This window comes from Cucumis melo, chromosome 8 (assembly GCF_025177605.1).
Source record: "Cucumis melo cultivar AY chromosome 8, USDA_Cmelo_AY_1.0, whole genome shotgun sequence".
Taxonomy (NCBI): domain Eukaryota; kingdom Viridiplantae; phylum Streptophyta; class Magnoliopsida; order Cucurbitales; family Cucurbitaceae; genus Cucumis; species Cucumis melo.
In genome coordinates, this window is record NC_066864.1 from 4,520,519 (window position 1) to 4,589,558 (window position 69,040).

The 69,040-nt window shown below is 34.2% G+C and overlaps 11 protein-coding genes and 1 long non-coding RNA gene across 14 annotated transcripts; 4 read left to right on the forward strand and 8 right to left on the reverse strand.

Moving 5' to 3' along the window:
* The first annotated feature begins 262 nt into the window (after nt 1-262).
* On the forward strand, nt 263-1,846 carry LOC103484884 (homeobox-leucine zipper protein HAT22-like). Its single transcript, XM_008442220.3, has 3 exons — nt 263-897; nt 1,003-1,082; nt 1,186-1,846. The coding sequence occupies exons 1-3, from the start codon at nt 478-480 to the stop codon at nt 1,478-1,480; spliced, it is 795 nt and encodes a 264-aa protein (XP_008440442.2). The 5' UTR covers nt 263-477; the 3' UTR covers nt 1,481-1,846.
* A 5,509-nt stretch (nt 1,847-7,355) lies between these two features.
* LOC103484886 (EPIDERMAL PATTERNING FACTOR-like protein 2) lies at nt 7,356-9,162 on the forward strand. Its single transcript, XM_008442222.3, has 3 exons — nt 7,356-8,592; nt 8,694-8,719; nt 8,840-9,162. The coding sequence occupies exons 1-3, from the start codon at nt 8,469-8,471 to the stop codon at nt 9,083-9,085; spliced, it is 396 nt and encodes a 131-aa protein (XP_008440444.1). The 5' UTR covers nt 7,356-8,468; the 3' UTR covers nt 9,086-9,162.
* A 6,505-nt stretch (nt 9,163-15,667) lies between these two features.
* LOC103484889 (cysteine desulfurase, mitochondrial) lies at nt 15,668-17,495 on the reverse strand. Its single transcript, XM_008442236.3, has one exon. The coding sequence runs from the start codon at nt 17,383-17,385 to the stop codon at nt 16,012-16,014; it is 1,374 nt and encodes a 457-aa protein (XP_008440458.1). The 5' UTR covers nt 17,386-17,495; the 3' UTR covers nt 15,668-16,011.
* A 691-nt stretch (nt 17,496-18,186) lies between these two features.
* On the forward strand, nt 18,187-22,016 carry LOC103484888 (uncharacterized). The gene is made up of 2 exons (XM_008442233.3): nt 18,187-18,398; nt 18,864-22,016. Exon 2 carries the CDS (start codon nt 18,901-18,903, stop codon nt 21,646-21,648), a length of 2,748 nt encoding a protein of 915 aa, XP_008440455.2. The 5' UTR covers nt 18,187-18,398; nt 18,864-18,900; the 3' UTR covers nt 21,649-22,016.
* A 1,381-nt stretch (nt 22,017-23,397) lies between these two features.
* LOC103484887 (uncharacterized) lies at nt 23,398-28,976 on the reverse strand. Of its 2 annotated transcripts, XR_007823125.1 has the most exons (6): nt 28,686-28,976; nt 28,021-28,450; nt 27,652-27,872; nt 27,020-27,572; nt 26,494-26,903; nt 23,398-23,827 (listed from the first exon to the last, which is right to left on the reverse strand). XR_007823125.1 is itself a non-coding variant. In XM_051088803.1 (5 exons), exons 1-5 carry the CDS (start codon nt 28,752-28,754, stop codon nt 26,665-26,667), a joined length of 1,512 nt encoding a protein of 503 aa, XP_050944760.1. In that variant the 5' UTR covers nt 28,755-28,976; the 3' UTR covers nt 26,443-26,664. The 2 variants fall into 2 exon arrangements, 1 of the variants encoding a protein (XP_050944760.1); XM_051088803.1 differs by lacking the exon at nt 23,398-23,827 and having other exon boundaries at nt 26,443-26,903.
* Nucleotides 23,993-25,671, reverse strand: LOC103485339 (uncharacterized). Its single transcript, XM_008442890.3, has one exon. It carries the CDS (start codon nt 25,248-25,250, stop codon nt 24,150-24,152), a length of 1,101 nt encoding a protein of 366 aa, XP_008441112.2. The 5' UTR covers nt 25,251-25,671; the 3' UTR covers nt 23,993-24,149.
* A 1,560-nt stretch (nt 28,977-30,536) lies between the features above and the next one.
* Nucleotides 30,537-33,535, reverse strand: LOC103484890 (tubulin alpha chain-like). The gene is made up of 4 exons (XM_008442237.3): nt 33,180-33,535; nt 31,977-32,211; nt 31,523-31,893; nt 30,537-31,439 (listed from the first exon to the last, which is right to left on the reverse strand). Exons 1-4 carry the CDS (start codon nt 33,270-33,272, stop codon nt 30,786-30,788), a joined length of 1,353 nt encoding a protein of 450 aa, XP_008440459.1. The 5' UTR covers nt 33,273-33,535; the 3' UTR covers nt 30,537-30,785.
* A 3,882-nt stretch (nt 33,536-37,417) lies between these two features.
* Nucleotides 37,418-38,220, reverse strand: LOC103484891 (uncharacterized). Its single transcript, XR_536792.3, has 2 exons — nt 37,892-38,220; nt 37,418-37,762 (listed from the first exon to the last, which is right to left on the reverse strand). It is a non-coding gene; the product is annotated as an uncharacterized LOC103484891 (long non-coding RNA).
* Nucleotides 38,221-40,413: 2,193 nt separating this feature from the next.
* On the forward strand, nt 40,414-43,525 carry LOC103484892 (malate dehydrogenase, glyoxysomal). 2 transcript variants are annotated; one of them, XM_008442240.3, is made up of 9 exons: nt 40,414-40,651; nt 40,835-41,050; nt 41,281-41,595; nt 41,841-41,930; nt 42,018-42,101; nt 42,698-42,733; nt 42,848-42,937; nt 43,021-43,115; nt 43,294-43,525. In XM_008442240.3, exons 1-9 carry the CDS (start codon nt 40,580-40,582, stop codon nt 43,364-43,366), a joined length of 1,071 nt encoding a protein of 356 aa, XP_008440462.1. In that variant the 5' UTR covers nt 40,414-40,579; the 3' UTR covers nt 43,367-43,525. The 2 variants fall into 2 exon arrangements, with proteins under 2 accessions (XP_008440462.1, XP_050944761.1); XM_051088804.1 differs by having other exon boundaries at nt 40,437-40,651; nt 41,281-41,592.
* Nucleotides 43,526-44,173: 648 nt separating this feature from the next.
* LOC103484893 (leucine-rich repeat receptor-like serine/threonine-protein kinase BAM1) lies at nt 44,174-47,694 on the reverse strand. The gene is made up of 2 exons (XM_008442241.3): nt 44,984-47,694; nt 44,174-44,782 (listed from the first exon to the last, which is right to left on the reverse strand). Exons 1-2 carry the CDS (start codon nt 47,586-47,588, stop codon nt 44,466-44,468), a joined length of 2,922 nt encoding a protein of 973 aa, XP_008440463.2. The 5' UTR covers nt 47,589-47,694; the 3' UTR covers nt 44,174-44,465.
* An 8,775-nt stretch (nt 47,695-56,469) lies between these two features.
* Nucleotides 56,470-60,437, reverse strand: LOC103485340 (leucine-rich repeat receptor-like serine/threonine-protein kinase BAM1). Its single transcript, XM_008442891.2, has 2 exons — nt 57,574-60,437; nt 56,470-57,198 (listed from the first exon to the last, which is right to left on the reverse strand). Exons 1-2 carry the CDS (start codon nt 60,164-60,166, stop codon nt 56,732-56,734), a joined length of 3,060 nt encoding a protein of 1,019 aa, XP_008441113.2. The 5' UTR covers nt 60,167-60,437; the 3' UTR covers nt 56,470-56,731.
* A 4,899-nt stretch (nt 60,438-65,336) lies between these two features.
* Nucleotides 65,337-68,731, reverse strand: LOC103484894 (probable hexokinase-like 2 protein). The gene is made up of 9 exons (XM_008442242.3): nt 68,263-68,731; nt 68,025-68,175; nt 67,702-67,878; nt 67,318-67,392; nt 67,067-67,222; nt 66,897-66,995; nt 66,679-66,809; nt 66,133-66,214; nt 65,337-65,881 (listed from the first exon to the last, which is right to left on the reverse strand). The coding sequence occupies exons 1-9, from the start codon at nt 68,550-68,552 to the stop codon at nt 65,540-65,542; spliced, it is 1,503 nt and encodes a 500-aa protein (XP_008440464.2). The 5' UTR covers nt 68,553-68,731; the 3' UTR covers nt 65,337-65,539.
* Nucleotides 68,732-69,040: the final 309 nt, after the last annotated feature.

A 69,040-nucleotide genomic window follows, 5' to 3' on the forward strand; every position in this document is an offset into this window, starting at 1 on the left:
CATTCTATATTTAACCAAGGTTAATTTTGTTTATTTATTTGACATAAAAAATCCCACAAGTGCTTATGGTTGGCGCATATACACAGCATTGTCCCTTGATGTATATATGTTTCCCACTCCCATTAGAGATAAAAAGTTCTTTTTCCTTTTGTTTTTGTTTTTTTTTTTTTTTTTAAAAAAACAATTTTATTTAATATTATTTTTATTTTTTTATTGTTGGGTATAATAATGAGTAGTGGGGTACATATGGTCAACCTATGTAAGTAGCGAGAGAGATAGAAGAAGGGGGCATCGATAATTTTTCATCCAATGCTAAAGATTCGTCTGTCTCCTCATTCTTTGCTTTGATTATTAATCCACACATCGCCCACCACCAACCCATTTCCCCCTCCTCTTCTTAAACCCCCTCCCTCATCTTCTCCATCCAACACCAAAACCTTTCATACCCCAAATTTCTTCATTCATTCATTTCCTCAGATGGGTTTTGATGATCTTTCTAATACAAGCCTTCTTCTTGGTTTGGGATTAACACTTCCCTCTAATCCTCCTCATCTAATTTCTCAAAAGCCCAAGAAGCCACTCGATTTGCTCTGTTTTCCCCCTCCTGAATCCGAGCCCTCCTTAACTTTGGGGCTTTCCACCGTCGATACCTACCCTTCTGAAACCCCTGATTTGTCTCGCCAACCCTCGCCTCACAGTGCGATTTCTTCCTTCTCCGGCAGCAGGGTCAAACGCGAAAGAGACGTTTCCGGTGAAGAGATTGAAGAGGAGAAAGCTTCTTCTCGTGTCAGCGATGAAGATGAAGATGGTTCTAATGCTAGAAAAAAACTTAGGCTAACTAAAGAACAATCTGCCCTTTTGGAGGAGAGCTTTAAACTTCACAGTACTCTTAACCCTGTATGTATTCTTTCCCTTTTTAAGTTTAATCCATGGTATATATTACTTTTTCTCTCTCGTTTTTTTTTACTTTCTTAATTGAAATTGTTCTGATTTAATTAACAGAAGCAAAAGCAAGCCTTAGCCAGAGAGTTAAATCTCCGGCCTCGACAAGTTGAAGTTTGGTTCCAGAATAGGAGAGCCAGGTAATTAATTAATTTAATCGATCTGTCTTCAGAAAATAAAAATTGGGGATTTGGGATTATAGATCAAATAAATTAAAACAGGGGATGTTGAATGAATCTGCAGGACAAAGCTTAAGCAAACAGAAGTAGATTGCGAGTTTCTAAAGAGATGCTGCGAAACGCTAACGGACGAAAACAGGAGGCTACAAAAAGAGCTACAAGAACTGAAAGCCTTGAAACTAGCACAGCCTCTGTTCATGCAAATGCCGGCGGCGACACTCACTATGTGCCCGTCTTGTGAGCGGATCGGCGGTGGCGCCGCCACGGTTAACGGCGACGGAAACTCTAAGGGCCCATTCTCGATGGCTACCAAGCCCCGGTTCTACAAAGCCTTCACCAAGCCTTCGGCTGCTTGCTAGTATTATGGTTGGATACGTATTAGAATTTGGCTAGCCCATTAAGCAAAAAAGAAAAACAACAACAACAACAACAAATTAGGTAATTAATTAATCAAGGAGGAAAATCCCCAGAAACCCAGGATTTTTTGGTTGGGGCCTCGGTTAGTTGTAGTTGGTTCTATTTTAAAAAGGAAAAAAAAAAACCAGGAAAACCCAAAAAAAAAAAAAAAAAGAGTAAGAGAGAAAGAATAGTCAAATTAAATTAGTTTAATTTGTAGAAAAAAAATATAGTAATTTACTAATCCAATTATTATGTCTCCTTATTTGATTTCATATGTTTGTATATAAAGTAAATTAATATTGTTATTGAAGAAAATATTTGTGATATGTATGATGAGTTCTACATGTTTTTCTTTTCCCTGTGTTTCTCTATTTTGACCAGTTTAAAGTGTTATGATGAAGGAAAACACTAAAAGCCAAAAAGAAAGGCTAAAATTCGTATTGATAGTTAATGGGTTAGGTTGTATTGGATTTGGATTAGGAAAGACTTCAATTTAAACCTGGATCATATATAATATATTTTATTTATTGTGAAATGGAAGAAGTCAATCATATTGCATTGCATTGTAGTTATTTTTTTTTTTTAAAAAAAAGAAAAATAGAAATAGAGAAAGGAAAAAGGAAAGTGTAGTTAGTCAAGAGGGGTGGCTAATGAGTAGATATGAAGATTTGATATGATGATTAAGAGAGAGAGAGAGAGGCGTGTAAAGTAAGTAATGAATAGAAAAATTGACATTGGAAAGCAAAAGATAATAATAGTGCATTATAAGACGAGATTAAAGGAGAGGACATTAATATTTTTAAGTCACGTGAGATGCTTTAGCTTTATGGAGACCAACCCTCTGATTTCCACGTGAACTCAATCCCATTCCCACATTATTTACATCTTTCTTTTAGTGTGACGTACCCAAAATTTTTATATTATAAAAACAATACTCAATTAAATCCTAACTCCCCTAACTTAAAACCAAAACATAAATAAATCTATATCACATCTATATGAAATTGATAATTAAAACATAACAGTACAACTAATGAATGTTATGTCAGCAAGGTACACATTCTTATTTAATGACTTAGTCGTAAGAATTTTATCGTTAAATTAGTGATGTATACGAGTGAAAATAAAATATGTTGAAATGACTTGTGTTGATTTGTAGAGACAATTTTTACTATTAAAGACCTTTAAAATAGGTACGATTGATGTTCTCAAGCCACTAAGGGACAAAGAAGATTGTCAGTGGCCATTAATTATTAGATTCTCGGGCCTTGACTTTAAATTATCTCTTGTATTGTTTCGTCTAAATAAATTAAGTATTAAAAGAAAAAAGGATTTGAGAAAATCTTAACGTTCATATGAACTAGTGTTTGTTTAAGCATACTCTTATGTATTAAATCATAATCTTGCTTAACCGTGAATTGTTTATATCTGTAATCTGGATTACATGTTGTATATGCAACAAATATATTGGATCGTTATGTGAGCATTTTGTTCAAAATAAATCGTAAAAAAGCCAAATAGTGTAATGTCCATCCATACATAAATCTCCATGGTTAGGTTAGGTTAGGATGTTATCATATCTACGTTGTAAATCACAGCTTGGAAAGAAAAGAAAGGGTAATTATTAAAATATAGATAAAAATACATTCATACTTTTGAAAGTGTTTTCTTTCTTCGTCGGTGGGTTTGTTCACTTTACTTTTGGGCTTTTTCTCCCCGGCCCACTAAGAAATAGGGCAACTTTCGAAGAAAAAGCTTAAAACCCAGTTTCATGGAAACTTCAAAATTGGGTCCCTCACAAATCCAAATTTGCTATCACTTTCAAACGTGGAACTGCCAAGTTTTTATGTGTTGTTCAAAGAGTGCATGTGAAGTGGGGCTTTTCAATTTTCAGTTAATTATAGATTTTCCCATCTCCCTCTCGGATATATGTATAATATAATTCATTTATTTATAAGTAACAACGGTCAATATCCTTCTTCTTCTTCAAATAAAATTTGGTTTTTAGTGTAGAATTTGAAGGCGTCACGTTGGAAAGTGCCTCGAAATTCCATTTCTCTGACTATGCATATCTTGAATTCAATGCCCATTATTTATATTCATGGCTGACGCTCACACCCTTTTCTTTTTTCTCTTTTGTTTATGATTGCAAGGACAATGGTCTCCTCTTCCCATTAACCCTTTTCTCATTTCCTACCAATTTTTCAAATTTCTTAGAACAATCCTACAACTTTCCAGTCAAGTTAATGTATGAATATGGGACGCTATTTTTCAATTATTAAAGGTTTAATTTTTAATTACTTGAGTCATGCTCAAACTATCCAACTACAGTAGTGTGTGTGTACGCCGATGATCTACATTACTTGCTAATTAAGCAACCAAGTGGAATCCTACAACTCCGTACAAAAATACACAAATTTAATGTCATTTGGATGTTAGTGGTCGAGCACAAGGTTTGATATTCAATATGTTTGAATTCAACCTTTAGAATTTTAGATCGTATATGGATAATTATTACCTTCAACCATTAAATTCAAAAAATTAATTATTTATGTGAAATTAACTATTTAAATGAATTTTTTTTATTAACAACAAGAAAAATTGTTAATTAATTTCAAAGTCACTATAAGTATTTACAATTTATAAATATTTTAGTTTATTTTATCTTAAAAATTAACTAATTAATATTATATAACTCAATAGCAGCAAATAAAATTGGAACTTGGGAATTAAATGAGAAATGGGCAAAGAAATTTTTACGTAATGATATGATGTAAATAAGTAGTATATGTTAATTTTCTTTTTTCTATTATGATGTTTAACAACAACAAATGTTTTGGTTTTTGAAAGGTGCTTATTTTAATGCTAACGTATCCCTTTTTTCTTTCCTTTATCCTAAACCATATTAAATTAAAGAGAGAGGATATATATAAAATAATTTTGGGCACAATATCTTTTGGTTGTGTGAATCCACGTACCACTTATTTTGTTTTTATTATATACGATTTGAAGTCATCGGAAGGTTTTGATATCTTTCAAGTAAATAAGTTTGAAGTGAATATGAAAGTTTTTTGTCTAACTGTTTTGTTACTAATTAAATAATTGCCTATATATCAATTCCAAACAAATATGAATTTACGTGAGTGGTACTCAATGCTCTTCTTGTATAATAATAGTCGGTAGATTCAAACTATAAACTTTGTAGACACTAACAAATATTACATTTTTATTACGATCTAGGCTCGTTTTGATATTTATGTAGTATTTAAAATATCCAGATTGTATGACTCGAATAAAGCCAACAACTTTACGTTGTAGTCTAGGTTGCATTTAATTTTATAATTTTTAATTTACCTTGTGAAAAACCCTTTTTTTCCTACATATACTTTTATTTTTCTTATGCTCTACTGATACATCAGTGTAATGCTTATTTAAAAGAAAAAAGAGAGAGAAAAAAAAAGTGCGGCATTGTGGGAGTGTAACTGTGAGATGGAGAATGGGCTTTGGAGTTGGGCCTTATATACCTTGGAAGCCCAATTTATATTGCACTCCAAAGCTTTGATGGACCTATTTAAGGGTGAATTTGCTACATACTTACACAGTCTGCTAAAAAGATTTCCTTTCAGGTTTTATGTAATTGTAATTTTAACGACCATTCAAAAGTAACTTTTTACATATTTTCAAAATTTAAATTAAATAAATTCATTAAAAGAATTTAAATAAAAACACTTTAAACAAATTATTTTGTTTTAATCAATCTATCCAAATCATACGTTTAAGATTGAAGTAGAAATAAGAACCGATACGAATCATCATAGATTGATGGAATGGTAAAAAAGAGAGACATAATCTCAATGATTAACTAAAAGGTTAGAGAGTCGCTTCGTATGTGGCGTAACTTGCATCTTTAGTTAAGTGTTGTATGATTTTTCTTATTATTCTTAGCAGCTTAGAGTTCGTATCAAGGGAACTCAGGCATGACTTCTTCTTGAGACATTTTTTCCTCGGTTGTATGTCCTTTTTCTATGTATTTGATTTGTTTGTTGTTTTTCTTGTTTTCACTTAATTTCCTTTCAGTTTTGTTTGTGGTTTAATTGACATGCATTGGTATATATATATATATTAATGAATAATAGGTAGATTCATTATTTGTAATATATATGAGAGGATGGATGTCGAGAAAGAAAGTTATTAGAAGAAATGAGTGAAGTTGCAAAGTTGTTTTTGTAGAATCACAAATTTCCCAGAGACATAAATTTTGGCACCAGCTACGGATGCAAAGCATTTATTACAACTTTTTCGTACTCTCTATAAGGAAAATTTGTAGTATATGAGAGTGCTATACTCATTTGTTTTAACTATAAATATGTCTTTATAATTATTTTAATACTATTCAACTATGTTGATATGCAAGGTATACAATAAATAAAAAAACGGACGAGTTTCAGTTTGTCGTTTAAGGTAGAGTTGAAACACTTTGGAGATTGTGAAACTTTTGAATGGAGAGGACTACTCTCTTGTTGATGTTGGAGGTCCTTATTGGAAACATTATTTTTTTTTTACGTAAATCCTATGACACTTTTGTCATGTTCCTTCCCACGAAGAAAACAAACTATCTTATTGTAATGCTTTTTAGCCTACGTTTTTTTTACTACATTCTAAATGGATGTAGTGAGTTGTATATATCGGGCTTCTACCGTGTTTATGTTTTATGTTTATTTTTATTTATCGATTTCCTAATGTTGTTCATGCTATTACGATTTTGACATTCTTTCAAATATTTTTTTGATATATAAATATGTTTTTTTATCCTACAATTTATTCATCGATTGTTGGATTTTGCTAAGAGAACGTAGAATTAGAATTAAACATTTTTGAACTGTTCATTTAAAACAACACAAAATTTTTTTTGCAAGTATAAGAATAATTTTTAAAATGAAAAAAAAAAAGTTAGAAAAAGTATTATGGATTGTAATTCGTCCCAAAACATAATAGGTGTGTGGACAAAAACAGACAAACAAAATAATGATCAAATTTTGGTGTCCTTCCCCTTCTAATAAATTCATAACTAATCCCATTCCCTATACCAAAGTACAACACCCATTCCCATTAATATCTAAATCCCAACCCCCTCCGCCGCAGAGTTTAAGATTCCGGCTATCCACTCACTCCGGCAGTGCCATTAGGAACGTCGACTCATCAACCTAACTAACTCTTTGTGGACATTCTTTTAATTCAATGTTCTTAAACTTTAGATCATAGACTTTTATTTATTATGTCTATTAAAAATATTGATAAACATTGATGGAGGTGTAGGAATATTTTTAAACCCAAAATACTTTTTAAAATTATAGAGAGTAATACTATAAAAGTTAGAGAAAGGTGAGTACAATGATGAAGAAAGAAAGATTTATGAGAGTTATATTTTATTTGATTTGTATTGATGATTTAGGTGGGGAAGGGGGCCCTTGTAATTAATAGTAAAGGGATATGGAAGGATACTGTGTATTGAAGTGTATAGACCACAATTTCACAATACTTCTAAGTACTGTCGGTTTCCTTTTTCTTTACAGACCCACTCTTTTGTCGAAAATTCTACAAATTATTTCCAACTTCAAACATTTTTTGTGACAGATCCAATTCCCCTTTAAACAGACAATTTGAATGGTCCAGTAGTACACTTAATTAATTAAACACAAAGATGCAATAAATAATCATCATAATAATAATAATATCCTCTCTTTGTTTTTTAAGTCGTTTTGTACAACAATACATTAATACAGGTTTCATCAAATTCATTTTCTTATTCACTTCATTCATTACAACTACGACCGTAATGAATGCTTTCTTAAGTTTTACTTTAATTGAGGGTGGTAGGATTTCAACCCTTATATTCACATCTTATTCAATTACATAATAATAAATTTATTGATTTTTTTTTTTTTTTTTATATCAATGGAAAAATTTATAATTTGAGTATGATATTTTGTTATCAATGCAACGAAGCTAGCTTCAAGCTCCATGGCAAGAAATGAATCCAAGTGATGAAGAAGATTGAGATTGGGGTAATTGAAGTGTGGAGAGGGAGGTAAGAGGATGTTAAAAGAAGAAGCCTAATGAAAGGAGATGCAATAATTATATTGTTGGAGGGTATGTCAGCAATTGTGAGAAATGACAGGCCAATTCATGGTTGCCAAAATCTTGTAGTCACTCTCTTGCTTGGGAAGAAGAAAGGATATGGATATGGCGTGATTAGGTGGAAGTGTTCAGAACGAAACTCACAAGAAAACTCAAATTCCCAAACTTAAAACCAAAACAATTAACAAATCTCTCTGTTTCTTGCTTTCTTTTTCTTTGTTTTTTTAAGAGAAGAAAGAGAAACGAAAACGATATATCCCACTCTCTCACTCTGCTGCCATTGCAAAATTTGGTCTGTTCTTTTTTTTTTTTTTTTTACCATTGGCCTCCTCCTTTTTTTCTCTTCTCTATCATCAATTATTTTTATTACAATTGCAAAATTTACAACCCCCTTTTCCCACCAATTTTATTTTTCTGTTGGGTTATGGTTTCTGGAGGCTCTTCTTTCGAGTTCTGAACTTTTTGGTACTCTCTCTTTCTTTCTTTTTCTTTGTCTTCCACGTTCCATCATCTCAAATATCTTTCCCACACTAACACAGATTCAGACCAAATTATATATATATTATATACACGTACGAGCAGTATAGAGTGCAAATTCAGAAGCTAATCTCATCCATTCTGATTTAACTCACACTTCATTCCTTCACCCATACACTTTTTTTTTTTTTTGCTTTCTATCTGATAACCTTTTTTTGCTTAGTTTTATTTTAAACCTCCTCTTCTCTAGGGAGAATTTCCTGTCTCTTTCACATTCTGGCTTCTCTTTCTCCCTCTCTCTCTCTTTGTGAGAAGAGAAGGAAAAAGAAAAAAATGGGGTGTGAGTGTATCAACAATGGCGTCATTGGCCGGCGCAGCAGAATAATCTTATGTCCGATTGTTTCTCTTCTCTTTTTTCTGATTTTGGTATCGACCCAGATGAGATTCATGGCTGAAGGTAAATGGGTATCTTTTGAATTTTCAGAAGGGAGTTCAGAACTATATTTTTATTCTTCAATTTCATTTTTTGTTTAACCGAGCAGTTTTTTTTCCTTGCAGGAAGATTTATTTCAAGGAACGGCAAGGTCAGTCCAGAAACCATCTCTTTTCTTACTTTCTCTAATGCTTTACTGTTTTTGTGTGGAAGCTAAATTGATTGAGAAGAATATTAATTTTGGGTTTTTTTTGGTGGATTGTTGGGATAGACAGTGAATAATAGTGAAGATAAAATGGTATTAAGAGGACAAATTGGGTCAAGACCACCAAAATGTGAGAGAAGATGTAGCTGGTGTGGTCATTGTGAAGCCATCCAAGTTCCAGCAAATCCACAAAAATCAGGAACTAAAAACTCCTCAACAATGAAGAACATAGCTTATGCTAGAGATGAAGCTTCCAATTACAAGCCTATGAGCTGGAAATGCAAATGTGGGAGCTTAATCTTCAATCCTTAAAAACACCCTTCCTCCACTAATCTCTTTCTCTGTAAATTAGTGATTATCATTATATATATGATTGTTAATTTCTTCAACTTAACATCTCCGATTTCTCTCTCACTCTCTCGTTTTAGTTAGATAAGGAAGAGTATTATGATTGAGTTGAACTTGGTTTCTTACTTCAATTTCCTTCCATATTGCTGTTGGTCTCAAATCGGTTAATTGAATTGGAGATATAGATAAAGAAAGAGATAGAAAAGGAAGTGGGTGGTGATGAGAATGGAGGAGGAATGGTTTAGTGCACGGCACTGTTTTTGGTGTCCCCAAGAAACAAAAAGTATAAAAGAGGGGAAAAATACCTTATAGAGTATATCATTCCACTAGATTATCTAATCATAATCATCATTCTCATCTTTTCTTTAAATTGATATATAGATATATATACATATTAACAAGTTCCCCTGGGAAGAGAGAATTGAGCGAGAAACACTGAGACTTCACCTAGATGCCTAATCTCCTAAGTCTACACTATGCACCAAACACTGCACATCTTTTCCAACCAACTTTCTCTTCATCTCATTTCCTAGGTGGATTCTCTATCACCTTTCTACCTTTCTGTTCTTTATTTTAACTTAAACCTGCACTTTTGTCTTTAATATGCTTCTTCCTTTTTCAATTTTTTCTTTTAAAAACTTCAATTTGATGGTTTATATATATGGTAAACTTTATTGATTTCTGCCTTTAATGTGTAAGGTATTTTAGTTGGGCTTACTCAATTTTCTTCATGTGGGTGTAGATTTCTTTCATTGGAACACAGCCTACAATCTGTATCAATATAAAGCCAATATATCCTATCCTAGAGCCATCAATCTTTCTATTCTCTTTTTATTTTTATGTAGACAAGACATGACAAGTAGAAGTACTCTCACATCTTTGTGAAAAGCCTCAGTATAATATGTTCTGAACCCAAAATCACTTAGCAATGCCAACAAATTGGACTTTTACTCGAATGACGATACAACAACAAACTACGGAAACCAAGATCAACGGTCATGCATGGCTTCAAAATTAATACTAAATTTAACTTCCAACATTACGACTATTCATTTTTCAATTCTTTTAAATCTTTTTTTATCTTATGAAAATCCTTCCATTCAAATATAACATCGATTTCATTTATGTTCCCCACTTAAAATCGAGGCATTACAAAAACTTTTTACAGTTTCAAAAGATGCCTATTTGTAAAAAAAACATGCCTTTTTTATGTTTTACTTTATGAGAGCTTTTTAATCCTTTTCTTGATCTTGAAAACAGTACATTCTATGTATATTTATAGCTGTTATAGAATGATTAGAAAATATATTAGGTTGGATCTTGTATCAATATACTCTCGACAAAGAAAAACAAACCATAAATTTCTATTCATAGCACCATTCTTTCAAATTTAAAATTTGAAAATAGAAGAAGTACTGGCCAACTTCTACAATGGGGGAAAAAGGGAACTTATTAAATTGTATCCTTGAACCTGCACTATTAGAAAAAGTACAGAATAAACCTCTTTGTAGACTTGATTTGCTATAAGAAAGGCCATACTGTCCAACTTTATTTCATTTCTTTAGATGGAACCCATCTTATTTCCTTTTCCTTGACAATTCTTTCGGCGTGGGTTGAAGACAATTTGATAAAATATAATTTACCAAAATGTATCGTGTTTAAAGCCAATTAATTAAGGGGTATAATAAGATCAATCTTGCTATGCTTTTGAAAATGGCAATCTCATTTTTGCTTATAAGGTTTGAGATACGGAACTTGGACCTCATGTCCATCACGTTCAAGTATTCTTCGGGATCTGAAATCATATACTTGTGTGTTAGTGTTGCTCCTTTAAAACTTAACTACTAAAGATTACATGTTTTGAAATGGTTCTAAAATAGTTAAGAATATTGTTGTTATTTTTTCAAATATCAATATTAATAGTATGAGAAAATAAATTTAAAGGTGTAAAATTAAACATTATATGGTTAATAAAGTATTCTAAAGTAATTCTAAATACGAAAATAATTTTAGTAATTTCAAAATCATTTTAGATTAAAAGTTAATATTTTCTTGTTTAAGAGCTTTAAAATATTTATTATTATTATTATTATTATTATTATTATTATTATTTTGATAAATTCCACTTCTGGTCTCTTTTATAGTGATATTTGAAAATCAGTCTTTCATATGGCATTAATAAAATTTTGAAAACCAATATGTGCATAAATTTAAATAGTCATATTTAAATAGTTTAATAGTTTAAATAGTATAGGGGTGAAGTTAATTTATATAACATCATAATCTTTCAATGATCTTGCACATACTATTAAATTTCATTTAATTTTCGTTTAAGCATCTCTTCCAATTATATATTTTAATATCATAACATTAAATATATGTACGAGCATAAACATTTAACTTTTTCGCAAGAAAACTCAAAACGAATTTATGATGAAGAAAGAAGCAAAACCATATTTAAAGTTTAAATACTAAAGTAGACATTTCAAAAGATGCAGCGGACATGAAAACCAAACAAATTTACAAGTTTAAAAACAAACATGAGATTTAAACTCGTTAATTTCGAAAAAGAGTTAAGATGTAAGTGTAAACTATTAAGCCCGAAATAAGTAGAAACACTTAAATAAAGAGCAAAACATGTAGTTGTGCTTACCGAGAATTGTGTGCAAATGTTGATCTCAAAGCTTAAATCACAAGATGTATTTGGAATAAAACAAACATGATTGACATAAATCCACTTCATTCTCTAATAAGTAGAACTCAAACTCATGCACTAATCTCTCATTCTCTCTCTCACACACAAAAAAGAGAATGTCGGTGCCAAAATCGATAAAAAAGATTAAAAAAGATTTTACAAAACTGAAAAGCTGAGAACCAGGCTCATGAACAGTGAAAGGGAAGAAAGGATTCTGATTCCCCATGGCTTCTTTCTCAAGCTTTTTTGAGCTTTTTCATCGGTACTAAAAGCGTTGAAAACAACCTAACCCCATTTTTGTACCCCACTTTCCCAGCTGGGCCATACTCACAATCCTTCTCCCCCACGGCCACAACTGATATTTGCCATCATTCTTCTTATCTCATTAATAAATGAGAATCACTTTCCCAATCAGATACCTTATATTGTCATCTTCCTTTAGCGCCTTCCACATGTTTTACAAAAAAGAAAAGCTTTTCATTCAGATTGCCTAAAAACTTCCCCCACTGTACTGCACATGCTGCTTCTTCTGCTGAACCTCCTTCTCCTTTTGAGCACTTGATTTCTTCTCTGTAGACAAAGGACATTTAATGGATATATTGCAACACAAATACCTGCATGTTTCAATAAGAATGCAGCAGCCTCAATTAAAGCTCAAGGAAAGGGAAGTCATAATTCAACCAAACACACCCAACCACCATTTGAAACCCCCATTGGTTTCTTGATTCTGTCTGGTGCAAGAAGATTTTCACAGCTTGACTACGGGTCTCCTTGGTGGGCTCATGAATGCTAACAAAGACTAGAATTCATATATAAATGAAAATCTGCATTTTTTTAAATAAGGAAATAAGATAGTATTAAGGATCCATATTGTATACAGTTCAAGTCAGTGTTAAATGTACAGAGAGCACTCTGCACTTCTTTTAAAACAGAGCAACAAGCAGCCAAACAATATCCGCCACATACCACCAACACAAAATTGGGGGAAAAAAAAGAAGAAAGTGCTTAAATAATTACCCACTTTAACTCAGATCCCCCCCTCTATCTATATCTCCTCCTTTGCCCCTAAAAAGCAAATAACTAGAAGGATAATGAATGAGAAGATAATACAAGCATACTCATGCATTTCCTTCTTGTAACTTTGAATATTATATCTCTACCAAATCAATAAATGTTAGTAAAAAAATCTCCCGATTACTATTTCTACATTTTGGTTTCTTAATCCAACTATACATTTTGGTCTTTTGATCCAACTATACATTTTGGCCTTAATTGTATAACCTACTTGATAAGCAGATGAAGAATAAGAAGCATCCGAAACTTAGGTGTGGTTATATGCGTTCTTAGAAAAGGAAAAAAAAAAAAAAGGAGAAAAATATCTCAAGGGCCAATTAGATTGACAGGAAGATGTTAGTAGGAATGGCATTTGAATTCTTACATTTCATCCAAACATTCCTAGAGATACAAGGAAAGAAGTGTTCGTTCCCCATCCATTCTGATTACTAACAAACAGGAAGGACTTACAACAATCCTTCTGGCTTTACTATCAAGCATCAGCCAAACCATAGCCATTATCTTTCATTAAACCTAAAATCAATCTTCCTCCTCTGACAGTCTCCACGTGCAACTAAAATCTACCACAAAGCTCTCTCGGAGCTCGCCTCATCCAAAGCCCTCTTTTTGCTACAATAGACATGTACAAACAAAGACAAGGACAAGCTTTCTTATTTTCCTAATATATTTCGGACTTAACATGTGAACTCCTTGATACCTGGTCTTCTGCAGGAGATAGTTGCCCAAGATGGTCAAAGAATAAGTTGTACACTGCTATGAATAAAGAGGTTTTGTTGACATCCTCACTTTTAAACATAAAAAGAACGCAGATACCAAGACAACTATATTAATATTAGCAAACTGTTAACGGAAAATTAAAACATTAACTTATTTATAGTCCTCAATTGTGTATAATGCTACTAAACAGTGAAAGTTCAATACAGAATAGAGAAGACCAAACAGTACCTCCAGGGCTCCTACACGGTCTCAACTGAACAAGTAGGTTGGACTTGATAGATATGGCCATTCAATCTTGCTCTTATCCCTCTGTAAATCTGAACTTTATACCTACCACACCCATGTTCATATTCGTTACATATACTGCCCAGCTGCACACCAGAATCTTTCATTGTTTTAAACCCATTTATTTGGCCTAATTGCTTTTTCTTATTTAAACGATGGGAGGCATTATTTAGAGTGGCTATCCCCTTGCACATAGAGAGCCTTCACTGTTTCAAATTGCACAAAGGGCAAAAAAAAACCTTTCCCAGGCAAGAAAGTCAGATAGCCAACAGGGAAAGGTTGCACTGAAGTCAAATTCAAGCACCAACAAAGTTCTGGACAGCAGAAGTCATGGACTTGGAATGTTAATTCTAGAACACGTAATTGTAGAGTGTCATAGGTATATATCCTTACAAGTGTTGGATTCAAGTTAACCAACAATCCTGCGATGAAAAATAAATAATTTATATTTAAAAAATTATATAAATTATCTACAAATTAATAACTTTCCTTAGAAACTCCCGTACCCAAAAAATTGCACTGAATTTTGATCTGGAGAAGATGTGAATTTCTTATAGGAAGATTTAGAATGTTAGTTTTATAACACAAACAGAGGAGCATATATGTGATCCCACCGAGTAAGATTCAAGCCAACCAAGAATACTGCAATCAGAAACATAGTTTATGGAATAAATATCTTCAGAAAACTCATTAAATCTATCAATCTGTCACCTAAAAAATGTGCAACACTTCAACATCCACGGAGTTAGAAGCTGAAGCTCACTGCCACCCGTTCAAGAAAACTCACGTATACATACCAGGAAAGGGCCTTTAAACCTTTAGTATGCGTTCGCCAACAGAAACCTCAACATGAAAGAGAGATGGAAGAACGAGTTCCCACGTAATATGAACAGCAGGTACACATTCTATGATTTTTTTTTCTAAATGGAAACAAACCTCTTCATTACTACGATTGTCTTTAATCTTCTGATTATGAAATTTCTGTAATCTTAGTCAGCTGTTATGAAATTCTGTAATCTAAGTCAGCTGGGAGTGGCACGAGATGATGTCTTATCGTCATTAATAAGAAGTTGCGTGCCTTACTTACAAAACATATGAATGAGATTTTAGCTGGTATATGACAGTAAAAAAGGAAGAGAAAGCACAAATTTTCCCAAGGGAGAAAAAACATAAATCTGATGTCCCCAAAGGGACGAGAAAAAACACAAACGGTAATGGTATTTAGCTAACCTATCTTTTGCTGAATCAGGTGGCCCAAATGTGAAGAGGCAAAAACCAAGAACTAAAATCGTGAACTTTCTTAAGGAAGTGTCAAAGAGGACGGTTGTCGTTATGGTGAAACTACCGTATGCAATGAAGCAGCAGAGGACTTGACCTACAAACAAGTCTAGATAATGGATACATGGAATCCAAACTATTGGCAGAAGATCTCAAACGCTTAATAATTCGAGGAGATGAAAACTAACTCAATTAATTCTAAAGATCATATGGAAGTGATTGAATAACCTTATTTTTATGCCAACTATTAATTTCAGGCAGATCGACCAACAACGTACTACAGCTTATTGCAGCATGGTGTCTATGCCAAACATATTTTTCCAACCAGAATCCACTTATATACACTACTGTAGCATCTTTGGCGGGAAAAAACCGAATTATTCAACTGTATCTACCCAATATTCAAGCAAAAAAGGCACAGTTCTAAGACATATGAGAAGCTAATAAAAGCAATGTCCTCAGCTACTAAAGCAATTAAGCTAGAAAAACTGAAACCATTGACGAATGCATATGTTAGATTCAGAGTTTATAATAATCACAATCCTGCTGCGGGGGAAGAGGGGGGAGGGGGAATCTATCGCATATTAAGCACAAAGGGCAAATACTGACATAGTTGCTTATTATTTTAAACTTTCAGGACCATACAGGGGGCTTCTTGAGGGCAACTGATCACTAGACGGGCGAGGATGAGTAAAACCTGGAGATGAATTGGAAACTATCCATATGGTTCAACGTAATATAGTTAGATGGCCCGTCATTACTGCCAAACAACCCACATATCCCATACAAATCCAAGCACATAAGTGGCATATGGACATCTTATATCAGAGAACAAAAGCAATCAGTGTTGGGCCCATTGGATCTCCTTGATGTTTATCCCCTCCTTTACCATCTCATAAAGGGGACTCATTTCCCTCAACTTTTCCACCTGATGGACTGTCAACTCAACTGCTCGATCGATCTCAGCCTCCGTGGTGAATCTCCCAATGCCAAACCTGATTGAAGTGTGAGCCATGTCCTCATCCACTCCCAACGCCCTCAACACATATGAAGGCTCCAAACTGGCGCTGGTGCATGCACTTCCGCTCGAAACAGCCACATCCTTCAATCCCATAAGCAAGCTTTCACCTTCAACATACGCAAATGACAAATTCAGATTACCAGGATACCGCTTCTCCATGCTACCATTCACCACAACTCCCTCAAGCTTCGCATTTATACCATTTAAGAGCCGTTCCTGCAGTGCAGTAATTCGCTTATCATCATATTCCATTTCCTTCATCGCAAGCTCACAGGCTGCGCCCATTCCCACGACCAATGGGGTTGGCACAGTCCCACTCCTTATACCCCTCTCTTGTCCTCCTCCATTCATTTGGGGCTCAACTCGAATCCTCGGCCTCCTCCGCATATACAAAGCCCCAATACCCTTCGGTCCATAAATCTTATGTCCACTCAAGGACATCAAGCTCACATTCCACTTCTCCACATCAATCGGAATCTTCCCAAGAGCCTGAGCCGCATCAGTATGGAAAGGAACATTGAATTCTTTGCAAATTTTCCCAATTTCTTCTACAGGCTGAATGACACCAATTTCGTTATTAACCGCCATGACCGAAACAAGGCCAGTGTCGGGTCTAATCGCAGAACGGAGCTTTTCTAAATCAACAATTCCATCGGACCCAACCGGTAAATAGGTAATCTCAAAACCTTCCTGCTGCAAATGTCTGCAAGAATCAAGAACGCACTTGTGCTCGGTCTGAGTGGTAATCAAGTGCCTTTTCTTCTCTCTATAGAAATGCATAACCCCCTTGATTGATATGTTATTGGACTCAGTAGCTCCAGAGGTAAAAACAATCTCCTTAGGCGAGGCACCGATAAGAGCAGCAACTTGGGAACGAGCCGTCTCAACGGCATGGTCCGATTCCCAACCATAAAGATGCGTACGAGAGTGTGGATTACCATAGCGCGAAATATAATAAGGAAGCATGGCGTCTAACACCCGAGGATCAACAGGGGATGTAGCTTGCATATCAAGATAAAGCGGTCGTCCAGATATTTTAACACCTTTCATAGAAATCCCAGTTTCATCCTCATGGGGTTCCGACGGAGAAGCGGCGACAGCAGCAGCGGTGGAGATAGGCCGGAAGCGCGAGATGGGGGGAGAGGAATTTGTGAGGGTTCGGCGTAAACAGGAAGCAAGAATCTTGGAAGCCATTGGTGGCGTGAGTGATTGTGGGAGTTTGATGGGTTAAATACCTTAAGGAAAAAGTTAGAGATTCGTCATTGGGAGCTCTTCACTCTGAAATTTAGGGCACAACAAAATGGAGAGTGGAGATGAGGCCAAGCGGGTCAGCCAAGTGTTGGGTCACCGACACCGACTGACGGAACCAAACCTTTGTGCCACCTGTTGTAGACACGTGGCCATTTAGTAACCGGATGATTAAACTTATTTGCTTATAAATATTTAAGTCGTTATCTGATTTGTAAATATGTATCCTAAAATGAGTCCAACAAATATAATGACACCAATCTAAACAAATTTATGACTTCAAATATAATCTAAACCTATTATATATCTACTCTACATTTGCAGATGTGTTATACAAATTCTAGTGAAATTAAAAAAAAATAAAAATAAAGAAATATATTCATTTTTTATTCTTCTAAAAATTAGAGTTTAATTTTTATGATTGTAAATATAGTATAATGGTTACATTTCTTTATTTTGTTCTCATTTTGATATATTTAAAAAAAATTTAGAGTAGTTTATTTATTTATTTATTTATAAGAATTTTTCTATGTTAAAAAATAATAGTTTTATTTTTAATTGGAACTATTTATAAAGTTTTTCGTAACACATAAAACGGGAAGTAGAATTTAATTTTGCTAAATTGAAAGATGGGATAAAATTTAACGTAGAAAAGAGAATTACTTTTTCAAGAATAAGATTGGAAAAAAAAAAAAAAAAAAGAGAGAGATCGTGGAGGAAAGTGTTTAAATTTGATGGGTTTAAAGTCTGTGATTGAGCTGATTATGCGCTGGCTTATAAATACTGAAACACCACCGACGAAGAAATTCATCAGATCCAAAAAAATTTCACTTCTTTTCTTCTCTACGGAAAATCTGCATGAACTCTGGTTGGACTTCCCTATAATTCCCATTCTTTTCTCTCCTTTTTCCTTGCATTAATCAACACCATTTGACGACCACACCCACCTTTCTGATCAGGTTCTTCTTCTTCTTCTTCTTCTTCTTCTTTGTTCTTTTTCTCTCTGCTTCCGTCTTCAGTGTTTTTCCAACTTCATTTGTACAATCATATGATCTTGCTTTCTCTTTTGGATTGACCATTTATAGATCTCTCTTATTTTCCCAGTCCAATCTACATTTCTGTTATTTCATTTGTTCTCTGTGTTATTTCTTGTGTCAAAATAGTAGGTTGCTGCAGGTTTAGGAAATGAGAAATTGAACTCGTTATGGAATGTGGATTGTGATTGATCTAAGTTCTGCTATGTTTTATGTTTATATATTACAACTATGTGTAATGAATATGAATTTATTTTGATCTCTATGTTAGACTATGAATCTGGAACTCATTCCAGAAATTGTTGGCATTTTGGTTTTTTGTTTATTGTTTATTACTAGGGTGGATGTTTATTGATTTGATGGTGATCGTTGAATTTTCTTGATTGGCAGGGATTTTGAGGAAGGACTTTAAGGCTTAGAATTCATAATGTTCAGATCATCCCCTCGAAGGAGTCAGAGATCCAAAGGCTTTAAGGTAAAGCATGCTCTACAAATCTTTATTTTGCTTGGGGTTTGCGTCTGGCTCGTTTACCAAGTTCAGCATTCTCGTGGTAAGAAAGCTACTTTCAATGAGAGCACAAAACTTGATGAGGTTGTGAAATTAGGGAGGAAAGACCTCCATCCGAGAGTTGATGAAAACATCATAAGAGATGAGAGCCACAGAGAGGATGAAGAAGAAACCAGGAGTGAACTGGAAAAGGGTATGTCTGGGAGTGATAATGAAGAAAAGGTGGGTGGGAACGATGAATTTCACAATCAAGAAGAAGTTCAGGAGGAGACTGAGAATAAAGATTTTGTGGTGGATATAGAGAAAGAGAGAGAGGAGAACAGTGAGGTTAGGAAAGAAACAGAAATTGAAGAGAACAAAGAAATCGAAAGCGAAAACAAAGGAAATGAAGAGATTAAAGAGAATGATAAGGAAAATGGGGAGATTCAAAAGAGTCAGAGTGATGAGAATGGAGAGGAGGGTAGAGGGGGAGGGATTGAAGAGAATGTAAATGAAGAAAGCAAAGGACAAGGCAATCAAGAAGTGAATGGAAACGAAGAAAGCAAAGGACAGGAAAATGAAGATGTGAATGGAAACGAAGAAAGCAAAGTGCTGGAAAATCAAGGCGTAAATGGAAACGAAGAAAGCAAAGAGCAGGAAAATCAAGGCGTAAATGGAAATGAAGAAAGCAAAGAGCAGGAAAATCAGGATGTCAATGCAAACGAAGAAAGCAAAGATCAAGGCGTAACTGGAAACGAAGAAAGCAAAGAGCAGGAAAATCAAGATGTCAATGCAAACGAAGAAAGCAAAGGACAGGAAAACCCAGAGGTGAATGGAAACGAAGAAAGCAAAGTGCAAGAAAATCAAGACGTAAATGGAAACGAAGAAAGCAAAGGGCAGGAAAATCAAGATGTAAACGGAAACGAAGAAAGCAAAGGGCAGGAAAATCAAGATGTAAACGGAAACGAACAAAGCAAAGTACAGGAAAATCAAGATGTAAATGGAACTGAAGAAAGAAAAGTACAAGAAAATCAAGACATTAATGGAAACGAAGAAAACAAAGTACAGGGAAATCAAGACGTAAATGGAAATGACGAAAGCAAAGGGCAGGGAAATCAAGACGTGAATGGAAGTGAAGAAAGCAGAGGACTGGAAAATCAAGAGGTGAATGGAAACGAAGAAACTAAAGGACTGGAGAATTCAGAGGTGAATGGAAATGAAGAAAGCAGAGGACAGGAGAATCAAGAAGTGAATGGAAATGAAGAAAGCAAGGGACAGGAGAATCAAGAAGGGAATGGAAATGAAGAAAGCAAAGGACAGGAGAATCAAGAAGAAAATGAAGGTAAAGATAAGGTAAATGAGATGCCGACCGAAGACAGAAAGGAAAATGATAACGAGGAGAGAAGCCTGAGTAAAGAGAGTGGAACGGAGGAGAAGAATGAAGAAAACAAAGAAAATGAAAATCAAGAGGAGAGGGGAATTGAAGAGACAGATAAAAAAGATAGCAACAATGCAGGAGAAAGAGAGAAGGAGAGTGGTGACAATGAGAAGGAAGAGACCAAGGAGAAGTACAGAGAAGATGTTAATGTAGAAACCAAAGAGGGTATCAGTGAGACTAAGGAAGGTTCCAAGGATACCATGGAAAACAACGGTAACGAGAACAAGGAGGAGAACAAAGAAAACGAGACAGTTAAGAAGGAAGAACAGAAGGAAGTTAGTATTAAGAGTGTAATTCCAGCTGAAGAACAGGTTCAAGATGGGAATGACAGGAGTAATAACGATGCAAGAGAAGCACAATACAAAGGGGATAATGCTTCCAGTGCTGTACACGAAGATCAAAACACAGCCACTGGAAATGGGCAGGATGGTTTTGCAAAACTAAATGAGGTAGAGTCGGTTGAAAATAAAGAAAACTATGAGTCTCAGCATAAGGATGTACAGACAAGTCGCGAAGCTGTTGATTCTGATAAATATGAGTCAGTCCAAAATGGAAGCGAAGCAGAAAAAAGTGGGAACAACCAATCTGAGGTACCGGCAGAAGTGACTAATAACAATGAAGAGCAACCAGCGTCCAAGGAGAATGACCAGCACCAGGATGATTCAGCTACTTCTAACGAGAAAACTTCTGAAACAGTTGAAGAAAACAGCAATCTTGATCTAGCTAACCCCACTCTCAGCAGTGAACAAAAAAATTCAAGTCCATCACATTCAACTTCCACTGACAATATAGAAACTTCAAATGAAGCATCCCAAGAGTTGAATACTTCTGAGCCCGATCAATCAGATAGACAAGTGAGCCACAATGAAAATGAAAATGCTGTTCATAGCAACTCAAATGATGATTCTTCAGGTCAAAAGAATGACCATGATAATCCTTCAGATGTGTCAAACTCCCAAGAGAATGATGCATCCTCAAGCACTACTGAAGGTGCTGGTGCTGGACGGCATGACAATGAGAACGTTGATCAAAGCAATGGTAATTATAACGATCACCCGAAAGAAAATTTTGATTCCCACAATGAGGGTGTCATATTTTCTGATACAAACAGCAGTGAGGATCAGGGTAATACTGGTGATTCTTCAGGGTCTTCTTTACCTCAGGAGGAGAAGGATACTCGCACAGATTTGGATACCTTACCCGAAAGCAGAACAGAAGGGAATAACAAGGATGAAACAGCCACAGAGTGACATCTTATATCCTCTTCATAAGGAATTTTCGTCATTCTATTTGTTTTCTGTTTTCTTAAGGATCTTTATTGTTTCTGATTCTATGCAGCAACACGTCCTTTAAGCAAAAAAAAAAAAAAAAAAAAAAAATTAAGAAAAAGAAAAAATATATATATACTTGCATATATATCGTTTTTGTTTTTGCTGCTGGAAGAATTTGGAAAGCTAGGATGATTTTTGAGCATTTGATGCTTCAGATTAGTTCATTGAGTGGTCTTTTGAGATTCAAATTTTAGTAGATACATTTGTAATCTTCTTTTTCTTTCCCAATGTTTGTTGGATGATATCATGATGGTGCTTGGTGGAACACCTTTTGGTGTCAGTTTTCTTCTATGATAGGCATCTCTATATTTAAAAGAAGAATTTATCTCAGTTTCTTACATCTCCTATCAACTGAAAAAAAACTCCACATTGAAAACCCAACTGGAGCTCAAAAATCTAAAGATGAAATAATAAAAAACGACGTTTAAACCCAACTCAAACTGAAGCTAAGTTCCAACTTAATGGGTTAGGGAAATGGACATATTGCCGTCGAGAGATAGAGATAGACCTATTGTTAAACATTATATTCAATCATAAGATTCGAAGTCTCTGTTAGCCATTTATATTACTTATTTATTATTCAAACTTTAATCAGATTGTGCTAACACTTAAAGCAGGCAACACATATCATATCATTATTCTGAAATTGGGAGCTAGGTATATTTTATTGGTAAGACTTCTTAACATAAAAGCTTGAGCTAAGAGAGTATAGTGAATTTAATAACTTAATGGTGCATCAGTAACTGACAATACAAACATATAGGCTAATATTTCAATATGTTGAGATGAGCCACATGGTAACCTACAACACTAATAGGAACTCACTACCATCATGTAGAATTTGACATAGGAACTAAATGCCTTGTCATGAAGCATCCATCAACTTTCCAAGGCATCATCTTCTTTTGACTTGCCTTATGCTTTACTTTTACACACTTTTGACTATTATACGCAATAACCTTTGCTAAACATTGACAATTCATCATGAAATGTATAATCAAAAGTCATAGCCACGTGGCTAGTTTTGTAAAGAAGAAGAAACTTCGTTCACTGTTTTTCTTTTCCTCATTAAGTTAAAGATTTAAATCTACTTCTTGGCTCGGAATTTGTTCAAGCTAGCAACTTCCTTCTTTATTCTGCTCCTCTCTTGTCTTTCCTTGGTTCCAAATTCAGTCTTATCATAATTCTTTTTCGATACGATCTTGATTCATGCAGTATTAGTTAGGAATCTCATAATTCATGTGTTTAATTACTCATAATTATCCTGCAAAAGACAGGTATATACCATACCATGTAATAATAATTCAATGAAGGAAAAGCAAAGGACAACCAAGTATTTCGTTTTTCTTTTTTTCTTTTTTTTCTTTTTTTAAAGGCAACCAAGTAATTAATTAAGTGCAAGGAACTTGCGAGTAAAATCAAATTAGAAAGTTTTGGCCAATGCCAAACGAGCAATAAAGTCAAACTACGCAATGCACATCATTAAAAGAGAACTTTTCAAGGTTACCTAAAACATTTATCATAATGGTGAATGTAGCAACAAATTTTTAGTTTTTCAAACATGACAAAATATTTTAAATTTGGTTTTCGTTTTTTTTTTTTCATTTCAAATTTTACCCCCCAAATTTCTGTATATATATATTTTATGCGTAGTTAAATGTATTATTGATAGGAGTTTATAAATTATAGATTATACTATTTTTGATCCACTAGAGTATGAATTCTAAATTTCTTCGAACTAGTAAGATCAAATTATTTAGGATTTAACATTTCTATATAATGCTATTATGGCAAGTAGAAGAAACTAATTCTCCAAACCTATGTAGAACCAGAAATTTCCCATTAGTAGACTGTCATTAATACCCCTTTTAGACCGGTGCGTAAGAGAGTCTACATCTTGACCGATTCGTCCGTTTTTCATTTCAAAACTCGGTTTCCGACTCCCACTTTTAGGCCCTTATTTCTCCGTCAACGTAGTTGAGGACTCCGATGACCCCTCAGTCACCGCCGTTAACAGTTTCCTCTCCGATTTGTCAACGCCGGCTGCCCATTTCAGAACGCCACCGCCCCACCAATAGATGGAGAGAGAGAATTATTTCTGTAACGTAAAAAACATATTACTTCATTCATAAGGTCATTTTCCTAGCCTCCCCACATGACATGACATCCCATTTTCCCTTCCTTCCGAATACAACAAAAAGAAAGAATGCTACATTAATATTTAATAATGCCAGCAAACAATGCAATATGAAATATGAATCGGTGGGATCAAAATTGGACCTTTATCGTCTCTCCTTTTATTAACCAAAAGAAAAAAGAATGTGTATTTATGTACACTGTATAATTTACGTAATGAACAAGGGGTCATTCATGTGAAGGTAAACTAGGCTAATTAAGAGGAAAAGCAAGACGAAAAGACGTTAGAGGATTAAGTTCCGATGTGGTGCAAAGAAAAATGGGGGCATTTTAAGGTGGTTGGTGGTGGTGGTGTTGCGGGGCTTTTTCTTGCGTTCTACTTGAGGGATTCTAATTGGCTGATGATGATGATAATGATGAAGATTGATTTCAAATGTTGATTCTTCGTCAGGAATAACAATGGCGGAATTGCATTCAAGATCAAGAGAGTACACCACATCGTCTCTGCTCCATCCCCCACTAAGTAAAATTTCACCTACTGATACTCTAAGTTTCTCCATTGTTGTCTCATTTTGTTCCAAGCTCCGATCATGGCGGTCCATCATCATCATATCTCTGACATCTTCTTCCCTCCACCCACCTTCTCGCAACTTCCAAAACACGTCCTCAAGGCATCCGTCCAACCCCATTTCAAATTCCCCTTCATTCCACCACCCTTCCGTTACCTCACGCGCTTTCGCTTTCTTTCTCGAAGCCACTTCCGTCCAGAATTCCACTGCTCGGGCCTCTGTCGCTGCCCAAGCTGGTGAATCGATCACCAAACAGTCCGGTTCAGCCTTACCCAGTTGAGAATATTCGTGGGCTTGAAAGAATCCAGCCAAGTCAAAGCTGGAAACACGAATCTCCCCACCGTCAAGGTGAAATACAGGGTTTCCGGCCATGTTCGGGGCGGAAGGGATGTACCAGTTTTTATAAATGGGGACAAGAACAGGGGCTCTGTCCAAGAATTGCTTGGCCAAAGCAACAGCGTCGTTTGAATCATCAGGTTGGGCCCCCCAAGATTGACACCAGAATTTTCTTTGAGAAATTTCCTTGAGGAGGCAGAATTTTGGGAGATTGATCAGAATGTGAAGCTGTTGAATGGAGGAGGACCGCCAGTTGGGGAAACCAGACCCAATTGGGAGACCCTCTTGGAGGATCGAACGGAGGTCCGGCGGGAAAGAGAATCGGAAGGTGGACTCAACGGATGTAAATTCAGGGTCGGAGAGGCCAGGGAGGACGGGAATTTGGAGGGATTTGAGATGGTCGATGACAGTTTTAGCATAGGCGGCGAAGGAGAAACAGGCTAGTTTTGGCCGAGGAGGCTTGACGGTGGCGGTGGCCATTAGAGGCTATAATAAAGAAAGTGGTAAATTATGTGTTAATGTAGAGATTTGGATATCCGGATTTGGAGGAGAGGCATGGAGTTTTGCCTAACAGATTAGACCAAGAAAAGCGTATGGATTTATAGGAATGGCAAGTTCTCATGAATTATGACTTATGAATTATGAGTCATAATTTGACTCTTCTCGATATACAAAACAAGTCTATACTATGATACGAATGGTAGGGCTTCGTTGGGGATTTTTTATTAAACAAAAAACAAAAAACAATTTAAAAAAAGGGTTTTTCTTTCTGACGTTTGATGATCTCAGGGTTCTCTTTCAACCTTTGGTTCTAACTTTTCAGTCCACACATTCTATTTCTCTGACTTGGCTTTAGGATTGTTAACCATGGGACTTTAGCAAACTAAGAAAGAGAAAGATTTCATATTTTCGTATTTTACGATATGGGTTTTGATAAAAATTCCATTTTTGAAAATGGGTAAAGATAAAAGCATGCCTTTTATTTTTCAAAAATGCGTAAAGATGAGATAAGTTCTCTTTCTACAATATGGGTATCTATTCAAAGTTCCCTTTTCTAAAAAGGAAACTCCTAAAAGGAAACTCCTTTCCAATTCCAATTAAAGCCCCTATTTGGGTTTGATGCCATCCAAATCAAACCACAGTTTTTTCTCCGGAGTGAATTCCAACAATGGGAGAGTAGGTAGTAAGGTAGGACCTAAATGTAGGGCTCGACATGACTTACGAACGACTTTTAGTGCAAGACAAATTAAGGGTTTGATTTCAATTGCGAAACATATCATCCACTATTAACTTAACTAAGGTTATGATTATTTTAAACCATAGGAGTTTCCTTCGATCAAGATTTTGATTAAATTATCCATCGTCATCTACTATGTAAAATGAATTTGTAAAGATTCTTCCGCCGTATCCGGATCACAAACACACTAGGTGTAGACAACTTTTTCCAGAATTTATGTACTAATGAAAATGACCCAATTATTTGATTCTATATTCACATGTAGTGCCAAAACTTCGTTGTAATGGTTTTTTCGCCCATCTGTCCAGGTTTTGAGGGATTGTACTTTCAGTCCATAATTCTCCATGCAATATTACTCATAACATTGCAACTTTTATGTGGTATATTGAATCTTGACATTAATTAAGAACAAAAAGGCAAGTTAACATAGACAAATTTTGAGTATGCAAGATTTTCTGGTATAAGTAATTTGGGTTAAAGTCGTACCATGTTAAGCAAGCTGAATCCATTCTGCCCTTGTACAAAATATTGGTCAAACCATCTCCATCAAGTGGCAGTAGCTTGCCAATTGGGGCAGAATTATCCACTATCTGGCTCATTTTAGTGTATTACCTAATATTGGAGGTAGAACAACATTTGATCATTTAGAGCTTACTTTCAACACCAGGAGGAACCATTTTGTGTTTCAATCTCTTCAGGTCCTGAGCTGAATTCATCTGCCATATCTTCGTTCCCCGTTTTGTGTACTACTGGAGGAGGAAATCCCAATTCGGCTGCTTCGTCCACGAGTTTAAAGTTCCACCCAGATATTCCTTGTCTGGTAACATTTCCATTGGTGTAGATTGTTGAGGAGGCTATTCTAAAGTCATTTCGTTCGGAGTCTTCAGAGATGATTCCTAAAGACCATATGAAATTTTCTTTATATGTATTAGTATAACCAACATCAGGATCGTTGAGGAACTCTTGGTATGCCAAGACAGGATTAAGCAAGTGACTTTTGAACTGTGATTACCTTCATAATTGGATTTCAATACTGATGGTGGCTTGAATTCAATTCCACATGATTGAATTTCAGAGCATTGTTCAAGAACTTGATTGTCTAAAGAGGCAGGCATCTTGAGAGTGTCATCATCAATCTCCACGATCCCATTGTTTTGATTGATGGTAGTTGAACTGTCTTCATTCTTGTCTTGCTTTGTAATGTCAAGGGAAGTAAAATATTTATGTTTATTATCATCCGCCTTATTCAAGCTATCTTTTCCAAGAAGAGTTTGTTTTGCATCTTCTACTTTTGTTCTCCCAACTGCTGGCTTTCTTACTCGTGTATGAGGCTGCAAAGGAGATTGTGAACCAACTGGGGCTGTACCTCGTTTCAACCTTCCTCGCTTCGTTGGTTGTCCCCTCAATGTAATGTCACCATTTCCAACTTCCACAGCAGGCTCATTAGTAGCTGAAGATCTTAAACATGAAATTTCAGCTTCAAGCTTACTCAAGCGGCCCTTGTAGACTGCTAATTCCCCTTGCAACTCTCCTATCATACTCCACAATTGTACATTTTCTGCAGACTGCATCAAAGAGCAGGAAAAACAGCATTACAATAACATCTCAAACACACATAAACTGAAGATGAATATTATGACAAACCTGAGCTTCCCAAAGTTTCTTATGCTTTTGAGAAAGCTTTTCAGGTGGTTTGATGACTCCTCTTAAAAGGGGTTGTCCAGAGGAAGATGTTGCACAACTAGGAATTGGCATTGGCCAAGATTGAGAAGATACAAAACCACATGAAGCTCTTGGATAATTGGACAATCCAGGAAACAGTATTGGTTGTGTTTGACCCCACCAAATTGAGCCATCCCTGGAACCTGTTAAAGTTCAGACTCAAATTTCAAAACTCAAACCGATCAATGTACATCACATTCAATTACAAACAAGGTTTGAAAAACACCCACTAATTGATCAAGCAATCCCCACAGAATTACTCTACCAAATAGTCCTGAAATTGAAACTCACCTGGAAAACCTGGATATGTCGGATATCCAACTGGGTAATAGAAATTAGGAGCTTGGGGTTGACATATCGGCGAGGCTCCAGCGCCAAACGCCGCCGGAGATTGCCAGCTACCTTCAGTTGCTCCAAAGGAAATACTCGGCTGTGGCTGTATCCAAAAGGGTTGTGAAGAAAGAACAAATTGCTGCGGCTGCGGAGGCTGGCTAAGCTGATGCTGAAGATTAGCCGGGCTTTGCGGCAGCTGATGTCGCTCATTCACGGCGGAAGGGGCAGTTGACGGTGAAGGCTTTTCTGCATGTTCAGGATAGTGAGCGCTTTGAAGAAGCGCAGTGTAATGCTGATTATGGGGAGACTCATTCTCTAATAATTGGCATCCAGATTTGGCGTTTTTTGCTGCATCTGTCCCATCGGATACACTCTTCTCATTCTTACTCTGTTAGAAACAGTAGTAGTTCTAATTAGCATCCATAATGCAATCTCTAAACACAAGAACAAATTAAACACAAAAGATCGAAAACAAAAAGCAAAACCCCACAAACTTTTACTGTCCCCATCGTCTTTCAATAGAGACACAACTGATGAAATCAATCAAAAGGGGAAGGAAGGAAGGAATGCAAAAACGAACCAAAAAGACAAAACCCATTACAGAAAAATAGTAAGAAACATACTGAAACTCCATTGGCTTGGTGTTCAAGATTAGGGGTAGAAGAAAACTTGGGCTGTTCTTCCTTTTCCATTGCATTGGAAAAGAAAACAGCAATTGGAAGCTCAGAATCCCAAAAAGTAAAGCAAACTCTTTAGCTTAGCTTTAAACTGAGCAAGCCTATAAGTTTCCTATAGGAATGTGTAATTCCATTACTTATGCGAAGGGCTGAAAAGGGAGAGTGAAGAAATTAAAGTTCGAGGCAAATATAGAAGAACGTGAAGGGAATATATCAAATAAATTTTTTCTTATTATTATTATTATTATTTGTTGAATCAGATTACTTTAAGATTAGATTAATATGAGTTCGATTCAGGATGGAAATGGAATGATAATTTTAAATTAAATCGAAAAAAGAAAAAGCAGAAAGGGAAAAGAATGGTATAGATAGATAGATAGATAGATAGGAGAAGAGGCAGGGGACGCATTGAATTGCTTAGCCGTTCCAAGTGATTGGCACCTGAAAAAGAAATGTCCGCATTTCTATGACGTGTCTTTTTTTGTCTCATATTCCACGAACTTTTAATATTTAAAATATCAAAGTACTTTTAATGCTTCATTTTTTTATTTCACTTTACTTTTTCTATACTTTCCATTTAAACCCTAAAATAATTTTGAAGAACATTACTGGCTTCGATCACAAAATAATTTTTTTAAGAAAAAGGTTGTCATGTCACATTTTGTGATTGAACGACAAAATCTACGTTATAGAATTTCATACCAATATTGAAACGATGTGTCATCTTACCATTTTAAGTCTCGTTTTTTTATTGAAATTTAAATGATTTCTATTTCAATCTAGTTTTGAAATTGTTACAAAATGATAATAACAAATTTTGAAAGGATATCGATACTTTTGAAACATATGAACAAATGTTGGAGTTTTTTTTTTATAATTCAACATATTTTTCAAATTTGTATACGGATTGTTCACACGAGGTTTTGGAAGAAACGTGTTTCGTGGAGTTATCCTCGATTGAATATGTACGCGTGATGTTCTTTTGGAGTTTTGGAAGGATTTTGTATTTTGGTGATCTAGTCTTTTTGCTATTGGGAGAGTTCTCAACTTTATAGAATAAAATTTTTGAGAACTTTATTAATAGAGTCATTTGGCGGGTCTTATAACTTGGGTTTGGTCGGTTCATAGATCAGTTCCTCCAGACTTAAACATGTGGATTTAGGTCTTATCTTACTAAACTAGGCCAATAAAATCCAATTAGACCAAATAATCAATCACTACCAAAACACTTTGACATTTATTTAAATATTTGGAATTTCGTGGAAGTCAAAAATTTCTCGTCGAAGGCTAATCCATATTTCAATGCTGATTTGACGAAGTTTTACCATTAGTACCTCCAATTTATATTTTTCATTCATCTTACAAAAGAAAATTAATAATAAATTAAACAAAATAATCTCTCTCCATTTAATTGTAAACAAGATATCTCCAGAGCTATCCCAAGTTAATATATTATAGTTTATTTAATTTTCTTTTCTTTATCTAATATCTAATATTTGTTTAAAAAAATCTATAGACTAGTTGAAAATTTATCAAAAATATCAAAATTTACAAAATAAAATGATCATGGACTTCTTATTTTATTTTATTCTTTTAAATAATATTGTTTACAGATTAGGACTGTAGAAAACATCTTTTGGGAATGGAAATCTGTTCGTAATTCCTATTATAAATTTTGAAATAGCAACATAAGATAGATTTGTGAATAATGGAATTGAACTCAAATAAGAAACATAATGAAAATAATGGCACGAAGAAAAGAATGGAATATTATTATGAAAACAGGCTACATCTATCGAAGTGGAAAACACGCTCTTTATTCATCATACAACACACCATTGAAGTAGAAAGGAGATACACACCATTAAAGCAAGCAATACGGTCACGATGAGCTGCATCACTCCAGAGGAGGACACATTAGCAAATATTATAGTCAACTGCTAAGTGAAGCACATGGCTATTACAACATATAGCAACAATAACACCGGAGATAACAGAAACTAAAGGGGAACTACTAATGTGGAAACATGTAAACTTCTTTCCAACCTAATAGTCTTCTCCTTCTTCGTCATCATCATCACCCGCCTCAGCACCGACCTCCTCGTAGTCCTTCTCCAACGCAGCAAGATCCTCCCTAGCCTCAGAGAACTCGCCTTCTTCCATACCCTCACCCACGTACCAATGCACAAAAGCCCTCTTTGCGTACATGAGATCAAATTTGTGGTCAATGCGGGAGAAGACCTCTGCGACACTTGTGGAGTTGGAGATCATGCATACAGCTCTTTGAACCTTGGCCAAATCCCCGCCTGGTACAACAGTAGGTGGCTGGTAATTGATACCACACTTGAATCCTGTTGGGCACCAGTCAACAAATTGGATGGTTCGTTTGGTTTTAATGGTAGCCACCGCTGCGTTGACATCCTTTGGAACCACATCTCCTCTGTACATCAAACAACAGGCCATGTATTTTCCATGGCGGGGGTCACACTTGGCCATCATGGATGAAGGCTCAAATGCACTGTTGGTGATCTCTGCAACAGAGAGTTGCTCATGGTACGCCTTCTCCGCTGATATCACAGGAGCGTATGATGAAAGCATGAAGTGAATCCTAGGGTATGGCACCAGATTTGTCTGGAACTCAGTAACATCCACGTTCAGTGCACCATCAAACCTCAGAGATGCAGTCAGAGATGATATCACCTGGGAATTTAACATTTGACTTTCATCATTTAGATATCAAAAAAAAAAAAAAGGGTTGGGAGACAAATGAATGAAATTCGTACCTGAGAAATCAAGCGGTTGAGGTTCTGGTAGGTGGGTCGATCAATGTCGAGGGAACGCCTACAGATATCATAAATGGCTTCGTTATCAAGTAGCACTGCAACATCGGTGTGCTCCAAAAGCGAATGGGTTGAAAGGACACTGTTATAAGGCTCAACTACAGATGTGGACACCTGCGGTGAAGGATAAACAGTAAATCCAAGCTTGGATTTCTTCCCGTAGTCCACTGAAAGACGTTCCAGCAGAAGGGATCCAAGACCAGAACCCGTTCCTCCACCCACAGCATTGAAAACGAGGAAACCTTGAAGACCAGTACAGTTGTCGGCAAGTTTTCTGATACGATCCAAGCAGAGATCAACAATCTCTTTACCAACTGTAATACAAAAGGAGAAACGTGTTAAAACAAAGAATTGTTAACAGGAACTAACTAAAGAAAGGAAGAGACGATTGAATTACTCGTATAATGGCCACGAGCAAAATTGTTAGCTGCATCTTCCTTGCCACTGATTAACTGTTCAGGATGGAAGAGTTGGCGGTATGTCCCTGTTCTGACTTCATCGATGACCGTTGGCTCAAGATCTACAAAAACAGCACGAGGTACATGCTTTCCAGCACCAGTCTCACTGAAGAAGGTGTTGAAGGCGTCGTCGCCCCCACCCACTGTCTTGTCACTAGGCATCTGTCCATCGGGCTGCAAAGAAATGTAAAATGCATTCAGATTTCAGTTGTAAAATTTCGCAAGGTGCATTGTAATTTATATTTCATGTCCAGGGATGCAAGAAGAATATACATATCAGATCAAGACTTTCACATCCATTCCACCAAGTCAAGTATTTCAGAATGATATTGTATGTATACCACATGGAAAATGCCAGTGGTCAAAAGTACAAGAAAACGTAACTCGTTAAAACAGAACCGTTACGTGAACTAATCCCATTAATTAAGCAAAAAAAAAAAAAAAAAAAAAAAAAAAAAAAAAAAAAAACATGCTAAACTAATTTCAACCACGAAGACCGAGCTATGTAAGACAAATGTTTCAACTTTCAAGTTCCCTTCATGTCGTGTGTGATCAAACAGAACCATTCCAGATCCCACATTACATTAATCCTAGAACTCCTTCCTCATTGGCAGGTCCGCTTATATAGAGTCCAAATGGTGTAAAAAAAGAAAGAAAAAAAATTAGGATAGAAATACTCATACCCAGAACATGAAATTGATTAAATCACACCTCAACCTAACTCATAAGAAAGGTCACAGTTTGGTTGAAACCATATACAAATGGCTAAAAACCGAAATATATTAGAACATCTTTAAAAAAAATCACGCAACCGAGGGTAAATATGCAAGGATCTGGACAGAAGTTCAAAGTGGGGCTCCATAGAAGTTAGTATCAGAATGAAATGTGGTCGATCTACTTAAAACGAAATCACATAGGTGTATTCTGAAGTAAAAAACGCTGTTACACTAATTAGGAGACAAAAGAACACCAGATCTGGGAAATGGCAAACGAGTCACACCACAAAACCCTAGATCTCAAACTTATAACGCCAGCCATTCCTAGACAACCATCCAAAGCAACAAACAACGAGTTGATCAAAGCGAAAACTTGAAAGTAGTAAAAAAAAAAAATTAAAAAAAAAAAAAAAAAAAGGAGGAAACCTGAATGCCATGCTCCAAGCAGTAAAGTTCCCAGCAGGCATTGCCGACCTGAATACCGGCCTGACCAATGTGAACGGAAATGCACTCTCTCATTGTGGAATCGAAATGGAGGAAGAAAAATGGGAAAGAAAGGAAACAGAAGGAGCGTTTATGAAGACGCTTCTCCTAAGGATCAGAAGTGGGCATTGCGGGGGATTGTAGTTGGGGGGTTTTATAGAATGAGAGACGATGAGTTAGATGCGGCGAGGGGGTTGAGGTACTCGTGCTACCGGCGAGTGGCACGTGGGAGTTACTCTCTCTACAAATTAACCCTATGACGTGGCATTATCGTTGGTGGGATTTAAAACGACAGTTCAAATTTCAAATCCATTTGAATCTTCGAGTTGGTGTTGTGCTTTGTAGGGTTACTCAAAAATAAATTTATTGTTCTTCTTCTTTTTTCTTTTGGTCTAATGGGTGAATTATTTTGTTATCCAGTTTAATATATTTGTAATTTTTTTAAAAATATTATTATACAATTAATCATTATCTTCAAAATTGATGTTAATTATAATTATCCTAAAATGTTCCTTTAAACATTATTATTGCTCACATTTAAATCCATCTTTTTGTTATACCAGAAAGGAAAAATGGTGATCCTCCTCAAACATTTTTTTTTTAAATAATCAAATCACAAATTTAGTTTTAGTTTTAAAATCTTCTTTCTACAGTGGTGAGAAAAAAGTATTTTTATTTAAATCATTTTGATAAAAATTACTTAAAAATACTTTTAAGTGGCTTTTTTTTTTCAATTAAACACTTGCATACACACCCTTGAATTAAACTAGGTTGCATTAAGCTAATTTAAAGTATTGTGGTGAAATTGAATTTTTAAAATTACATAGAGCAATTTGAATCTACTTTCAAAGTTATTATGAACTAAATTCAAAACTAAAATAGTTATTCAACCAACCTATATTTTATATTTTGTATTTAGTACCTAAATTGTATGTAATAGATTCAAGTTATATTATATGTTTAACAGAATCAACATGTGAGACCAAATTCGTAATTTTATAAAGCAAAGTGAAAAAGAAAACTTGTGGCAGAGGAAAATAAAATTAAAAAAAAAAAAGCAAACTAGAAAATGTTATCAATGTGTGAGAGAATATATGTTTTCTTGTGCAACAATTTTAGAGTTTAAAAAATCAAATTGTAAGTCAAGTGAATTAGCCTTAGTATAAGATTGGGCAAAGAGAATATATACTATTTGTGTGTATATTGCAAAGGCCTAGAAATGATAAACATGTGAGGGGACAATATTTAGAAGCCGGAATGAAAGAAAATGAAGACAGTGTTGTCACTTTTTGGTTAAGTTATTTCAAGTTTTGATGGTGTAGTTCCAAGGGTCACCTGCATAAGTAAAACTTAAAGTAAAAAGTAATAGAATATCTAGTACAACAATAAAATAATTGTTTATAAGACACATTTATAGTAAAATACTAAAAGACTCGGGTCCAATCACTATTTTGAACACTTCTTTTCAAATTTTTCAAACTAAAACTAATCGCTAATAGACTTACTTTTTTTTTTTCTCATGTTGAAAGTTATCGTTGATAGTTGCTATGAATTATGACTTTCAATTTTAAAAAACCATAAGAAACAATCATAATTATGATAAATTGAAGGTTATCATTGATAATAACTATTATCACTAATAGATGTTATCGGTGACAATTTCAATTTGAGAAACGTACTATCAATTATTGTAATTGACAGCAATTATCACTTAATTGATAATTGATGACGGTAGCTAAAGGACAAACTTGATCTTTTAAAACTTTTCACCATTTGACTAGTCAACTATTATTATTTTTACAAATATTTTTATTGTTGTGCTATATAATTTAGTTTGTTTCGGAGAGCATGTTAGGTTATAATTTTCAAGTAAGAAAATATCCCATATAAAAATACTTTTGCAATTTGTAAAGTATTGCTGGTAAAGGTTACATTTTTTTTTTTTTTGAAAAATAAAACTAAAAACACTCTTTTTATCTCCCAGACAAAATCAATTAGAAACTAATGGTAAAGACTAAAATTTAAATTTTATTAAAAGTAAGGAAATTCAAATTAAATAAAAAAAAGACATTAAATAAAATATAACAGAATTTAACATATAACCAATATGATAGTAATTTATATCGTATCTATCTTACAAAAATACATAGTTCATATATATATATATATATATATATATATATATATATATATATATATATATATTTTACTCTGTAATAAATAACATATCAGTTGTATGAGATATGTATATTTTTCTATGGTGTCCAATGTAACTAAACAGGAAAAAGAGAAAGGAAGATCATGCGAACCCTTAAAGTTGACATGAATATGATAGATGGTTGTACTGAATGAGTGTTTGATAATGAAAATCGTAAGAAAAATATAAAATTTGATAAAATGAATAAAGAAACGTACTTTGTTTGAGTCGCATACTTAAATCTACATGTTCAAAACTAATTAAGTTTATGTATTAAACTATTAGGTTACTTTGTTAAGATTATGTATTAAACTATAATATAATATAATATAATATAATATAATATAATATATATATATATATATATATATATATATATATATATATAATGATTATATTATAGGTACTACAAATATAAAGTTATATTTTTAATTACGTAGTATTTTATAATTTTAAAATGACTCATTTATTGATGGACCTTAACAATCAAATAGCTAGAACCAAATTGAATTTAATTTATTGAAGTCCTACTATATATAAGCACACTAAATTTAAAAGAATAACGTCACATATCGAAACACAAAGATGAGCCGTCTTTATCAATAGCCTCTATGTTTTGTCACCAAATTATTCAAATTAAAATTAAAATTTATCTCTTCATTGCTTACTTTAATTAATCAACTGAAAATTAACCTATAAATATCAAAATAGACATTAATTAGCGCAAAAGATGAAAAGAAGAAGGGTGAAATACTATACAAATTAAACCAATTAAAACCTAAACTCAAAACACAAAATAAAAAATTAATAATAAAACAAAGAAAAGGTAGATTATATTTAAAAACTACATGATAGATGTTTATTAACTAAGTTTATCAACATTCACAGGTGCATTTAACTATTAATTAACAAGAAACCATGTCCATTTCCTAATTAAGTTCAACACATTTCTTTACACGTGTAAAACTATGGCCATTTCTTATAAACGTTATAACCCAAACAAGGAAAAAAAAAATGAAATTAACAAAGGCAGTTTAATTTAATTATAATCATCCTTTCCCATATAAACGAATTTTGGAAATGGAAATTACTCTTTCGTGTGTATTATTTTCTCTTGGAAGAGAGGCTGTATTAAAAGCAAACGATTTAACTAAAAACATCATTATTACTAATATTATATGTTTAGCCTTAAATTCATAAAAATCCTAAAGCATGTGACATCCACTATGATATCTTGGATATGGTGGTTGAGAAATCACATATACATAAATTTAATTTAAAAGTTTTGTTTTCTTATTTCAATATGACTCTTGATTTCGTTAAATGTTAGACTAGACTTAAATATGAAAGGTACGTTTAACAAATAAAAAAATTTGAGATTTGAATCTTTGTTGTTTAGAGAATGAATCTTATTGTCAATTAGGATATATAAAGCAAATCGTGAATTCTTCATTTTTAGTCTAATACTATTTTAAAATTTAAGCACAAGCTTTGTAATTAATTATTTAAAGTTTTTAAAGGGTGTTTTTAAATTTTTAATTTGTTGAGAAATAAGTAATATAAAGAAGGAAAGCAGAATATTCGACATAAACAAAAATGTGGTTTAGAAAACATTAGAGCCTCAAACTTTGGATGCAAATTAAAATTTGGTTCCTTTTCTCTGACAATCCAATGCTCTTTGTTCCAATTTATTCATTTCATCCTTCAAAAAGAAAAAGCCTTACAGCTTAGCAAAATACCAAAAAAGAGAACTATATACTCAGAATTGAAACTTAATTACTTATGTGTTTTTTTTTTCTTTCTTGCTTGGATCATAATCCACGCAAACAAAAGAATTTGTCTTGTGGGTATTGATCCTAATTTAAAAAATAATAATAAAAAAAAACCAATTATTCATATTCCAAAAAAGAAAAAAGGAAAAAAAGAAAAATTTTCCCTTTCTCCTCTCTCTACGCTATCATCTAATATCTAATTCCCAACAACATTTCATCAATATGCGATATAAATATATATGAATTATATAATCCAACAATTAATTAAAGTTCGAAGAAATTAAATTACCAAATTAGAAGAAGAAGAAGAAGAAGAAGAAAAACTCATACAGATTCTTCTAAGATCATCAGCAAGAATGGCTTGAATCTTTGAATCAAGAACTTTTTTTGTTGTTGTTGTTGTTGTAGTAGTAGTAGCTTCCATTTGTACTGCCTGGCTTGGCCCTGTCTGCCAAAAATTTTGCTCTAATTCCACAAGAAAGATCTCAAGGTTTCACATTTGCACTCTTGTAATTTCTTCGACCCTCTTTCGATTTTTACAAAAGTGGGCTCTATATCTAAATTTTGAAACCAAATGATATCATTCAAACAAGATGGGAGGGAGATTAAGACCAGACAAACTCATATATACAACAACAACAATAATAATAGAGATGTTTTTTTTTTTGTTTGAGTGATGAACCAACCTGATTATATTGATCTCCATCCATCTACAGAACAAAAGAAAAGAACAGAAAAGAAAAGAAAACTTTGATTTATATAGACAAAAGAAAAGGCATGGAGGTCGATGTGGCTGGTGAAGGGCCCTTTTCACATTTCTCTTCTGTTCTTCAAACGCGTTTTTATCGATTAAATCAAAATGGGTTTTTTTCTTTCTTCCTTTTCTTTTTATAAAACATATAGATGGGGAGATCATCATTTTCATGGATTTCACATGCAATTTATAGGCCAAATTCGAGCGAGTTTGGGGAAAGGAAAAAAAAAAAAAGCATCGTTTTTTGGGGTTTCGTTTAATTCCAAATAAGCCAGCTCAAATGCAGACTCGAAATTCAATAACAATATTAAATAAAAACAAATAAACTAGATTTTTTTAATGTAGAAAAAATAAAAAAGAAATGGTTTTTGTTTTTACATGTGACAAAAAGTAAACGTGTGTAGAAATTATTGTGTAATAAAAGATTAAAGAAGGAAGATAGCTTGAGTGTTACGATGATTTGAGAATTGGAATGTCGTTTTGTTTTGTTTTTGTTTTTGTTTTCTTTAATTATTTGGAATGGTCGGATAAAGATGTTGAATTAATTTAATTTTATTTGGATTTGGATTCACATACTGTGGAGATGAACAGATTAGAGAAGATCTAAGTTGGGATTTATTTTGATTTCAAAAATAATAAAAGGGGAGATTTAATTAATAATGGATTAAAAGGATTTTGATTTGATTATATTATAGTGAGAATGGGTTGTGGAGTGTTTTGTTTGACAAGTGTGTTTAGGGGTGAAATGGGAAATTAGGTTTATTCTTAGGAAGTCACGACTGAACTCCAAGATTCTAAGAAAATAACCCTTCTAGAAACACTCAACCATCTTAAATGGGGACACCGACAGAATTTTTCTTATTGCTTTTTTTAATATTGGTTTCTTATAGTTCGTAATTAATCAATTAATTAACCATTTTCATTGCTTTATTATATAGGTATACCAAACATGGGTGGAGTGGAGAGAAGTTAAAAGGCAAGTAGCCTCCTTCTTAAGTATGTTAAAAAGGTTGCCTAATCCAATTTACCTTAACATATCCACTTAAATGCATCTTAGTAGATTGATGATTTAGCATGACTTTAGAGTTTTAAGAAAATTATTGAACTAATCATTTCTATCAATCATCAATTCTAATGATTTGAATTTAAATTTCACATATGTTATATTCTTTTAAATTCATCATATAAATTTCTTTATCAATTATATGTTGGTTTTGTGATTTAGTATGTAAATTATTTGGAGCTTGTACGAAAATGTTATTAGAGTTATGAAAGTAATGAAAAAAAAAAGGATTAGAAAGTTAGAGATGTATTAATTAGATAACAAAAAATTAAATAAGAGATAAATATTAAAAGTTTGAGAGAAATTTGAAAATTAAATACGCGAAAGCATTTTGGTTAGAGAGTGAGATTTTATCAAATATATTAGGAAACATTTGGTTAGGGATATAAGTAAAGAGTTGAGTCGGTAATAATTATAAGAGAATAATTGAAAGAGTCGATACGAATAACAAAATGAGAAATGTAAATGTTTTAGTGAAAAATGTGAGTTGATACGAATAACCAAACAATAAAAAGTGAGTTGGCTTTTTTATCCACCCAACTAACTCTTTCAAATTACCTAAGTTGCAAACACCTCCTAATGTTATAAAGTCTAGTGTGGGTTTTTAGTAAAAAAAGTGGGGTAGCATGAGAATCCAAACACTCACTTTGAAGGATACTCTTATTAAAATGTGTGTTAAGAGAGGTAGAATACAGATGGATCCTTTTGAAAAATCGTGAAATATACAAGTTATATAAAATTGTTATAAATAACAATTGAAAACAAAGAAGGTACTCCAAGATTAAAACATTAAATATAAAAGGAACGGGATGAAAAATACAAGTTATATACTGTGCTTTCATTGTCTTTTAGTTTAATATTTAATAGGTTTCAAATATTAAAATCTCGTTGGTAATTTTTTTGTTTTTTTAAAAATTGTCTAGTTTTTGATGATGTGTAATGGTTCGCATCATTTTTAAGTACAATAATTAGATTTTTTTTTTAATTTAAACAGAATACAATTTTTTTAAAGTTAATTTTTTTTAGGCGGAAGTAATGTCTATAAGCTTAATTTTAAAAAATAAAATGATTAGTGAATAGATTTTGTAATATATGAAGTTAGGTCCAAATAAATATGGAATACGTCTAAGAGGGATCCCATGGATGAAAACATAGGTGTAAACTTAAATCTCATCTATATTAAAAAGCATTTCGCACTAATTTACTCAATAGTCATATTTTTTAGAAAATAAAATTGAAAATTGAAAATTGAAAATTGAAAATTGAAAAACTCGCTTATATGGGCTTATAGATCTAGCCCGGCCCAAAAGAAATATATCATTGTCCAGCCCGCCCGTGGGGTCCAACAAGTGGTATTTTGACACGTATAAACAGTTTGGGTAAGATAAGATTGGCCACGAGATGGTCTTTCTTTCTCATCACAGTTCCCAACCATTTGTTTATTGTATTATTATCATATAATTTGACCCGCCAAGCATTTTCCTCTTCCCAACGCCAACTTCCCAAAGTTTTCTGATCTTGGAGCGGTGCCTTTGTTTTCTGTTCGTGCTACTAACCATGCAGCCGATTCCTGATGTTAACCAGCGCATTGCTCGAATCTCTGCTCATCTTCATCCTCCCAAGTATCAGGTTCTCATTCTCTTTGCTTTTTAATTTCTCTTCATCTTGGCTTATTTTGTCAAGATCACTGTGAAATTCGACGCATTGGTCTGTAACCCATTAACCCATATGGGGACATGGGGATTTAGTTATGGATCAAGGGTTCTTACGTGTTCCCTTCTTTTTGTTTTGATTTTGGTTGTTTTGGAATAGATGGAGGAGAGTTCAGTTTTGAGGAGGGCGAATTGCCGGGCCAAAGGCGGAGCTCCTGGGTTCAGAGTCGCAATACTTGGGGCTGCCGGTGGCATTGGACAGCCACTTGCGATGTTGATGAAGATGAATCCTCTGGTTTCTGTCCTACATCTATATGATGTAGTCAATGCCCCTGGCGTCACTGCTGATATTAGCCACATGGACACGGGTGCTGTGGTGAGTTTATTATCTATGTTCTATTGGGTTTGGGTTTCGTGCAATTTGAAATTAGAACGTATTATGTTATATGGGTTTTGAGTGATTTAAGATCCTGTGAGGGAACTTTCGTGTATTTGCGTTTGAATTGGGGAGTTTGTTTTTATGATTCGTTTTACTCGAGTGGCTATGCAAGTTTGAGTTCTTACAGCGAAGTGGATGGGATATTGAAAAAATTTCTGAAAATTCAGGTGCGTGGATTCTTGGGGCAGCAGCAGCTAGAGGCTGCGCTTACTGGCATGGATCTTGTTATAATCCCTGCAGGCGTTCCTCGGAAACCAGGAATGACAAGGGATGATCTATTCAAAATAAACGCAGGAATTGTCAAGACTCTTTGTGAAGGGATTGCAAAGTGTTGTCCTAGAGCCATTGTCAACCTGATCAGTAATCCTGTGAACTCCACCGTGCCCATTGCAGCTGAAGTTTTCAAGAAAGCTGGAACTTATGATCCAAAGCGACTTCTGGGAGTTACAATGCTTGACGTCGTCAGAGCCAATACCTTTGTGGTATGCTATAGTCCACTATTCTCTCTCTTTTTATTTGAATGAAGGTCCTGCTAGATAAGCCTGATACCTAAAATGAATGGTAACGTGGCATCCTTTTCACTTAAATAACTGTACAATTAGAATTTTGATGTGACCACTTTTGAGTTTCTTGTGGTTACTTTAGAAAAATGTACTCCCCAGTATTGTGATGGTTTTCTTTCTTGAGTTACTTATGTCATGACTTCATGTTATCTTGTCTTTATCAGGCAGAAGTATTGGGTCTTGACCCTCGGGATGTTGATGTTCCAGTTGTTGGCGGTCATGCTGGTGTAACCATTTTACCCCTTCTTTCTCAGGTTTGTGCGTGTTTCTGATTTGATTGAATTACATGATGTCTTGATTTGCATACCAAGTTTTTATTTTGTTGTTTGTGGCTTGTATAGGTCAAGCCTCCAAGTTCTTTCACACAAGAAGAGATTAATTACCTGACCGATAGGATTCAAAATGGTGGAACAGAAGTTGTTGAGGTAAAAAATTCATTTGTTTGTTGGACTCGATATCTCTATAACTATGCATTTTAATGAACAGCTCTAATAGCAAAAGCTTGCTGGTTTGGTAGATACCAGTGGTCCAATAAATGCCGAAATACCAGTGTCTATGCTTGCTTGTGTTCTTGAACACATTAATTGGCGATAAATGACATTATAATGGTGTGGATTCATACTGGACGAAGAATAATGAACTGAGTATATTAATTTAGAAGAAGCGTGTAATTCATGTAGAATCAGACTTGTCTTCGTCCTTGTTTAGTTGTTTAGATGTTGCTATATAAAGGTCATATAAGCAGTTTTCATCACCTCCTCAAGTTATTTTGCTCTTTTTGTTTTCTGAAGTTTTATTGGCGTAACATGTGATGGAGGCAGAACCATTATTTATCTTCTGTTAAAATCTAATATGTAGACTGTTGCATGGGGCGCAAATTAGGCTGACCTGCAAATTGGGCCATACTAGTTTGCAAGTGCTCAACATCTATAGAGAGTTTTACACTTGTTGAATCCATTCTGCTGCATTATCATCAACATTATCACAATAACGTATTATACTAACCTGCAACTCTTTGCAGGCCAAAGCAGGAGCTGGTTCAGCAACTCTCTCAATGGTTAGTTTATTTTCACCCCTTGCCATCACTATCACAATAGCTTATTATATTGTTTGGTTACCATAAATCTAAAAAATAGAAAGAACTTGACTAATGCATGTCAGAAATGCACAGGCATATGCTGCCGTTAAGTTTGCAGATGCATGCCTCAGGGGCTTAAGAGGAGATGCTGGTGTTGTTGAGTGCGCGTTCGTGTCTTCTCAGGTAGGTATCTTTTATCCAAGTTATTGTCTTTTTCCCTTTCAGCAATTAGAATAATGTTCATCTTATATTTTTGTCTTGTACAGGTGACTGAACTTCCATTCTTTGCAACAAAAGTACGACTTGGCCGCAATGGTATAGATGAAGTATACTCCCTTGGCCCGCTAAATGAATACGAGAGGTATGCAATTGCCAGTTCTGAAAATTTAATATAAGAATCAAATATGAATACTCATTTAAACTAGTGATGAGCTTAATGTGAACTTGTTGAGCAACAAACACAGTGTCGCAGACTCGCATGAGATTTAATCTGATTGTGAAACATTGATTGTGAAAGAGTTGGGATATTTGATTGACAGGATTGGATTGGAGAAAGCAAAGAAAGAGTTGGCAGGAAGCATTGAGAAAGGAGTTTCCTTCATCAGAGGCTGAAGAGAGGCCAATTACCATTAGCTTTAATAGAAACATTCCGTCTCTTATAGATTACTCGTGCCACATGTTCTCCGAGAGATTGATGTTGAAACCACACCACTTATTTTTATACTAATAAAACTATATCGCCATCATGTCGATATTTAATTCACAACCAAAGGGTTGGATTAGTCATTAGAGTATCTTTTTTGTGATTGACGATTTTTTAAATAAGCTATAGTGTTTATAAACGGGCACTGGTTGACAGTTGTGGTAATGAATAGATATCAACAATCGATTGGGACAAGGGAAGAGGTGTTACGTTTAGAAGGAAAAAGAATATTTAGAATTAATATTTTTGTCAATTTTTTTTTAAAATTGCATTATGAGTGTCTATACAATTTTTTTATTATTATTATTATTTTGTTTTCTTTTCAATGATGAGAGGTGAAGAAATTATTGGCAAAGGGAAGAGGAGTGCTCCTTGTTTGCAATCATGTCTTGCCTTCTAATGCGTTTGCTCATCACTTTGACATAACAACCAACCGGACACTTGCACAACATGGATGAATATTCATCTTTAATTCACTTTTTCTTTGAAAATTAACCTCAGCTTGAGTAGTGTTCAATTTAGATGTTTCTTCTTTATCATTATCTGATATGGTGCTTGGAGGCCCATTTAGTGGAATACTAATAATACTCCCCACGTTACTCCGCAAATTCATGATTAATTTCAAAGTCAACAATTAATTAACACTAAATCAGAGTATCAAAGAATGTAACGACAGAATTAAACAGTTGTTAAATTCTTTAAGCTTCAACTTATGATTTCTTGTTCATAAAATAAATTTTATTTAATCATGTGATGGGAGAGAGTTGTGATTTTGCATAGTATCAGTACATGTACGTCTCACAGTAGCAGAGCAAAACCCAAAAACTAGACACAAAACACCCAGCAAATGCATACTCCTAAGTCCTAAAACAAATCATCACCACATGCTTCATAAGACAAGGCAGTCTGTGAACTAATAATGCTTCCTTTTTGTTCCATCATGAGACTCTAAAACAGTGACTTCTCGACTGAGATCATGATTCATGTATCTCTATTCTATTTCAAGAATTATTGTTGCTGATGCTCGGTTAAGATCCGGACAACTTCCCGCATCGTTGGACGCTTTGGAGCCTCTTCTTCAGTGCACAGCATGGCGACATTGAGTACGTGTATCACTTCTTCCAGGGGGACTGAGGAGAGTCTTTGATCGACTATTTTATGTATTTCTTCCTTTTTCGTGTCTGTCATGTTTCTAACCCATTGAACTAAGTCGACACTGTTGCTTAGTTCTACATCTGGATTCCTACCGCTAACAAGTTCCAAGAGGACGACACCGAAGCTATATACATCCCATTTCTCGTCGACATTCTGCGAGTAGGTGTGTTCTGCAAGAAAAAGAAAACATCCCATTTATCACATTCTTTAGTTTCTATTAGAAAAAGTATGAGCAATTCAGACATTCTTCAAGAGAGATCCACATATGGAAAGTTAATACTACCAAGCTTCTCAAGGATTGTCTGAGATCATATGGTATAAAAACGTCCCGATCCTAAATGAATATTAATTAGCTCTGGTGACCGTCATACCTGGCTCAGTAGCTGAAATATCCGATGCCCCTGAATCTTGTAAGAACTTCGCAAGCCCGGAATTAGCAATCTGAGCATCAAAGTTGGTGTCAAGCATAATGTTGTTCGAATTCACATTTCGATGAACAATGGGCGGTGAGCAATGGTGGTGAAGATAGCAAAGTCCATTCGCAGTTCCAATGGCTATCTTGTACCTTGTCTCCCAGAGCAAGTGACCTCCTTTCTTGCCATGAAGAACCTCATAGAGACTACCATTAGGCATGTACTCAAATACCAAAAGATTAGTTTCGTGGTTTGAACAGAGACCCAAAAACCTAACGATGTGACGGTGTCGAATCCTCCCAAGAGCTTGTATCTCAGCATCGAATTTGTTGTCACGAGTACACCCATTGCTCATCTTTGGAAGCCTTTTCACAGTGATCTGATCACCACTAGGCATGACTCCTGTATATACTGTGCCATAACCTCCCTTTGCAATAAGATTTTCCTTTTTAAGGCATTCCAAGATCTCATCAACCGAGAAACCAAGCCGTTGGAAGGCTGTTAATCTCCATCCTCTAGACTCCCTTGCTCTCTTGAACCACCCAACTTTGAAGATCAATCCAACTGTCACTGCAACTAAACAAAAGAAAAACCCAAAAGCTAGCAGGAGCCTGAGAGGAGTTGAGAGAGATCCTTTCATATGTTCTTGGTGATTGCTAGCAAGAATCCCATCTTTACAAGGCCCCAAATATGGTCCACAGAGATAAGGATTGCCTAAAAATGATGTGTAATTGAAGTAACCAAATTGCCCAGTTCCCAGAACCAAACCAGAGAGATTGTTATATGAAAAATCAACAGAGGTTAAGCTCTGCATATTAACTATGGAAGCAGGAATAGGCCCAACTAAATGGTTTCTTGAGAGATTCATATAATTCAATAATTTCATGTTGGTAATATGGTTAGGAATTTCACCAGAAAGCTCATTTCCACTAAGATCAAGAAATATCAAGTGTTTACACTCACTTATCTCCGCCACAATTGAACCAGAGAACTTATTCTGGCTGAAATTTATCCGAGATAGTTGCTGTAATCTCCCAATACTCGAAGGAATCTGACCAGAAAACTTATTCCGATCAAGAAGAAGCTTCTGGACAGCCACAAGGCTGCCGATGGTTGGTGGCAAGGATCCAGAGAGCATATTATTCGATAGACTTATCTGAAGAAGATTAGCTGAGACTGAATTGGTAATCGGAAGTTCACCAGAGAGAAAATTGTCATGCAAATCAATTTGAGTGATGTTTGGCAAACCCAAAAGCCTCTTTGGAATTGATCCATTAAGAGCGTTGCCCCACAGAAGTATACGTTTAAGTGAAATACAGTTCCCCAACGATTCTGGAATCAAACCAGACAAGGAGTTGCCCATGGCGATCAAAACTTCAAGCTTATTCCCATGGCAGACTTCAGGAGGAATCGTACCTGTCAGATGGTTGAAAGCAAGGTCGAGAGTCCGAAGCATTCCGTTCTTCCCCAAATTTCGAGGGATCGAACCAGTGAAATTGTTGTTCCATAATTGCAATATCTCCAGCTTAGGGAGGTCGGCCATGAATCCCGGAATCTCTCCGGAGAGCTTGTTGTCGAAAAGATGCAATAGCCTCAAGTTCTTAAACACTGCAAAAGAGATGGGTATTTCACCAACAAGCATATTGCATGATATATCCAACGCTTCTATGCTCTTCAATCCTCCAAGCTCCATCAAAGGACCAGACAGAGCATTTTGTTGAAGGAACAGATAAGTGAGCTTCTGTAACTTTCCGAGCTCCCGCGGAATCTTTCCACTCAACCCACAGCTCGCGGCATCCAACCGAACTAACTCCGACAAATTCCCTATCGTCGCCGGTATTCCACCAACAAATGTGTTGTAGTAACCAATGAAGAGCTCCCGAAGCTTCGTCAAGTTTCCGATAGTCTGCGGTATGGGACCTTCAAGGTCATTGCCGTGAATCGCCAGAAACTCCAAGAACTGCAACCGTCCAACCTCCGGAGGAATCCGACCGGTAAAGAAATTACCCCCAAGATGCAAATAGCGGAGGTTGGGCATTTCAGTAACCACTCTGGGGAATTCACCGGTCAGATTATTATTATAAACATCAAGAACCTGCAAGTTCTTGAGCCGCGAAAACTCGCTAGGAATGGACCCATTAAGGACGTTACTAGAGAGATTAAGAAGCTGGAGAGAAGAGAGGGAGGCAATCTCCGGTGGGATTCCGCCGGAAAATTTGTTGAGGCCGAAGGAAACATTAGTGAGAAAGCGAAGAGAGGCAATGTGAGGGGAAAGGGTGGCGGTAAGGTCAAGGGAAGAGAGGTCTAAGGCAACGACGTGGCGATGGGAGTCGCATGTGACACCGAGCCAGGAACAGTGGGTGGCGACGGCGGCAGGGTTCCAGGAGGAGAGAGAAGAATGAGGGTCGTCAGAGATGGAGGATTTGAGAGAGAGAAGAGCTTGGGATTCGGGAAGGAAGGCAGAGAAAGAAGGGGAAAAGTGAAAATGGAGAATCTGAAAAACAAGAAGAAGAAGCCATATTTGTTTGCATATAATATTTGAAGGTTGAATGGTGACACTCATTTCTACTTCTTCTTCTTCTTCTTCTTCTTCTTCTTCTTCTTTTTGAATTCAGATTTTCAAAGGAAGGAGGGGGAACTTAAACACAAACTACACTCAAACTCAGAATTTCTATTTTCAATATTTATATTACTAGAAATATATATGAAGTGAATTTACCACATAAAAATTAAATCTTTTTAGGGTATTGTATTCTTAGAAGGTGGAAATTGGAATCTTATCCTATCAAAATCATTTCATATCACTTTGCTTCAATATACCCTTAACTAATAATAATGTCAACTTTAAATAAGCAATGAGTCAAGAATCTCTTTGTTTTTGTTCTTTCTTTCTTTTTTTCTCAAGTGTAACATTCCAATTCTAATAACTTTTAATACAATCTAAAATCTATTACTTCTGATCTTAAGACACTGAAAGATTATGAAATATATATTGTCACTGTAATTTAATGGGATCTAAATTTGCATTCATAAAAAGCTAATGAGAAAATTAAGATAAGGAGTAGATTGAATTAGTGAATAAAGTGAGTTGACATCTATTTTTTTTTATTTCCTCTATCATTGCGTGTTTGTGAGATTAACTTGAAAAGAAAGGTACCAATGGGAACTTAAAAAGAACAAAAGACAAAATATATATCAACGGTTCACCATTAATTCCTGCTTGCAAAAATGAAAACAAAAAACTTATTCATATTTAAATATGTTTTTCTCTCTATATTTGTATATTTTAGTTTATGGGTTAGGAGTTTTGTGATAACAAAACAAATAAAATTATTTATAAAATATAATAAAAATCGTAAATGATAGAAAGAGAATCGGATATATTTTATAAATAGCTTCAATATTTGGTTATTTTGAAAAATGTAATTTTGTTTGTCTAAAACAAATTTAATTTTGAAAACATAAATATTCATTTTGGACAAAACTTATATGGTTATTGCATAAACCATAAACATCTAAAGAAAAGTATTTATGGTTGTTCTTTGTTGAAACTGAAAAAGACTTGTGATCAAATAGTTAAATTGCTCTAAGTCATAAATAAAATAATGAGTAATAATTATTTAAAAGTTTTTTTTTATATAATGAGAAAAGGAAGAAAGATGATAAAAAAGAAATGACAGCAGAAGAGTAAAGGGAGAAAGACAGTAAAAAATCAAAGAGAAAGAAAAAAAAGATGGAAGGACAATGCTGGACTATTTAAAAAATTGCTAACTTTAAGTGGTTTGTTAGACATATTTTAGTAGTTTTTTATATTTATGAACATTTTTATATTCATAGTAAATAATAACTTTTTAATTTGTTGTTTTTTTCCAAGTGTTTCACGGATATAATGGAAATATTTGACTTGCAATTCATATAGTTTTAATACATAGTGTTTAACTTGTTTATGGGTTCTTACGAAATTTGTCTATCTTATATATAATTTTTAAATGTACAAAGTTCAACGGTGCAGAAAGAGAGATATTAAAATCGAATGTGAATCAAAGTTTGTAAACTTTGAGAGGCCATTTGATAAATAAATTTACCTCAATGAGAATATCTTTGTTTTAAATAAAAGTTTGAACTCATAATGGATTGCTTAAACTCAAAATAAATGTATTTTAAAACGTAGTTAGGTATTTCGAGTTTTCAAAAATAGATAGTTAAGTCATAGAAGTTTGACCTCTATTTTTCTTTTCTTGAAAAGCTATTTATTAAAGCAAAACAACCCTAAACATACCCCAGAATGAAAATTAACCTCAAAAGAATCAAAATAAAAAGATGAATATTGTTTTTAACACAAAACATGAAATTTGAATTATATTGTACTTTTTAGGAATGATAGACATCAATAGAATTAGAGCTGGCTTGAATTTACATGAGAAAAGAAAAAATAGACTCATTTAGTGAAAATTGTTTAAACTACACTTCAAAAGTTATTTTGAGTGGTTACCCACATTGTAATTTTCTCCGAGTTGACTTATTTTTAAAATTATATACTTGAAAATATATTTCAAACACATACTCTTTATTGATAGAATCAATTGATAGACATATTTTACTATATTTTGTAAATATTTCCGTTTATTATATTATGCTATATGCGATAATTTAAAAAATAATAATATAATAAATTAAAAAAGAAAAAAAGAAAGAAAGAAAGAACACAATTAGACATCATAACTTTTAAGCAACTTATGGAGTAGTTTTGTTTTAAAATAAATGGATGGGCAGAAATTAAAGTAACACAAAGATATAAACAAAATAGAGAAAAGGAAATGACAAAAAGTTTAAAAGAAAAAAGTAAAAAGAAAAAGAAAGAAAATTTTGGAAATAACGTAAGAAATAAAGAGAGGGTAAAAATAAGAAACTTTCACTAACGATAGAATAGATTAAAAAGACTATTTTACAAAAACAAAATTGAATATGAAATTCTCGTAAAACGTCTCTATTATTGTATTTATTTTGTAATGATATAAGATCTCTAGGCATTAGAGATGTTCGAGCATTAGATTGTTCTCGTAAGGACAATAAAAAAGTTTTGAATATCTTCTTAAAAATATGAATCATCTCAACTCAACGTTGAATGTATAATCTTTTTTATATTTTAAGAAATATATTAAAATTAAAATCTTATCTACTTCAAAGGAAGTTGTAATTAACTTTCTGTTTTGTTCTTAGGAAGTGAAATTAGACTGTTCATGCCTTTGCTCAAAGGGGTTTGTCTCGAATTCAGTTTCTGTTTTATTTCTTTGAGTGAATAGTGAAGTGTTGTAAGAATGACGTTTTTTCTTAAAGCAATGAAATTGTAACTATATCTAATGCACTAATCATGCTTTCTTCAGAATTTCCTCCTTCCCTCCGACCGTTTTTTTTTTAATTTCCTCCTGCTTCTCACTAAGGATGGATTAAGAGAGTATCCAAAGAGAAAAATATAAAATTGAAAAGTGAGAAAATGTTAAGCCATAAATTAATAAGCTGAAGTAAAACTTATACTCTGACACATGACAAACTCATTTTTCTTTTCTTTTCAAAATAGTTAAAGTTTTTGTATTATGTGATTTAAGTGAGTCGTACAAATATAGCTTTAGTTCATAATGCATCTGAAAAATGGAAGAAAAATATTGACAATACCCTTTTAGCAAAAACTTACTACAATTATGTAGTTCCTTAATTCAATGATTTTGCCATAATGTTATCAAAAATACATGAATGCAATAAAATTAAAAACTTCTTTGTTGCTATAGAGAGTCAAACTCAAATCCCTTCCTTTGTTGATCTTAGCCCTTCTCAAAGGCCCATTCCTTCTGGATTTGACTCAACAGCACTTACCCTTTCAGCCCAAGCCATGATCAGAGTCAGCCCATACCCACAATGGGCTCCCTTTTCTTTTCCTATTGGGCTTTAGTTTTCTCAAGGTTGAATCAACGGCCCATCAAATTAGGCCCACTTGCAACAACGAGACCAAAAGTATTCATCCTTCAATATATATTGTTTTTTTAGAATTTGACCAATTTAATTCTCAATAAAGTACTGACTAAATGCAATTCTCAACGAAAATGAAAATATAAATTATAAAACCATTTACACAAAAGAAAAAAAAAATTATTAAACAAAATGGTAGCGTTGACCAATTAATCCCTTAATTGATTGTCTCTTTTTAATTAATTATTGGCCAGTATGAAATAAATGTTAGTCAAAGAAGTGATATAGTAGGGAAGTAGCATGAGTTGTTCAACGTTTTTCAAGACATAACTATTTTTATTACTAGAGCTAAGAGACTCATTTAAAATCATGATATTTCGTTTTGCAATTTCAATATTATACTTTTACCTACCCAATCAACTATGAAATAAAAATTTTAGTAAATCCATTGCCACCTTGTTAAATTTTGCAACACAATTAAATAAGATAGAGAATATGAATTAATGAGCAATACTTTAAATGAACTAAATTGTGTCAGTTGACTTAATATTAAATGCAAAGCGCATAACGTGGTAACAAAGGAGATATAGAATAGACATTTTTAATAATTGTAAGATAAGAAAAACAAATGAATTAATTAAAAGAAAGGAAAAAGGTCGAAGAGAAATGATGAACATAATTAAAGGAAAATAGTAGCCATTTGTTAATGTTTCCATTCATGTCTTAAGCTCCCCTTTCATCCATCAAATTCAATCATGATGCTGCATACAACACACATGCATAATATTATAAATCATTCCTCTCTTTTCTTTTTTTGAGGGATTTTAATTATTTGATTTATTTCTCCTTATGATTTAGACCACTGTAGGCCCCTTTTTGTTACAATTTCCATCATGGCTGCTGGCTCATATAACTTTATAAATTATGGTATTAATTCATCTTAAAACTTTATGCTTTAATTTATTTTTAATTGATATGTCAATACATTGATGCTGTTAAGTCAAATTTAGAGGGAAAAAGTTCTTTCAAGGTTCAATAATTATCCTTTCTTCTTTTTTCAAAAGGGACAGCATATAATGAACACCCATTTCTCTCTTCCATAATTTGCTTTTACATAACCTTTTCCTTTTAATTACTTAGTTCATCAAAAATAAAACTCTTTGATTTAAGGAAAAATAAATTGAAAAGGCTAAATTATAAGTTTTAAGACAAAATTTTATTAGAATCAAAATTTAAATTCACATTTATCTTATTTGGAAGGAGAATTATTAATGAATAACAAAAAAAAAAAAAAAAAAGACTAATTCATTTGTACAGTAGAGAATTGATGAATTTTATAGTTTTAATATTTTCTTATTTTTTTTAAATATGTTATTATTATTTTAAATCTATTTGTATGTCCTAATTTTTTTTTCAAATTTTTCTAAAAAAAACTTTAATAGATCCCAAAATTTACTATTCTAAATTTAATAGTTTGATAAGCCCACTTTTGGAATCTTAAATCAAACTTCAGGAGGAAAAAAAAGCAACACATTTGTTTGTTCACAGAACTATTTTTAAAAAGTGAAATTTGGGCATGAGAATAATAGAAAAAAGAAACATTATATTAAAATAAAAAGACGAAATAAAATAGGGATAAAATCAACATCAATCAATATTAAACAGTGTACGTACGTAAAATCAAATAATATGATACTGTTTAATACAGAATTTTACTAGCTAAATTAAATGAATTTATTCCTTTTTTTTTTTGTTGGAAATAAAAATGTGGTTTCATCTGTCTTTCACTTTCATGTTTTGATTGCCCATTCTCCTTTGATAATAACATGAAACCAACAAATATTTCATTTTCAAGAATATATATATATATATATATAGTCTCCATGTTTTTTACTTTTGACTCAAAGAGAAAAAAAATTATATTAATCCAAAATTACATGGAATTAATTGATAAGCTTGAATGAATAGCATAGTTGAAAGAGCATCCTATGACAAATTAAATATTCCATACCCATGATTTTAACCAAGCTTAACCTAACCTATACCCATATATATATATATACTACACAAGGGTTTATTTATTATTTATACCCAATTTTTATTTTCTAAATCACATATATAATCCATTTATGTTTGTTTTGATAAAATTTTGTGGTTTCAAGTTCACTAATAAAATAATTGGTATGTACTCCTCAAAATCTCCATTACATGTAAGGAATTTCAATAATATATGTTGAAATCATGCCAACTAAGATCTCTTAACATACAAAGATTTTATCAAAACAAACATTGGATACGCTTTTTTTATCAATAATATATGTTTAATTAGTCATCTTATTTTCTAATTAATTACTTTTTCCTGTCTAATGATTTGATGGCAATTAATTAATATTTTGTTTAGGATTAGCTAGTTTTTATAATATATATATATATATATATATATATATATATATATATGAGTTTTTAACACTATTGTAAGGTAAAATATATAGATATAAAGTGGAAGTTTGTATATTGAAGAAGTCCCAGAATTGAATTCCAATTTAGGGTTTAGGGCATTTAATGTTAGGGCATTGAAATAATGAGATGGCAACGTGACACCTCGCACCCATGTGAGTTTCGCTTCGTATTCAACAATCACTTCAATTATTCTAAAAACAATGGAAAAAGAAAAAAGAAAAAGAAAATGGAAAACCAATCTTTTCCCCTTTTAATTTTCTAATGCTATTTTCGAGGCCATCAAAACCAAATCAAAAAATGCATAAATTTGTGTTGCTCTTTCCGAAAATAAATAATAATAAAACTGCTTTATGCCACTTTTAGAAAAATAACAAATAAATGAGGATAACAAAAGTAACTAAAGTACTCTGTGAACTCAACATACAGATTATAAGGGAAAAAAACGTTTATATCTTATTTTAATTTATAAACTTTGTTTTCTTTCGCTTCTATTTTAATTTTTAATTATACGATAAATTGATTTTCTTTTAATTTACCTTGTCATGTATTTTAACACTAACATGTTAATTTCATTTAAATTTGTGTATTTTTATTATTCAACTTGAAGAAAGAAAATAGTAAAGAGTAGGCAGTGGAGGTAAGAGATTTGAGTTTTGGAAAAAACAAAATTAGTTTTTAGATTAAAATATTTTTAAGAGTTGAATGATCAAAAAAGATATAAGAAGATAAAAGGACAAATAGGATTTTTAAAAAAAATGTTGAAGAAATTATAATATAAAATTAAAGAGAGAAGATTTTGTTGGGTATTGGGCAAATGATAATAATAATAATAAAGGCAGGATTTTGAACCATATTGATGGTGTTTTTGTTTGAATTGTGTCCAAAAGTTGTTTGTCATTTTAAGGCCATTTTCTTTCTTATAGTATTATATATATTTTCCATAAACTTCATTCAAAACTTGCTTTTGGAGATTCTTATTTCCTTATTTTCCTAATCAAGTGGGGGACTCCCAATTTCAAAAACCAATCAAAATTGAATTTAATAGGATTTCCTTTTTATTTACTACTTTTTGGGTACAATCTCTCCATTTTCTAAGTTTGGTTTTGATTGATTGTGGTTTGTATCTACCAATTTTAAAAGCATATCTCCCAGTATAAGAAAATGAGCCTACATTATGATCTCTTTTGAAATTGAGTGTTATGTTTTTGTGTATTATTGTGTTTGATGACACCCCCTGGACCCTAGTAGATAGACTGTTTTAGTTAATATTACGTTCTTTCAACTTTTGAATGGTCCTAAGTTTTTTATATAATTTTTTGGATAAATTATTTTTACCGTCCCTTTAATTATTCTTTTGTGTTTTGTCTTCAAGTTGATATTTCTTTTACCTAGCTAGAGTGAAATATGCAAAGAAATGTGGTAGATTCGATCGATATTTATTTCTCACCTACGAAATCTCCCAACAATTTACCTCTACCATTGAAAGAAAACTAAAGTCTTTAAAGGATTGTTTTCAAAATATACCAAAATTTCAAATTTTATGGATCATAGATATCGATACACTTTTATTTAAGTAAATATTTTTAATAATTTTATTGATTTATTTTTTATATCCATAAGTGTGAAAAGCGAGTTTACGTGAATTTCTACTAATTCTACAGCAATTTATAATCTCTAAATTAGATTTATCATTTACAATAATTACCCATGTTTAGAACGTGAATTTTTAAATTAATAAAACCAAATTTTCATAACAACATTCAGGTAAAAACATTTTAATAAATTTACATCCAGAAATATAATGTTAAAGATAAAAATTATTTTATTGAAAAGAATACATATTTATGTTTCCACTTAATATGTTGCTTGTTTTTAGATTTATTTTAGGTGGTGGGAATTAGAGAGAGAGAGAATAGTGACTTTTTTTTTTTTGCGTAAACCAAAGTTATTGAAAATGGCAGACAAGATTCCTTTGTTCCTTTTAATAAACCAAAGTTTTTGAGTTGCTAACAAATAAGTATCTTTATATGAATTATGATTATTTAAAATACTTTTCTTATACAATAATAAACTATGCAATGTTAAATTATAAACTATATACTTTTTCGAATTAAATATGAGAATTGCATAGTATTAAATAAAACAGAAATAAGAAGAGAAAATGAGTTAGTAATTAAGTAGCAAAAGAAGAAGAGGAGAGATAATTGAATATGGTTTGAAAGAGAAGGTAGAGGGAAGGGGGTGGGTGTTTTTGTCATTTTGTGTTTTAAATTTTCTTTGTTTAGAGAATTTTTGGTTGTACTTTAGATTTGGTAAATTTGCCCCCACAGAATTACCAAATTTCAATTGGTATCCCCACACTGCCACTTCCCCTCCTCTCACACCCTTTTCTTCAATTAACCATTAATTATCTCAATTATTACATCCCAACCTCTAATCTAATCACAAAACATAATCACATTAACTCAATCCTATCTCTATATCTTTTTTACCAACATGCTTAAGCATATTGCCATCCTTTCGGTTATATTATAAGAATCAAATTTGTAATTTAAAAATTTTAATCTAAAACTTATTATTATTATTATTATTATTATATGAGGTGATAGAGTTATTTGATTGCGACCAAACACCTAATAAAACTTACTTTGATTTGAAATGTTCATGAATTATGTGCAAAATCCTTTGTTTTGTTTTGTTTTTGTGAGATGGAGTGTAAGAAAAGGAACATGAAAGAGCAACAACTAAAACAAGACACCATTAAATTTAAATAAATATTGAAAAGACAGTCACAATATCTTGGTCATTTGGCATTATTTACAATACAATAGCATGTGTTGCAATCCTTAAATGTAGGGTCCAAATCCAGCTCAAACACACTTCTCTCTCTCTTTTTTCTTTTTCTTCCTTTCATTTTCAAATTTCCTTAACCAAAAGCAAACAAAAATACTGCCTTTTTCTTTTTAATTTACTGTCCAATAGATTCAAAAGTGGTTCAGTCAGTCAGGAAAAGAAGAAGATGGTGGAAATGCTTCAACATTAGAAAAGAACAATCTCATAGGAAAATACCCTCCCCCAATAAACCCAACTGGTCAACTGTACATGAAAAGAAAAAAAAAAGAAAAAAGGAACTTTTGAACATTAGTACCATAACATTAAAAAAAGCCAAACCTAATCCCCCCAAAAGAAAAATAAACGACATCGCAGGTCCAAGAGCCAAAGCTTTAATTGTTTGGACCTTGCGAAAGACAGTAGAGACACTACCAACCCCAACTAAGTTGTTCAAATGCTAAGAAGATCTGGTGGCGGTTGCTGTTGCTGATGCTCTTTTTTGTTCTTGGTTCCTGTTGTTGGAAGGTCTAAATCTGCAGCTGTTGGTGGTGGGGGTGGTGACGAGTTGGGGAGTGTTGAATCTCCTCCTTGTTTGGAACTTGGTGGCTGTGGAATCTCCGATAGGATTTGGATCACTTCCCGCATTGTTGGGCGCTCCACTGCCTGTTCCTCGACACATAGCATTGCGACGTAGAAGACGTGCATCACTTCGTGGAGTGGCACGGAGGAGAGCCTTGGATCAAGGATTTTCACTACCTCTTCCTTGTTTGAGTCTGTCATTTTTCTAACCCATTGAACTATGTCGACACCATCCCCAAATTCTCCGACGGGTTTTCTTCCACTGACAAGTTCCAATAGGACAACTCCAAAGCTATATACGTCACTCTTCTCATCAACTTTTAGTGTGTAGGCATATTCTGAAACAAATAAGCATAATCTCAAGAATCAGAATCGCAGAATTTTGGCTTCTAGAAAATCAACAATTTTCACACCATTGATCATCCAACTTTGGACTTGAAGTGGGAAGCAATTCATAATAGATTAAATATTGAAGAGAAATTTGTCACTTAGAAGTAGGATGCAGTCAGAAACACTATGATTCATAAATGTACTTGCAAAGCTGATAACCACTAATGTTCTCACAACATGGCACAAAAACTAAGCAATATTCTTCACAAACTCAAGATCATACATACGAGTCAAAGAAAAATAAAGCTAAAACACATCAAAACAAGAGTTAAGATTCAAAATGCAAGTCTTAGGAAGAAAAATTCAAGGTTGGAATCATATACCTGGGGCTATATATCCATAAGAACCAGCAATGGCAGACATGCACTCAGAAGTGCCGGAATCCTGTAAGAACTTGGCGAGGCCAAAATCAGCAACATGAGCTTCAAAATTAGTGTCAAGAAGTATGTTGTTTGATTTAACATCTCGGTGAACAATGAGTGGCGAACAATCATGGTGAAGATAGCAAAGCCCTTTAGCAGCTTCAATAGCAATCTTATACCTTGTGTCCCACTGAAGGTGACCTCCTTTTTTGCCATGAAGAACTTCCCCCAAGCTCCCATTAGGCATAAACTCATAAATCAAAAGATTAGTTTCATGGTTTGAACAGAACCCCAATAGTCTTACAATATGTCGATGTCGAATCCTCCCAAGAGTTTGTATCTCAGCATTGAATCCATGATCATGAGACGATCCCCGGCTCATCGCCGGCAGCCTTTTGACGGCGACCTGGTCACCACTTGGCATGGCCCCTTTATAGACAATTCCAGCCCCTCCTTTTCCAATAATGTTATCTTCTTTCAAGCAATCAAGAACATCATCAACTGTGAAATCTAAACGTTGAAAGGATGTTAATTTCCAAGCCCGAGACTCACTGGCTCTCTTCAATGATCTAGCTTTGATGATGGCAGCAACTGCAAATGCAATGGAGCAAAGAAGCAGACCAATTACAAGGAGGAGCTTGAGGGAAGCAGAGAGAGGGCCTTTCACATGTTGTTGGTAATTACTATTGGCAACCCCATCTTTGCATGGTCCCAAATATGGGCCGCAGAGATCAGGATTTCCAAGAAACGATGTGTAATTGAAGTAACTGAATTGCCCAGTTCCCGGAACTAAACCGGAGAGGTTGTTGTATGAGAAATCCACGGAGGTTAAACTCTGCATGCTGGCTATGGTAGCAGGGATTCCACCGACTAAATGGTTTTTTGAGAGATTCAGATAATTCAATATCCTCATACTGGTAATCTCGTTTGGAATTTCTCCCGAGAGCTGGTTTCGGCTGAGATCGACGAAGGTTAGAAGCTTGCATTGGCTAATCTCCGGCGCGATTGGACCCGATAGCATATTGCTGCTGAAATCTATCTTCGAAAGTTGCTGTAACCGCCCAATCTCAGGTGGGATTTGACCGGAAAACTTGTTTCCGTCGAGGAGCAGTTTCTGGACGCCGGAGAAGTTGCCAATTGTTGGCGGAATCGACCCAGTGAGTCGGTTGTTGGAAAGACTAATCTGGCCGAGATTCAATGAGATTGAATCGGTTATTGGGAACTCGCCGGAGAGAAAATTGTCTTGTAACTCCACCTGAGAGAGCTTGGGAAGACTCAGAAGCCCCTTTGGAATGGATCCATTGAGAAAATTTTCCCCCATACGAATACGATTGAGGGAAGCGCATTTGCCTAACGACTCTGGGATTGGACCAAACAAGAAATTGCTCAATGCGATCAAAATTTGAAGCCGATTACCGAAACACATGTCGGGAGGAAGAGTTCCAGTCAGTTTATTGGAAGAAAGGTCCAATATCTGAAGCATTCCGTTCTTCCCCAGGTTCTGTGGAATGGCTTCCGTGAAATTATTCTCCCATAACTGCAAGACCTCCAGCTTCGGCAAGTCGCCAATAAAGGAAGGAATCGCCCCATGTAACTTGTTTCTAAACAGATTCAACAGCGTCAAATTCTTCAACTGGGCGAAGGAGACGGGAATCTCACCCACAAGCATATTGTTCGACAAATCCAACGATTTCAAACTGTTCAACTGTCCAATCTCCGGCGTCAATGGCCCAGATAGAGCATTAACTTGTAGAAACAAAGTATCGAGATTCTGCAGCTTTCCAAGCTCCGGCGGAATCCGGCCAGACAATCCACAGTTCGCAGCGTCCAACCGTACCAACTGTGACAAATTCCCAATCTCAGCTGGAAGACCGCCGTCGTAGGCGTTGAAGTAGCCAATGTAAAGCTCACGAAGGTTGGTAAGGTTTCCAAGCTCCGGCGGTATCGGACCGCTAAGTTCGTTACCAGAAACCGCCAAGTACTCCAAAGACTGCATCCGACCCACTTCCGGCGGGATCCGTCCGGCAAAGAAATTTCCTCCCAAATGCAAATGACGGAGGCTCGACATTTCAGTGACTACAATGGGGAAATCTCCAGTCATATTGTTGTTATACAAATCAAGAACGTGCAGATTCTGCAGCTGCGAAAACCGTGAAGGGAACGACCCATCGAAAACATTATTAGACAAGTTAAGGAGCCGAAGTGAAGAGATGGAAGAAAGCTCCGGCGGGATGGGACCAGAAAACTCATTGGCAGCGAGAGAAAGATTAGTGAGAAATCTTAAAAAAGCAACATCAGGGGACAAGGAACCGGAAAGACCGAGAGCAGTGAGATCTAGGGCAGTGACATGGCGACGAAGATCGCAAGTGACCCCAAACCAAGTACAATGACTGGTGGAGGCGTTCCAGGAAGCAAGTGAGGATTTGGGGTCGGCGGTAATGGAGGTTTTGAGGGAGAGAAGGGCTCGGTACTCAGAAACACGAGCAGAAAGAGAATGATGAATGTGGAGTTGGAGTTGGAGAAGAGAAAGGAGAAGGAGAAGAAGAAGACGCATTTTGTTAGTGGGTTTGTGGATGGAATGAGAAATGAGGGATTAGGTTGGGGTGTTGTTCAATGGCCGATTTCTGCAAATATGCAGAGTTAGTTTGAAATGAGGAAAAGAGGAGAAGAAGAGGAAGAAGGAGGTAGAGGTGAATGAGAAGAACAAGTGGGTTTGGGGGGACCTCGATAAAGTGAATCATGTCGCACATTTTACATTTGAATTCTCTTTTTTCTTTTCCTAATTTTCTTTTCAAAATTTTAAAGTTCCTCACTTTACACAATTTAATAAACTTCATATCTTAATGTGTGTGTCCACATATATATATATATATATATATATATATATATATATATATTAATCTGTTAGTAGCTCCATGGTCTAGAGAAGCCATTAAATACTACTATACTTAAAAATTATATGTTATTTGATTGAATAGGATAGGTCTGATATTAGGAGGATATGCCTACTCATTCACATTCTTATAATAATAATAACAATAATAATAATAATAATAATAATAATAATAATAATAATTGGACAGAAAAATTTGATTCATTTACGAAAGTAACTAAAGTGTTCAATATTTTAAAATCCTATTCATTTCATTTGAGTCAAAGGGAAAAAAAAGTTAGGGTAGGATAAGATATTAGGTGTGTTTTGTTTTAACTTAAATTAAACCTTTTAATGTTTAATCCGCAATCAATGTAGTGTTTTTACTGTTTATATTAGGGTTAGACGTAGAGAAACGAAGTTCCTTTTAACTTTTGCAATAATTGCTGTATTTGCATTTTGCATATTTCCCCATCTTATTGTTAAATTTGGTGGAGTTGTTGAAGATCTTATTATTATTATTATTTTTAATTATTCTTTTTAGTGGATAGTTGTTAAGCATTAAATTACTCTTAATCATTAATATAATTTCCACCTTAATTTCCCTCTACCCATTTCTTCTATGTTTCTTTCCCCCCCTTCATTAATTTTCCCTTAATTATATTTTCATTAATACGCATCCACACTTTACCTCTTTCATTCATCCATTGAATCGCCCAAAAAAGAAAGAAAATAAAAACCTTATTAATGGGGTGTTTGTTCTATAGATCTTCTAATTTGACAATGCACCTTGCTCCCTACATCTGTTTGGTTCAATGTTTTGTTTTCTCCTATGGACTTTACTGAGCCTTCCTCTTATTTAATTGATGTAGCTCCCCTTTCACTTGTTTAAATAATCGAAATAATTTGAGCTATTCAATCCAATCTCAACCTAAATGATAAGGGTCGGTAGTTTTTATTTTAGATTAAGTTTAGGTTCAGGTTACATTTTTTAAAATCCGGATCGAGTCAATTCAATCCGAATTTATAATATTATTAAAATATATATTACAACTTATAAATATTCTAATTTGTATTACTATGAAGTTTTGTTTTTCTAAAGTTTGTAATCGATAGATTTAACATTTGAGTTTTATGAAATTTTAGTTATTAAAACGTGTTGTTTACAAATTTAAATGTTTAAAGTTAATAAAAAAAACAAATAAATAACTCAACAATTGAATTTGGTTGAATATCTTATTTAGGTTATTTGGGTTATCAATTTAATCGACCTAAAGATGGTGGTTAGTCTAAAAAAATATTCTAAACTCAAACCATCTATACTCCTAATCGGTGCTTATGAATTGTGATATTCGAGATTTGGTAATTGTTTTTTGTTGTTCTATATTATTCCCTTTTAAAAAAATTTTAATCTAGCTCAAAATGTACTTAAATAATTTTTTTTAATTTATTTTCTTAAATTGTAGAGGTCGTATTAATTTAAATTTCGAACTAATAATTTTTTCAATTTAGATCCTTATCATTTTACGCCCTTTATTATATTTTGCTTGAAAAATATATCATATGAAGCTTATAATTATATTAATTAAACCTCTAAGCATCCACAAATAAATCATATTAAATTTTTCATGAAAACCATCACACATTTATTTTAATAGTTCGTTTTGTAAAACCAACGTGGGAAGAAGTCTACACAAGTTAGAAGTAATGCACACATAATTATCAAAAGCATTTACGGTGACTGGGGTCTAAATTGATTGATGAACAAAAGTTTAGAAATTTAATTGACTTAAATTAGAGATGTTACACAATATTTGATTAAATGAAATTTGAAAGAAGGTATAAATTGAATACGTTTATGAAAATATAATGTTTAAATTGATACAATTATTAATTTAGTATTTCTATAAATTGATATTTACCGTTTTCATTCTTTCATTAATTTACAAGAAAAATCACATCATCCATCTTAAAAAACATATATTTTAAAAAGATAATCATATAAAATATGATGTGAGGAAAGATAATTATATGAATTATTACTATTTCTTTAGGATGGTTTAAAAAACAAAGCAAGAGAATGTGTGTACTCAAAAATAGAAAAGTTTCTAAAGCGGAGATGTTGGTTTTGAAACTTTTGAAAACATAAAGATCCAAATTTGAACCAAAAACATAAAATTAAAAGGATAAAGTTTGTAGGAAGAATCAAAAGGTTAGGGAAGAAGGGTAATTGTGTAAATTAAGAAAAGAGGAGATGATGATATGATTAAAGAGTATAGTGAGGGAATGGTAGAAAATAATGGTAAAAAGAAGGAAAAAAAAAGGAGCCATTTTGATAAGACATTATTGAACTGTTTGAAGGACTTTGGAATAACTTTGGTTATATGTATTTTCTTTTTTCTGCCACTCTCTGTTACCTACCTCCTTTTTTATGACCATACTCTATAATAAAAGCTGACTCTTTCCTTCCTTTTTTTTTTTTTTTGTTTTTTCTTTAATTATATTTCTCCAAACCAATTTTAATTTTTTACAAAATTATATTATAATTCAAAGTATTAACAGAGTAGAGATTGAAATTTAACCAAAGGTTTAGGAATTGAAGAGCAGAGAGAGTAAAAAGGAAAAGAAAAAAAAAAAAGAAGAAGTGAAGAGTGATAATAAGAATTGAAAGAGGTAATAATAGTTGGTGGGTTTGTGTGTTAATAGAGAGATAAGGTTTGTTGGGTCAAACTCAAACTCTAAAAGGCCAAAGCTACATTTGTTATATATTATACTTACTGTCCCTCGATTCTATTTCTTTGTCTCCCACTACCCCCTTATACTCTTCATTATTACAAAATGGACCACCCCCTCTTTTCCCGGATATTTTACTTTTTTACCCTTCTTTAAGTCCCTAAAGCGCCTAAGCCCTGTGAGGTAAGGCTGATTCTTACGGGACATCGCTAACCGACAAACTCACCTCAGTTTGGTCCCCCGATTATTACAAACCAATATTCACGAACCGGCCCTCCTTCATGGACAAAGAAAGTGACCCTTTACTCGTTCTGTGAGAGAGGGTAATTATTGGAAACCATCTATTCCACCACTCATTGCAGACAAATCCATTTTTTTTTCACTAAAATGTGTTGTAATCACACCCCATAATTTTCTCTGTTATCAAAGGACTCTCCCAAAGTGACTTGGAAGGCATTAGAAACCAAATGTATATGCTTCTTTTATAGCAGATGTTAGTTTATACGAAGATGGTTGCATGCCGTGGATAAAACTCACCCCCTCAAAAGCAATAACGGTGAAACCTGCTCCCCTAATGTTGACACAACACCCAGATTTTGAAGTGCATTTGTTGGAGAATGGATTGGAATCAATCTCAAAATAGGTTTCTTTTAGTAGTAAAAAGTTGTTCTTTTTCACTGTTAACCAAGCTGAAAGTATAACACGTATGTTTAGGGGGTTATACTTTCAATACCACCACACTTTGGAAACAAAAGATTTCGAAGTTTTCTTACAAGCATTTATATATATCCATCTGGCAATCCTAAATCTTTCAATATGGGAACCTCTTTTCTCTGGAAACTACTTCTCTTTCTTTTATATTATGGGCAGAAAGCACAAAGTCGTCATTTTCAACCGCAGATGTGTGACAAATGTTGTAGTAATATTTAGTCAAAAGTTAATAGTAAAAGGAAAAAAAAATAAAAGGATGATTGATTGAGATATGTGGGAATTGAGAATCCAACATCATTGAATGGGGGAAGCAATGCCCTGTAATGTTGGGTTTACAATATTACAGGAACCGAACGATAGTAGCGTAACCAACGGGTCATTTGGATACCACGTCCTTAACATTGAATGACATTCTTGTTATTATTTTTCGAAGTGAAGTGGGAAGAAGCCTAAAGTAATAATATTTGACCAAATTTAAAGAGAGGGTATGGTTATTGGTTCTTAGGTGCCGAGTTGGACTCAGATGAAGGAAGAGGGAATTTAATAAAATAAATGAGACACAGAGATGATGGTGGTGATGCCTATGTTATATCTTTCTTCTATATTCAATTTTCAGAGTGCCAATCCTATCCAAGGATGACACACATTGAGGAATTCAGTTGGTAGCTATGTTTGATATTCTTCTTTTAACCTTTTGTATCCATTTGATATTTTATATTGAACACATCAACCAATGTATTATTTTTTTTTTTTAATTTATAAGAGGACAGAAATTTGGGAGTGTTTTTGAAAGTGGGGTATGGAGTGACTGAGTATGTATTTGTATATTTTAAGCGATGGCTGTTTTGAATTGCAATGAGAGAGAATTAAGGAGAAACAAAAGCTTGGGGTAGTGAGAAAAGGCTCTTGTTTCATGATTTCACACCACAAAACCACACGTTATCTCACTTCCTATTTCTTTTTTATGTATTGGTTTGTGTACATTTTGTCTACTCTCTAATTTCTCTTTCTCTCATCCCTCTGAATTCACCTTCTTCTCATCACTTCTCACAACTCAAAACAAAACAAAAAACATGGTTTGAATGATGACAGACAACACTTTCTTTTTTTTGGGAGTAAACGACACTTTAAATCCATTTATCTAAGTTTAAGCAGCTGTTTCTTTTGGCCTTCACCATGTGCACCAATCTCTAGAATATCACTGCATATTACAATACGCCAAATTTCATGCCATTTCTTCACCCACAACAACAACTACTTCCACCATATCAGTTTGTCTATTTCCTGGCCCGGCCCATTTCACAGAGAGAGAGAGAGAGAAAGAGAGAGAGAGAGAGAGAGAGAGAGAGAGAGAGAGAGAGAGAGAGAGAGAGAGAGAGAGAGAGAGAGAGAGAGAGAGAGAGAGAGAGAGAGGAGATTTCAGTTTGTTTTACTATCTATGCATTCATATCTTTGGCATATTCTATTCAAGAAAACCAAGAGGCAAGTCTATTGGTTTCTTTCTTTTAGCTTCCAGGATTTAACTGACATAAGGAAAGGCAATAACTGCCTGCCTCTGAACTAAATCTATATATGCTTACAAGTGAAGAAGGAAAATGGTGATCTAGTCACTCATCCAATGTTGAAAAGTTCAAAATCGAAGTTTTCTTTCTGGGATGAAGCGAGGAACACAGCTCCAGCGCCAGACCCACCATGAGAATGTTCCACTATCACATTGTCTGAGAGTTCATTTCCAAGCATTTCCCATATGCTGCTATTGAGATAGTTTCTAAACACCCTATAATGCTCGTAAAGCCCTCCTTCCACTGTTACTATGTTTCTTTTGTTTTCAATCCTCCCAAGCTTTTTAACGATCCCCACAATGCCAGCTCCAGCAAGACGGGCTGCACGTTCTGACACGACGTCGCATACCTCAGCAACAATTTCTCTTGCCATTGGAGTTGAATCAGTTATCTTGCATTCATAGAGAACACGTCCACAAGTGAGGAAGAGAAGTATTAGCTAATGCATGCCTTGATGTAAAGTAGATACTAATTTAGGTTGTAATAGGACTCTTATTGGATAAAAAAAATCTGAAAGCACCTCATTAACCCTATTATATACTAAGGCCGGTCTATAATATAACTGCCAAAAGTTCATGATCTCATCTATGTGGGGTGGGAGAAAAATCATTGTTTAGTGTTCAATGCTTAAAAGATCCTCACCCCAAAAATTTCTTTCAGCTTTTCATCGACCACCTCTCGATCTTCTGATGTATCCTGATGCATTGCAGCCATATCAGGTGACCTATAACAAAATCAATATGAGTCGAATTGTCAACTGTGTTCACTATGGTTTGGTATTTGCTCCTTTCAAGATGCAGTCATGTAAATATCATAAAAAAGATTTGGTCCACGTTATCACAAAAATATAACCACTCGATTTCAGCCTTAGGATGGAAATATTAATCTTGCTTTGCATTGTTTTCAAAAAATATAACATTAACTATTGCGTTGGAAGTGCGACAAAAGTCTCACATTGGCTAGATAAGAAGATGATAAATCATGACTGTATAAATAAGCATGACTATCTCTGATGGTATGAGACATTTTGGGTGAAACAAAAAACAAAGCCATGAGAGTTATGTCTAAGGTGGACAATATTAAAGTTTTGGAAAGATATTTGGGAGGTTGCAGTCTCCAACGTATTGTTTAACTAGTGTGTCAATGTAACTAATAATACCAAAACTGCATGAAAATAAATGTCAATACCTTAACACATAAGGGGTCATAAGCTTTGAAGGAACAGGGTCCCCAAATAATAATGTTTCCTGTGCCATTTTTACTAGAATTCTTCTCACAATCTCTCCCAAGTAGGTTCCTGATACCAACTTTTGGAATACCTGAGATAATTTAAGAATTATCAGCCACTCTACAGTAGCATTCACTTCAAGTACGAGTGGGTATGATCAATCTACAATCTGCCATACCTGACTACCTGGACTTGAACTTTCAGAATCTAGAGAAGTATCAAACTCAGTTATCGGAAGATGTGGTGAACAAAAATTGCCCCATTCCATGCTGACCCCCTACAATTTAAGAACATAATTAGACTGATCGTCAAGTTGCAAATACCATTTAATTGGTTAATCTTACTAACCACCTCCCTTGAGGTTGGTGATGGTCCATTCAAGTGAGCAAGTTCTTGTCCTGACTCTATATAGGCAGCATTGGTGCCCATGCCTAAAGTTATAGCAGCCACACTGTCCCTACAGTAGTATCTACCTCCAGCTAAATTCCCAACAGTATCATCAACCTGTGCTCGGAGAAACCAGAAATATTACAAAAAAGCTGGAAGCCTGGAACTAGATTTTCCATAAGGAACTTCGGTTAAAATATACAACTCTATACCATTGCAGAGACCAGCAGGTTTACACCATGGTTAGTCAAAGCCTGATTGATGCTGTTCACCATATTCTTTCCAACCTGAGTTCATCATTATATTAGGTTTCAGCCAATAAAGAATGTCCATCAGATTCCATCAAATAGAATATAAAAGTAGCAAATTTTCTATACCATGTGATAGAAATCCAAAACAGGTCCATTAGAATAACAAAAGGATTCAAATTGTCAGCATTGTGCTAATTCTCAGTTGAACCGATTAAGATTTTCACCAAAGATATCTGTTGTTCTATGAGAATAATTAAGTCAATCTAATTAAGGACTTGAGGAGGATCATAATTTACTTTTCACTGTGCGAGAGACTGCAAAGGTAGGGGAATGATTATACTCAACTGTGTCATCGGCAGAGAAACTATTCCATTTGATTACATTTCCCAATGAGGCCGCAGCATCATCCACCGGATATGACAATGTAAACCCCAGCTCTGTTCTCTTCACCGGTTCATATACATTTTCTGGATGAGCAGAAACAAATTTCCCAACCTCCATAGCAATGAAGTCGAACAAATCCTTTTTTCCAACAACAATTCAAATAAAACCTCGCCGATCACAATCCAATGGAGATAAAGGGTAGCAGTTCTCAAATTCTAATTCATGAGCCAGGATACAATCTAAATCATGAAAGAGTTCCATAACTCGAAGTACAGAAAACAAACCTCAGTATTGCCATTCATCACATTGGGAGGGATCGGGATCTCCTCACGATGAATATCAGAGATGGGGGCATTCTTTCCCCCAAGCCGAGCGCACAAAATCAAGAAATTGGTTCCCCGCAAATTAAGCCCATAATAGAACCCTTCCTCATCTCTATCACCCAAATACAAACATAAAAAAACCAAAGCCGTAAGCAACTCAAATCTCAAAAAGACAAGGCCAGGAGGAAAGAAAAAATACCCATTGGGAAAAGCATTGGTGTAGGAGACGAGCATTTTGAGAGAGGAATTGGAAGAGGTCCCATTAACGGAAGCAATGGAGGCTCGCATGTCGGACTCCAAATCATCGGCGATCTGCCAGAGTTTGGGGACGGGAGTTGCAGAGTCTCGAGCAAACTTGCGGAGGATTCGATGTGCTTGCTTCAACTGCCATTGTTTCCTTTGCTTCCATCTCTTGAGTGCGGCGGCGGCGACGAGAAGAGTGGCAGATGCTGCCAATGCGGTGAGGAGAAATTCTTTGCGGATGGACATGGGAGATGGGGTGTTGTTGAAGTGGGGGAATTGTTGGAAGGGGATATAAGATCAGAGAGTTCCATATTGGAGGTGAAGTTGGATGGTGTGTGTATGATCTTCATGGATCAAAGAAAGAAATAACAGAAAGCCAATTATGGATGGCAAATCACCGATCGCTATGCCGTTGCCTTCTTCCCTTCTCTTTACTCCCACATGTCGCGCCACCACTTGTTGTTTCTTTTTATATACTATAACTGAAGAAACACGTGCAAAATCATTTTAATCTTTTTATATTATCTTTCTTTTAAAATATAATTTTCTTTTTTATCTATTTTATATAATGCAAATCCTTAATTTCATTTAATTAAATCCTTTTGTTTTCTTTACAATTTACATCTCATTAATTAAGTTGTTTTTTTCACACATTCATCTCACATAATATAATGACACATTGCATTATCAATGTATTAATATAACGCACTCACACCTCAAATAGATTCATCTTA

Coding starts and splice junctions, on each gene's coding strand:
- LOC103484884 (XM_008442220.3), top strand. CDS start 478: ATGGGTTTTGATGATCTTTCTAATACAAGCCTTCTTCTTGGTTTGGGA. Junction 898..1,002: donor TTCACAGTACTCTTAACCCT/GTATGTATTCTT, acceptor TTTAATTAACAG/AAGCAAAAGCAAGCCTTAGC. Junction 1,083..1,185: donor TTCCAGAATAGGAGAGCCAG/GTAATTAATTAA, acceptor ATGAATCTGCAG/GACAAAGCTTAAGCAAACAG.
- LOC103484886 (XM_008442222.3), top strand. CDS start 8,469: ATGGGGTGTGAGTGTATCAACAATGGCGTCATTGGCCGGCGCAGCAGA. Junction 8,593..8,693: donor GATGAGATTCATGGCTGAAG/GTAAATGGGTAT, acceptor TTTTCCTTGCAG/GAAGATTTATTTCAAGGAAC. Junction 8,720..8,839: donor TTATTTCAAGGAACGGCAAG/GTCAGTCCAGAA, acceptor TTGTTGGGATAG/ACAGTGAATAATAGTGAAGA.
- LOC103484889 (XM_008442236.3), bottom strand. CDS start 17,385: ATGGCTTCCAAGATTCTTGCTTCCTGTTTACGCCGAACCCTCACAAAT.
- LOC103484888 (XM_008442233.3), top strand. CDS start 18,901: ATGTTCAGATCATCCCCTCGAAGGAGTCAGAGATCCAAAGGCTTTAAG.
- LOC103485339 (XM_008442890.3), bottom strand. CDS start 25,250: ATGGCCACCGCCACCGTCAAGCCTCCTCGGCCAAAACTAGCCTGTTTC.
- LOC103484887 (XM_051088803.1), bottom strand. CDS start 28,754: ATGGAAAAGGAAGAACAGCCCAAGTTTTCTTCTACCCCTAATCTTGAA. Junction 27,873..28,020: donor GACATATCCAGGTTTTCCAG/GTGAGTTTCAAT, acceptor GAACTTTAACAG/GTTCCAGGGATGGCTCAATT. Junction 26,904..27,019: donor ATTGAAATCCAATTATGAAG/GTAATCACAGTT, acceptor TATGGTCTTTAG/GAATCATCTCTGAAGACTCC.
- LOC103484890 (XM_008442237.3), bottom strand. CDS start 33,272: ATGAGAGAGTGCATTTCCGTTCACATTGGTCAGGCCGGTATTCAGGTC. Junction 31,894..31,976: donor TGCTCGTGGCCATTATACGA/GTAATTCAATCG, acceptor TTTGTATTACAG/TTGGTAAAGAGATTGTTGAT. Junction 31,440..31,522: donor TCAACCGCTTGATTTCTCAG/GTACGAATTTCA, acceptor TTAAATTCCCAG/GTGATATCATCTCTGACTGC.
- LOC103484892 (XM_008442240.3), top strand. CDS start 40,580: ATGCAGCCGATTCCTGATGTTAACCAGCGCATTGCTCGAATCTCTGCT. Junction 40,652..40,834: donor TTCATCCTCCCAAGTATCAG/GTTCTCATTCTC, acceptor GTTTTGGAATAG/ATGGAGGAGAGTTCAGTTTT. Junction 41,931..42,017: donor TTTTACCCCTTCTTTCTCAG/GTTTGTGCGTGT, acceptor TGGCTTGTATAG/GTCAAGCCTCCAAGTTCTTT.
- LOC103484893 (XM_008442241.3), bottom strand. CDS start 47,588: ATGAGTGTCACCATTCAACCTTCAAATATTATATGCAAACAAATATGG. Junction 44,783..44,983: donor TATTTCAGCTACTGAGCCAG/GTATGACGGTCA, acceptor TTTTTCTTGCAG/AACACACCTACTCGCAGAAT.
- LOC103485340 (XM_008442891.2), bottom strand. CDS start 60,166: ATGCGTCTTCTTCTTCTCCTTCTCCTTTCTCTTCTCCAACTCCAACTC. Junction 57,199..57,573: donor TTATGGATATATAGCCCCAG/GTATATGATTCC, acceptor TATTTGTTTCAG/AATATGCCTACACACTAAAA.
- LOC103484894 (XM_008442242.3), bottom strand. CDS start 68,552: ATGTCCATCCGCAAAGAATTTCTCCTCACCGCATTGGCAGCATCTGCC. Junction 68,176..68,262: donor ACCAATGCTTTTCCCAATGG/GTATTTTTTCTT, acceptor TTTGGGTGATAG/AGATGAGGAAGGGTTCTATT. Junction 66,996..67,066: donor CACCAACCTCAAGGGAGGTG/GTTAGTAAGATT, acceptor CTTAAATTGTAG/GGGGTCAGCATGGAATGGGG.